Genomic DNA, 56,170 nt, shown 5'->3' with positions numbered 1-56,170 from the left:
GCCATTACAAGCTCAAACCGTGCTGCCAAAAGTTCATATCGGAAGTCGGGGAGGGGGGGTGAGGCATAGGTTGAGGGGGTGGCAGTCTATATGGTCAGCCCTCTACGAGTGGTGGTAGCGTCTATGGTGATTTTCAGGAGCTTGTTTCTATTGGTGAAAGTGAGCATGGTGAAATAGCAGGTGGTGCAGTAAAGCAGGGTTCAATAATACTATAGATATAAAAGAAACAGGAGGTGGGGTTCGACTGAGAGAGCCCTGAATTTGCAGCTGGCAGCTTCATTGAAGAGTTGGAACAAGCTAATAAAAGATATTTGTACTGTCAGGCGATATGCAACACGACGATTTCTGCAATTGTAAATTTATCTTGCGTAACGTTGCCTAAAAGTTCTCTAAAGGTGACAAATTTCCCGCACTTTTACAGGTCATGGGAGACATTCCTAACATGAAAGTGGTGCAGTTCAGAATTCCCTTGTGAAATGGTCTCCTAAACGTTCTGAATGTTCTCTGAAAGAGACATCCTTTACTCCAGCAGGGGCATTCTCATGACGCTCTGGGAACTGGGGTCTTCCCGCTTAGGAGGGAACGTTCTAGGGACCGTGCATAACAATGCGTGAAAGTTCTCTACAGGTGATCAATGTCATGAACCGTTACAGACCACAAGGGACATTCCTAAAACGTCCTCTTTTGATCATGAAAGTGCTGCAGTGGAAAGTTCCCTGTGGTATGGTCTCCTAAATGTTCCCAGAGTTGAATGTTCTGCCAAGTCTGCCAATGTTGGGCCTGTTAGTCATATGGAACATTCAATTCTGGGCTGCATCTAAATTGGTATACGGTACATTCCTTACATGACTTTAGCTGCACGTTCCAGTTTTGTTCTTTTATGGTGACGTGGCATCACAAAAAGAACTACTGGGACGTAAAGAAAATGTTTCCTTATGGTTTACTGTAGGTTATACAAGAATGTTCTCTTTAGGACTTTCTACGAGGAAAAAAGTTCAGTTGATAATCATTAGGTAATGTCCACAAACAAAACTTCCAGCACATACAAGTGATATTCCCATTTGGTTCCCACTTGGTCTCAACACAACATTCTAATACGATATAGAATTTGTTATGTCTGCCAATTTGCAACTGTCATTACGGGAACATAACAGTAACGTAATGGAACTTTTACATCAGTTGGGATGTCCTTAGAACGTTCTGGGAACTTACAATTTCCAGGATGGTCTCCTGAATGTTCCCTGAATAGTTGGCCAAAGATAGTTGATGTTAACCGTTCACAAATTCTACATTTTTTTACTGTTATTCCCTGTATTTGGATAATTGTTAGTACTTGAGCAGGCTGGTATTGGGAAAGAGCGCCTCCTATTGAGAAGAATTGAGAAGTCAGATAATAAAAAAAGGTTGATTAGTCAGCAGTGGTGACGGAAGGAGGCTGCCAACAGCTTGTCTGGATCAGTACAGCTCTTTTCATTTTTTTTGGATACTTCTGTGGATCCTAACTTTGTTCTGCAAAAGGATTTTCTTTATGAAAGACTTATTTTGTTGTGTAAAAGGAGGATTATTTGTCTGCCACATATTATATTGTATTATGCATTTTGTTTGCGTTATAAACACCTTGTTCTCCACCATTCTTGAATCCCCTCCTCCATCACTCATCAGCCTGCACCAGCCTTCATCACTCACAGAGTGTGAGCGATCAGATTTTTTTTGGAGACAGCTCGTAAAACTTAAATCATGGCCTCAGATTAACCTAGCAGTGAGTGGACGCACAAATGTGATCTTGCAGCCGTGCTGAGCGACAGGAGCTCGGGGTATGGTGATGACGTGTGGGCGTGGCCTGCGAGGGAGGACCGCACCTCCGAGGCTCCACCAATCCGAGAGAAAGCCGGCTTCCCCCGGAGCCAGATGGCCGCTGATATATAGCTTGAGGACGCAGCTGATGCAACACTGGACGGAGATAACACAGACAGACAAGCAGGCATCACGTCAGAGAGCTGTGCATACTAAAGGACCAGCTCACAAGAGGAAGCGTAAGCCTCACAAAGCAAGTCACATCGGAGTTTATAGTCTGCTTATTGTCCTGAAGAATAACCGGTAAGTGAACTGCTTCCGTTATATTCCATTTCCTCTATCAGACCTCTCAGAAGTAGAAACTGAAACGGTTTTAAATTAAATTAATCAAATCTATCAATACATACAATCCTGCTTGTAAGTTATCTGCTGCTACCACGTGCTGAAACTATCAATATACCAATTGTATTTCATTATAATGAGCTTTTTTATATTTAATTATGGGCTTAACTGATATTTTTCAGTTTCTGTGCTCATATGGGGATGCTTGCCTTGTTTCTGGCCAAAGCAACCGAGGAGTTTCTTAATTCATTATATTTTTAGGCTGCCAGCGTGACAGTGACGTGCTGAGCTCAGGCTGTGCGCCATGGCAGCCTCACTGAGGCGCGCTGGCCTGGTTTCATTTGTCTGGATGACTGGCTGCGGCTCACAGACCCACATTTGCCTCAGATATTTAAAATCTAAAACGGTATGCCGGTTGTTCTTACTCGTTTAAAGAACCTGGCAGGCTTCTTTGACCGTTCACCATCACGATTGTGGAAACGCAGCCGCGTTAAACGGAGCTCTGCTCAGCAACCCGTCTCCTTTCATTTAGGCATTAAATTACAGACAGTTCAGAAAAGATCCACCACGACGCGCCGCATCCGCTCTAAAAGAGGGAACAGCTCTGAGCAGCCTCCCTATTACACAACTCGCTTACACGATGATGATGTGACCGCAAAATCTTGTTGGCACAACAATGACCAGCACATGTTCCGAGGAGGGCAAAGGGTCAAGTTGGATCAAAGCGCATAACAGTCTACAGCTTTAGGTTTTACTGCTGGTGCTTATTACACGCAATAATGTCATTATTTATATCTACAAGACCATCATTATAGTGGTTTTGCATATTACGTGATATATGTAGTTTTTAATTTCTCTAAATGAGAATTACTCCATAAGGCATTCAAGAAAAAAGGTCCTAATTCCTAAATCGTTCCAAAAATATTCCCAAATCCTCTCCCGGTGACTGTGGACCTGATCTTGGCACTGTTTTCGTCTCTACTGTACGCCCTCTCCATCTGATTGGCTCTCGGTGAAGGCAGGGCAGTATAAATACTCTCAAGTTACTCTCATACTTTCCTTTTTTGGACGCTCGCAGCGCTCTCGGTAAGTTCTCCTCTTCTAAGATGATGCGTTGCGCAAAAGTCGAAGCGGTTCTTCCGATTAACCAATAAGGAAACTCGCTTAAAGTCTTTTTTTTATTATTATTATTATTATTATATTGAACATACTTCTTAAATGATACATGGCACTTAGAGAACTGCTTTTAATGTTCTGACTCGTGTTCTATCTGTTCTTTAGTCATGTGCGTTCCTAAAAATGAAGTGCATGTTTAAATATGTAAGTAAAATGAAGTCTCATTAAAGTTGTGTAACAGGCTGTGAGTTGAAGCCAGTTGATAAAGTGTTTGGTGTTGCTATGCGCTCGAGTGCGCCGTCGTGCCTCTTTGGAAACAATAGTGATTTGCATGTGAGTGCAGCCGACGTGTCCTCCCTGCTGCCACTTTTTCTCCCATCTCGCACCGTTTTTCATTGTTCTGCAAATTTGTCTCTGTTGCGAGTTTCACTAGTTTCATACATTTGAAAGAGTTGTAAATGAAGTGGCGTCCCTCCCTCAGTGCCAGATTCTCTGTATGTCTCCTGGCGCCCGAGGTCTGGAGAGGAGCCCAAATCTATTGACACAGAGCTTTTTGCTTTGGCCAGAAATGCAGTGAATGAGTCCAGCAAATGATGGCAGTCACATATATTCAAATGTGTTCAAGTAAATGCCCTCATCTATAATGAATGGTTAGATTCACATAAGTAGGATTTTTCTGCTCCCTAAAGAAAAAAAAAAAACTCTTGACACTGATTTTTTTTTGCTGATGCATGTGGAATTTGGCAACCTACATGTCACCCAAAAAGTTGAACACGTTCCTTTCCTACACAGGTACCAGCATGCCTGTCATCAGAACCCTCAGCAAGGTGGCCCAGCAGGCCCTCCTCAGCACCCCGGGGTGTGGCTGCCAGCCACTCACGGTAGCCGTGCGCAACATCAGCTTCTCCCCTCGGCAGGTGACGTCTGATGCCAGCTTCCACTCTGTGTCCTTCTCAGAGACCGACCACCCCAAGGTGCTCATTACAGGTATGCAAACAAAGGGAAGCACGGTCCTCTTTAAAAACCAAGTCCAACAGCATTTTTATCCTGAATGCATGGTCATTCAGATGAGGATGATGAAGATAAGTCATCCTCTGCATGGATTCAAGATGAGTAGTTTTGCAATGAAGCAGAAAGAGACAACAGTTAAAACCAAAGTGTAGGCGTTAAATACTGACCTTTTTCCTTATGGCCCCCTCTGCTTAGTTACTTCAATCTCCATGGAAACCAGTCTTGATTAGCTGATTAGTTGCTTATTTAATGCATCCAGCATCCTCTGATGTTTTTTGTTTTTTTTAACAAATCTTTATGTAGTGGTTCTAAACCCGGGGATCAGGACCCCCAAGGTGGTCACAAGATAATTTCTGGGCACGGCCACTTGGTTGTGGAGAAAGAAATTATTTTAAAAAATTCAACACAATGTAAAGTACTTAAAAAATGCTAAATACAGCCGGTGTCAAGAAAAAACAGCCACCTCGTTTTATAGTTAAAACTATGAAGCAGCACAAAAATAATAATTGCCAACACAAACCACCACATTCTGCAAAGACATTAACAAAAAGTAAAGTTTTCATTTTGTAACATAAAATACTAAACTAATGCAAACTACTCAGTCCAGCACAAGGCATGGTGGGAAATGAGGCCATTTTCCGACTGGGGAATTTTTTTTATATTACATCCCCTGTACCAGTGATATTATTTGACCAAGAATAGATTTTCTAGTGTGTTTGTGAGAGTCGGTGCGATGATCTTCGTGTTTGAGTCTCTCAGACAGACAATGGTGGGGGTCGCGATCACCAGTCTAAATATTCTGGGGTGCTGCAACCCAAAAAGTGCTTAAGGACAGCCCACCAGTTTTATAAGAAAACCTCCTTTGCATAATACAAAAACAGAATATCAACCAAAAAGTAACATTTAAAGTTGTAAAGTTTTTGCTCTCTCTCTCTCTGTAATGCAGGTGGTCTGGGTCAGCTTGGAGTGGGGCTCGCCAAACTCTTGAGGTAAGATTTCTAATTTGCCTTTGCACAAATTACTCATTTTACTGTAATGATGAGTAATTGATGGCAATAAGACAAGTACTTGGTAACAATGTGAGAATGCTGTCTGGTGCATTTTCAAGTTACGTAACTTTGGTTTCCTACTTTTTAGGAAGAGGTTTGGCAAGAACAATGTCATTCTGTCTGACATCAGGAAGCCTCCAAGCAGTGTTTTCCACAGTGGTAAGTGCTGCATTACAAACTACACAAAACAGCTTTTTACAAAGCTTCATTTTTACTTTTTATACAAGCTAGACTGCAGGGGGGTTGGATCTGATTACATTACATTCATGCTTTTGTCCAAACAACTTACAATAGGTGTATTCAGTCTCAAGGAACAAGACCTCCATGTCATCACAGTGTTCCTCCCTGGTGTCTAGACAGTCTTTGTTTCACATGAAAGACCACAAAGTTGCATTCCTCCTGGTGATTGTAGCTCTGACTAATATCAGATCTCTTTTAAAAATTCAGGCGTTTGGAAATAAGGTTTGTTAATATGTTACAAATGTACCATAGCTTAACTGCCAAATAACAGCTGTGTTGGCTAAGAGAGCCTGTGTGGTTCTTATTGATTTTCATTCGTTCGTGTCCCAATTTCCTGACAAATGTTGCTGATAAATGACTCCAAATCAATATGTGACATGTGGGGACTTTCCTCTGCCAATGTCCAGTAATGAGCTGTCCAGAGACATGATGAATGTGGCACTTAAAATCTGTGAGTTGTCAAGAAAAGTGAACAGTTTTTCTATTTATGTTAAGAACACAGGAACAGGAAGGAAGTAGTGTTTCTCAAATGGAGATACTAGTATCACTAGGTGTACTTTAGGGTGCTGCAAGGTTTTTGTTTTTTTTTTCAAAAATGTGAATTTAAAAAATAGCAGTCTTGCATACTTCCTAAAAGAAGTACTCTGAAATAAGTTAAATACAAATGTAAATCTAAGTTTGATTAAAGCACATTTTGTATTCAGTATTTCTATTTTCACTGCTGTTAACTGCTATAAAAATTCAAAGAAGAAGAAAGCAACAAATGCAGCCACGCACTTCACTGTGAACAGGAAGCCAGCTTTGAATGACAGATAGAAATCAAGAAAATGGATTCATGGTTGAAACTGAAACTTCTAGAGCTGTTACTGATATTGCAGTATTGCTGTATTGTACCTCTATATAGGCATGTTTTGCCCTGGTCAAGTGGTACTTAGCTGAAAAAAACATTTCAAAGGATGTATATTATTGAAAAGCATTTGAGAAACCACAGCATTAACATATTAAGAGCTTGTCAGCTGCTTTCAAGATTGTTGATTTTATAAAATCTTGAATCATCTCTGTCACTTTCAGGCCCCTTCATCTACTCAGACATCCTGGACTACAAGAACCTGCGGGAAATTGTGGTGAACAACCGCATCACATGGCTGGTTCACTACAGCGCCCTCCTCAGTGCTGTTGGAGAGGCTAATGTGGCCCTGGCGCGCTCTGTTAACATCACCGGTAAGAAATGCAGTGACTTGCTAACGTCTTATCAGGTCTTAAGATGGAGACTTACAATCATGATAGTGTCTTGTCTTCAAGGTTTGGTTCTTTTGTCTGTTTCTTAGGGCTTCACAACATCTTGGACATTGCAGCGGAGCACGGCTTGCGTCTCTTTGTTCCCAGCACCATTGGTGCCTTCGGTCCCACTTCTCCGCGCAACCCTACGCCAGACCTCTGTGTGCAGAGACCCCGCACCATCTACGGTGTCTCTAAAGTCCACGCTGAGCTGATGGGAGAGGTTCGTTTTCAAACTTCATTCAGTCTTTTGTCACTCCAAAACAGAAAAAACCCCATACACAATAGACCTTTTGGTATGAAGTAGTAGGTTTAACACAGGTGTTACCAATGATACTAATTAAGGATGGAACAGGACAGAACTTTAATTAGTATCATTGGTAACACCTATGTTTACCCTACTATTTCCTGTCAAAATGGCTGCTGTAAATTTGTCTATACTCTGGTTTTACCTGCAACTTAAAACGTCATACATTGCCAGTCATTTATCCCCCCCCCTCTCTCTCTGTCTGTCTCAACAGTATTACCACCACCGCTATGGCCTGGACTTCCGCTGTCTCCGCTACCCAGGAATCATCTCTGCTGACTCCATGCCTGGGGGCGGCACAACAGGTGAGAGAGATGAAGTTCAGACCACATACAGTACAGGGTTTCAATTTTAATGGACGTCTATTCCTGTAGTGCTCCTGTCCTGTCACAAGTTTGTTATATAACTGACTTTTTCTAGAGCGTTGTCATGTGTTGTATTTTTAGGCCCACAGATGCAGATGGTCTTAATGTTTTTATTTATGTCTTTGGCCAGACTATGCTGTCCAGATTTTCCATGATGCAATTAAAACCGGAAAGTTTGAGTGCAACTTGAAACCAGACACGAGGCTGCCCATGATGTACATCGATGACTGCCTGCGTGCAACTCTGGAGGTGATGGAGGCGCCAGCTGACACACTGAGTATGAGGACCTACAACATCAACGCCATGAGCTTTACTCCCGAGGAGCTGGCCCAGGAGCTCCAGAAGCAGATGCCCGAGCTGGAGGTCACGTACGACGTTGACCACGTACGACAGGCCATTGGTAAGCCAGCCTTTGATTTTTTAAAGTGAGAGTTAAACTCCATACGGTTACGTTAGCTAATGTTAACTAGCTAAATGGCTAACATTAGCCAGTTATACTAATGTTAGCCATTTAGCTGACATTAGTGTATCAGGCTAATGTGTAACTGGCTAATATTACCTATTTAGCAGCTAACATGAGAGTAAATGTTAGCTGCCAGTTATACTAAAGATAGCTAAATGGCTAACATTGGCGTAACTGACTAATGTTTGCTATTTTTCATACCGGACCATGTAAGGCTGTAGCAGAAAAAAAAACCCTGAGTGTATTTAACTGAGCAAGAGAGCATTTTATTTGTCATAAATTGGTATTTCTCTTCTTTCATAGAAATTTAATAATTTCAGTTTGAGAGAGAGAGAGGCTGCTGGCAATACAGATCTGTAGTTAGCTAAGTTAAGTTGGGGGGGGACCTCTAATCAAAATGATGCAGGCTGTTAATCAATGAAACAGATTTTTTTTCTAAATTAAAATCTCTCTCTTGCTTGTCTGTTTCTTTCCAGCTGACAGTTGGCCAATGAACTTCGACGACTCCAACGCACGGACCGACTGGGGCTGGAAGCACGACTACGATCTCCCCGAGCTCGTCCAGACGATGCTTAACTTCTTTGGCACAGACTCGCGCATGGCTCGTGCCAACTGAGGGCCCACGACACGAGTCCGAGTATTCTTTGTACATAATGTAAAGACTGACCAAAGAGAATAGAGAATCATGGCCTGTACATAGTTTTTCTCTCATTTCTCTCTGTAAAATCAGAAGGGCTCTGCTTGCCTTGCACAAGGCTACCGTGTCTTCAGAATGTAAAGGTCAGCGTGGGCTAGACAATCCTCCCCGCTCCTGTCCATCTACCGCTTTGCTCTCTTCCCCCTTCTTCTCCTTGGAGATTTGGCAAAGTGTAGTCTGTCAATGGAAGGTTGTCAGCAGTATCGGGGATAACAACGTGGCCTGTGAAAACTTGTTTGGATGAAAAAGATGACTTGCATGTTGATGAATTGTGCAAAACGTTTGCAATGTTTTCGTAGCAAAAAAAACCTCAGATTTTACATTGTGTATTTGTAAGCGTTTCCACCTGCTTTTCTTTGGAAATCCAAATCGGTCAGGGTTATGTTTTCAGCTAAATTTCCAAGGATTGTTACAATTCAGGTATTCAGGGCCTAAAATCATGTGGATGTACATGTACACGAGTTGTGTCCTTTGATGCACTTTAGACGGATGTGTTTCTTAAAATTACTGGCAAGTAAATAAGCCTGATCACCTGCTGGGGGGCAATGTCTGATACAGTGCATCTGTGTTTCGAGCAGTGCGAAGCGATGATTCTTATGAATAGTTCTTCTGTTTATTCCACGTAACGTTATTTATTCTGTCTGTTGGTGTTGAACGTGAGAGCTTCATCAAGTGAAAGCATTTCTTAACACTCTTGTTTGTAAGTGTTCCTGTCCACTTTTATGTTATTTTATTTTTTTTTTCATTGACTCTTGGGGGATTATTTTGACACAAAAGGGAAATGTGACGCTGTTTATGCCACATTTGTTTTCAGCCACATTTGGTGGTTTCTGTATTTCAACATTTTATAAGTGAAATGCTGGAATAGGTTTCTGTGTGAAAGTCTCAGCAGGTTCTTTCTGTTCTTTCGATCACAACAAGCTTTGACAATAAAACCTTTTTCCACATAGCTCTGCCTGCCTCTGTCATAACTTTCACACCTTCATGAAACATCTTCATCTCTGACAAGTTCATCAAGTTTCTATGTATCAACAAACCGCAGATGGTTACCTAAGCTCTTAGCCTCAGGGAGGTGAAGAACTTGCCATGCCAAATGTTTGAGAACATTAAAAGTTGCAAATAAATTCCTGCTCTAACTAACCTGCAATAAAACATTTATTTGCAAGATTTCAGTTGTGTGCTGGAGTTTCTTTGCAACTTTTGATCCGTTTTGGGTTGAACCCTAAGTTGCAGACGGTGACATGCAGAATCACCGTCAAAATGCAAGTTTCAGATTTACTGCAAAATTGACCTTACAAGGTCAAAGTCAAATTGCATTTCCAGCGTTTCTGAACAGGTTGAAACCAGTATTGTCTGATTGCAGAAATGAGGAAATATGAGTATGTAGAGATGTGCTGTTTCAGTGCAACGTGTGAAGGTCTGAGCTTGTGCTGTTGGCAGTTCCGACCTGTTATATAAGCCATAAATAACTTTCAGTGTGTCCAAACCAAAAATGATGTGGCGCATCAAATGACATGAAGTAGAATCCAAGAGTTGTTGATGTGCATGTGTGGAAGTATGAGACAACACATCCAGCTGCCAGTTTCATACAATACAAACTGTTGAAAGAATGACTAGTCTTATTTGAATCAATTATATAGTCAAGATTAAACTAAGAGTGCACTCAGTAGAGTTCAGATCTTTGCTAGGCAGGAAAATAGAATTACTGCCTTGCAGTTGTATGTCTCCGCCAATCGGTCAAGTTACAGTTTGCATCCATGTCCATCCAGACTCATATAATGTCTAGTGCAGACTTTGAAGGGATTTAATTAAATGTATTTAGTGTAATTTTTTTTTGGCAAAATGGAATTATAACTCTAAATGTGTGATTCCAGTGAATAATTTCCAGCAAGACACATGTTGTCTTCACTTAGAGACTTCTTTTACAGAAGAGCACAGATAACTAATATTTATGATGTCACAGCTAAGTTAACATTTGACCTCATCATTTTATCCTATTAGACAGTTATGAGTAATTTTGCTCATGAATTCTTGAGTTGTCTAAAAGGGTGTTTAGTGAGGTCACCACGACTTTGACCTGTGACCACCAAAATCCATGAGTCCAAGTACACAGCGCTCCTTCAGCATACATTCGTGAATGTGTTAAAAAAAAAAAGATTGATCAGTATCAGTGGTATTCAAGATTAGCTGCGGAGAAAGTTAAGGTCCATTGATCACATACACACACATTCACACACACAGAGAAGCGATTACATGATCTATAATAATAAAAGTGTAGATTTTACATGACAAATAAATAACCCTGAGGACAGCAATGTCCTTCACTACACGCTTGATAGCCTCTCTTCAGTTTCTCTGTGTCAGTAATTGCAGCTGTTCCCGGTGACCTTGCTTGGTTTTGTTTTGCAGTTGTGCCGCAGAGAGAAAAGAGCACAGCGGGGAGACAGACAGACCGCCAGAGTGCAACGAGAGCTTCGCTTCATTCAGCCAAAATCGATGTTAAGTAAGATGAGGTGCATTTTCCATTTGGTCTCAATCATGAATCACTGGGGCTGAAGAGCATGTGGGCTACAAACACTTCAGAAGCTCTTGACACAAATTAGCATCTCTCCTCTGTGAATGTGTGTCAATAAAACTGCAGGTGTGCTCTCCGGTCGGAATGAAGTATAATTTTCTCATTACAGATCTCAATAAACAAGAAATGTGTGTGTGTCTGCAGTCTTTTTCACACACATCCCTCTAATTCCACCAAGTAGGAATGCTTTCATACTGTTATCATATCCAGCAGAAGTTCAACAAATAATATTATCTTTGTTTAATTTGCAGGTTATATAACACAGGAAGACAAAGCAATATTAACGCCTTGTGGAAATTGACTTTTTTGCCAATTATAATAACTAGCATGATTGCAAAAGTGTAATCTGTTACCGTTGAATGCAAAAAACCCCAACATTTTTAGCAGTTTGGACACTGTAAAAAATCTACAGGAATTTAGAAGAATCAACTAATCTTTTCTCATTAATTTAACGTAAAAATACAGTACAAGTTTATTTACTGAAGCTGATTAAATGACTTGAAGCAATGAGTTGAATGAATGGTCTGTACAGGGTTCAATCAATCATTAAATTAACAATCTAAAGAAACATGATTACCATATCAGCAGACTTCTCAGCTCCTGAGATCCTTCTTTTAATAGTTTAAAGAAAACATATGATGGAAACTTGCTGTGTGACTCTAACACAGCAAGTCATAGTCATTCATTTTCACAATAATGAAAACACTGCAATGTTGAAGGGTGGTATCATAATTCAGTCTGCCTTACACTCAAAATTTAGAAGATTTAAGCTCTGTGTCTGAAAGGAAGAACTGACTTTTCTAACTGAGAAAATGTTAGAGGAAATCAAATTTGTGAACAGTTGTTGGATCAACTTAATGTCTTAAGCTTCCTGAACATGTTTTCTTATTTACAACTATTTGTTTTATTTGTTTCAAATCATTACAAAATTACCTCAACTTGTCTTTTCAAATTATATTATTATACTGTCGAAGTTTTTGCTTGTTTGCTTTGTCTTGGTTAATTATAAAAGGGGTTCCATTCATAAAGAAAGATGAAACTACAAACAAGGAACTAAGCAGGCCGCACAATCAAGTTACAGCTGCCTGTCATGGTAATTTAGTCATTTACATTCTTGTAAAAGTCTTAAAAAAGTCCCTTGTTAAATTTCTGTAGCTTAATTTCTGCTCTCCTTCATATGGAAAACTACCTACAGGAACTTGGTACCAATGTGGAATTGCAAATGAAAGTCAATATTTGCACTGAATGGGTGATGTTCCAAATATATCTACAATGCAGTTTTCCTACCATCGGGAACAGAGTGTCTTTCTGCTGACATTTAGCTGCAAATGTGAGCTGGTATTAAAGAACTGAGAGTAGACATGGCCGCAAAATCGACAGATCTGCACATGTGTGAGTAAATGTGTTGCATGTATGTAGACCTATTTTAGGGGCAAAATATTCCCACGTGCAAATTATGCTTTGCATTTCTGTATGTGACTGACAACATGTGTGTCCTTCACAGATTAAGTTTTCCATGAAGAGGCACTAGAGGTTGGTGGAGGAAGGTGTTTTGAAACAGAAACAAAGAGCCATGTGACAAGGTGTTGACTTCTTCCCTCTGCGTCTCTTTCTGGTAAGGGAGACCTTGCCTGTTATGTAACATGTCTCTCTGGGCGTGCACATATACACAGACATACTAGCAGGCTCGCCTCCCACCGGCCAATCAGGGACCTTCCTCGGTCTCCTGGGCCCCCGTGTTTTGTTCGTCATCGTGTAATAAGATTCACACAGTGTGCAGCGGCTTATGTTGGGCCGGGGCAGAAAGTGAAGGAGCAGGGGGTCTGCTGGGCGGCCGGCCAGAAACACCATAACACTCTGTGCCACAGCTGTTATTCCACGAGAAGACCTGTTGCCATGGTAATAGAGCCCAAGACCCCAGTACCACCAACGCCACCCTCCTCCCACCATCGAGGAGGGGAATGTAAAGGCCTTTTGTACATCACCCCCTGACAGTTACAGCACAGGCTTGTGGCTTCTATATTTCTCATGTTTGAAAATATTTCACAGTTACAGACAATAAAGAACTGAACTTCAGTCACACTTCAATTTACAGTACAATAATTAAACATAACACAGCGTACTTTGCACCAAAAAAAAAAAGAGAAATAAGATGTTCTTTATTTGACAGTATCATACCGTTATTAGAGAGTGTACAACAGAGCGGTACTGTAAACTAAAGTGTAATTTTTTCCACTGTGAGACCGTTATTAGACTTGATTAGAAAATAATTAGGTACATATTATAACAGAACTGGTCTACGAACTAAAGTGAAATCCTATATCTGCTGCTTGAGATGCACCTTCTTTGGCTGGTCCCAAACATTCCTCTGTCTCTATAATTTTGGCCTTTACTTTGTAAATCTGGTTCACATAAGGAAGTAGCAGGTATGTGATTTCACTGTACAGTACAATCCTGTTGCAGTGCCTGTCTATTTAGAGTCTAACTGTATTTATTTAATTTCTAATGAAGATATTTCTAATTTTTGTCTAATTTGATACAGTCTTATTATCAGTCTTATTAGTGTACTGTGGTAAAGTGTGACTTGAACTTCTTGTTTTTGTTTTGAAAAGACCTTTGCAAAGCATTTAATGTCTTTTTCACCGCTCCAGTAGTCTGGAACAGCTGACGCTAAGATGGTCAGAAAATCGATGATGACCTCAGGATCACGGTCACATTTATGAGCCCTCCAATGCAATGATTCCTGAGTTATAAATTTTGAATGACCCGATCTGACCTTTACATCGCAAGTGGGCAGTTTGAAAGTGCGATCTGTACATACTAAAGCATGTTCAGTTATTTAAAATTGGGCCATAATGCCCGTGACGCGCAGAGAATTCTTTAAAAGCTAGAAGAGAGAAACCAGAATGGCGAGATGAGAAGTGATACCACAGAATATTATGAGCAGTTTTGTCAGATTCTTGGCAGGACAATTTGGTTGTGCCAAGCTGATATGCAATCATTGCAATCACTCTTTAACTGTTTTGTCTTTAATCACTTTTTAACATTCATTTGAGACATATTTTCACTTTACTTTTTAACTTTTTATTAATAATTCACATGGAAAAGCAAACAAAAAAAAGCCCTTTGTGGCATAATCTTGGGACTTGGACTGCTTCCCAAGAAAAACAACCTATGATGTTCAGTCTTGTGACTTCTGTGTTACTCATTTTATGACGATATTTCACCATTAAAGACAGACAGTTCTCACTGCTCCAGTAGTCTGGAACAGCTGGTGCGGTGATGGCCAGAAAATCAATCATGACCTCAGGATAATGGGCACATTAACGCGGCATACAATGATTGCTGAGGTGTAAATTTAAGATGACGTTTTTGATCTGATCTAACCTTTACATCGCAAGGCCACAGTTTTAACTTACTGAAGCATCTTTTGTCATTTTGAAGGGACAGTTCCTGTCACGCTCTGTATTCTGCTCCCCTGCTCTCCCAGTAATTTTCCACTCTCCCCTTCCTCTGCCTCACTCTACCTGCCAGCCGCTCCCACCTCATCACCCGACTGCATTCACCTGGCTCCACAGCTGCAGTTCATCAGCCAGTCAACCCAGTATATAAGCCTCTACAGTTAACACGCTCTTTGCCAGATTGTTCTTTGCTCACATGCAGAACCTTCCAGTGGTCCTTACCTGCCTGATCTCCTGTTGCAGACTCTGCCTGCATTTTCTGTTTCCCGGTAAACACAGCAGTCTTCTGTCCCCAACCACAAGTTCTGCCTCAGCATTTCAGTCTGCCTGTGGCTGTGTTGTTTCCTTGCGCCTTCATCTGCTTACCTGTTGTCCGCTGTGGCTCAGAGATCGACTTGAGACGCCACGCACGTTCTTGTGTGTGTTCTCCTTCTTGTCCTTGGTGTATGTGTGTGTTTACCTACCTGTCGGCTCCTCGATCCCTCACCTGGCTTCTTACTCACCTCCTGCTCATCCCTCGTCGGCTCGTCTGCCTGGTCTGACTACTTTCCTGGTTCGGATTCCTCCGACCTTCGTCCTGCTCGTCCCTCATTGGCCCCTCTTCCTTGTCTGCCTGCTCACCTTCTTCCAGACCCTTCGCCTTGTCCGCCTCGTCGACCCCGTCTCCTGCTAGCCCTTCTCAGGTACCTTCGCCAGCCAACAAACTAAACTGTTCAGACCCGTGGGCACACGTCCTCACCCTTGGTCCTGCTTCCGGGTTCGGCTCTACTCACTGCCTGAGCTTAAACCCTAGAGACTGTGTGGGCTTCAAGCCTGAAGAACGAACTGTTGCCTGCTTTGTTGATGTTCTTGTTTATTCTCTGCTGCAATAAAGGTCATTACCAAAGGTCACTCTGTGCCTTGTGCACTGCTAGTGGGTCTATCCGTTACAGTTCCTCCCAAAATCTATCTGTTGTGCTATTTATCCGTCTGGATAGTTTTGGAGATATCGACCATAGAGATGCTGGCATGATGTAGAGAAGGCTGGAAAAGAACAAAGGCAATATGTAAAATCAACCAAGACACATGAGAAGATTAACTCTTTCAAAATTAAACAGGAATTTATTAAAAACAAATCGTATCACTTGCTCAGATTTGCTAACATCACGGCTCAGGCCAGGAGGATGCTGTTGTTGAGTAGATGCATGCTTCTTTTTGTTGGGTGTAGTTTTTACATGAAACTGCTCACAATAATTGCTGTGGATTTTTTCAAATGTATTTTTTTTGGTGCATAATTTGGAGAGTCTAGGTAAATTATATTGGACAGAAGGCAGACATCTCTATGGCTGATATCTCCAAAACTCAGCAACTTACAACGATCTAGATGAATAAATAGCACTACAAGCCAGAGGAAAATGAGTTTATTTTTTAAATTTTGGTGTGAACTGTCCCTTTAAATCAGAAAAAACAGAAATGTTGAAATGAGGCTCAAAGATATCACAGAATATGATCAGCTGTATTGTCAGCAGGTTCCTTGTGCAACAGCCTGGTTGAGTCAAGCACACAATATTTACCGTCACTGATCCTCTCAGGCTGTTACACAACCTCGCCTTAATCCCATGATTGAGCGAGGTGGTAATGTTAACCACAGATTTGGGGTCAGATTAGAGCTTCACAACTCGGTCTTGACAATTGACAATTCACGTTAATCCCAGGAGTAAAGCTGTGCAATTGGGACAAGACTGCAGCATACAAGATTACCAGTATCTTGACTTTATATAGGGGACGTTTCGCTTTTATGATCACTATTTACAGAATATATTTTTCAATGAGTTATATATCCAGTCTAGTTGGGATGCACCTAAATCTGAATAATATGTTATTCAGGAAAGCACAAATAATGTGATGGAAACTGATTTTTCTTTGATCCAAAGCTACTTGCTATTATTTGGGAAAAAATATTTCTTAAATGTCACACAGTAACATTCCGAGTACTACCCTTTACTTTCATCTAAATACATCTCTACACAAGTACTCAATTTTAATATTATGATATTGTCGTAATGTGTTATAATATCAATATATCTGTATAATATTCCAGTGCTGTGAACTGCTGTAAGATTATAACATCAAGAAACATAAACACAGCATCACTGCATTTTAAGGTTTTTTCCTCCCAGAGGATGTTTTATTTATAACTTTAGTTTGAAAAGTTCTTATTTTCAATGCAGAGCAGAATCTTGTGACTTATAAAACATTTTTACAGTTTCTTATTGCTCAATTTTCCCTAGTTAAAGAAAAGGTGATGAGAGAGAGAGAGAGAGAGAGAGAGAGAGAGAGAGAGAGAGGGATAACAAGCATAAAGGTTTGGAAAAGTGACTTCTGTAGTAAACCAGATGCAGAGACAGATACTTTTAAGATTATTTTTTGGGTTTTTTTGCCTTTATTTTGATAGGGACAGCTGACAATATGACAGGAAAGGGGGTAGAGAGAGGGGATGACACAGACTAACAGCCTCAGTAAATGGGCCGCACGCTCGACCAACTGAACTATGAGAGACCAGATACTTTTGTTTGTTGAACAGATACAGATACAAATAATGACGTCTGTGTGCACTTCTGTTGGAGATGGAGCGGGTGCCAATTTTCAGTACTTGATAAAAAATAGACACAGAAAACAATTACTTCTCAAATCAAGGGTGAACACGCCAAACCAAAAAGCACAATGCAATCACGTTAAACATGTAGAATTAGAAGTAGTAGAAGCGCATGCAGATTTAGTTTGCAGCAATAAAGGAACAACTTTCCTCTGATGTCATCTTCAGGGTGAGAAGGTCAAATTTTGTTATCAAAAGGATAATGTTGTGCTCACGTTTTAGGATGCAAGTTGTGTAAACTTATGAAATCAGACAAATCGTTATCATTCCACTGATTCCTGTTGATCAGCAGCTGAAGAGACAGTCGATAGTGAAACTCCAGAGGGACATCAGGCCAAATTTCAGTGTAAAACAACATATTTTGCTAACCTATTAGCTAATGTTAGCATTCAACCACCTCTTAGCTTCCATTACTGTTTGATAGTGTTACATGGTACGATAGTGTTCCTCCATTCGCCACTAATACCATCGTTAAGTTTAAAAATGACACAGCAGTGATCGGGCTGATCTCCAACAGAAATAAATCAGCCTACAGGGCTGAGGTGCTGAACATGGTGAACTAGAGAACAACCTGTTCTTCAGTACCACAAAGTCCAAGGAGCTATATAATTAACCTCTGATGGTCATGGAGTGACGAGTACGTCCACGTGTTCACATCACATCGTCCACTGACATCACCACACTGGTCAAGACTGCACAGCTGCCAGCATCTGTAAGAACTCCCCAGACCCGTTGCCATTGTCTGATTGAACTCCATGCATCTGGAAGAGGTTAAACTTATTTTAGTTTGAAAAATAAAAGCAGATATGTCCAGTTAGAATGGTGCAGTGAGTATGGTACGTATGTTGCTGTACAGACAAGCAACGTCAAGATAAAAAATACCCCAAAACCCAATTCATGACACTAAAGTTTAGTGTAGCGTCTACACAAGTGTTCAGGACTGTCAAAATTACATGAAAACTTTATGTTCACTTATCAACACTTATCCCTTGTGAGATTAATATAATGTTTTCATATTAAGTCAATAAGTTTTGATTTTTGGGTTCATTTTACTAACATTTATAAAGCTGATATAGTCCAATTACCAGACAAATTACATCATAAAAACCAAATAAGTCAGCAGCAAAAAATCAGTTGTCACAATTTCCTTGCGTTCAAAAAAAAAAGAAAAAGTCTGAGGTTATCCTAGAGTAAATATTTGTTAGTTTTAGATGTACTCTCTGATTACAGTTTACAGTTGAGACTAGATTTGTGTCTGAAGTGATAATGCTGAAATACAGGAATGTTATAGTTTTTTATCACAATTTTTCCCTGCTATGATACAACTTTCTCAAACAATCATTAACTGTTTCTCACTCTTAAATCACCTTTTAACATTCATTTGCTAACAAATTTCACTTTAGTATTAATGTTTAAATGAATAATTCAAATGGAAAAGGAAAAAAGTTTCATTCCTGACATAATCTTGGGACTTGGGCGCCTTCCAAGGCAAACATCTCCTGAAGGTGACCCAAGTCAGCCTGTTTTGTTCATCCTGTACATGTTTTCAAAGAGCCAAGCCACAGTCATCTCATGGGACTATTTAGCATAAATAAATATTATGTCTTTTTCTGGGCCTTGGGAACACAAGAACCATGAACACTGGCCTCGAGTATATCAGGTCTAAGACTTCTGATAGGGCTGATAAATGTTCCCAGAAAGCTTAACCAATAAGTAACTCAAGGGCACGCAGCCACCAGCTGCAACCACAAGGAAGGAAGGATGAAGGAATGTGCCATTGGAGTATTTTTAAATTTTTATAACACTTGATCATTTGAAAAACTGAAAAACTTTGTCCTCCATATAACACCTTAATAGCATCTATAAATGAAACAAAAGCAACCACCCAGTAACATCACAGAAACTGCAACTGACACTATCAGTAGTCCACTAATGTGACTTCAATACCATCCTTTGTCTGACAGCTTTACCTGTCTATCAATGCTTTAGTCACTGGTTGTTTATTCACATTAGCACGTTGTCTTATTATGTTGATAATACGTTACATAACAGGAGTTCAGCATTCATGTGGAATCGGGTTGGCTAGTTGGCTAGTCTCAGCTACAGCTGCTTTTAACTGCTGCCTTCATGTGCTGCTTGAAAGTTCCTGTTTCACAGTTAAAGTGTAAAGGAGCTTATTAAAAAAAAGGGAAAAAAACGAAAAAAGTTTAGTGTCAGTATTTGGAGCTGTGTTCAAATAGGACAATAGGATGCTTGTCTACTTCTTTTTTCCCCTCAGAATTTAAAGCAGCCTCTCAGCTTTCTGTACTGTGATGTTAATGATGGATTGGCCTTCTTCTTCTTCCAGCACCAGTTCCAGTTGAAGGCTGAGGCTTTGTGAGTCACTAAAATATTATGACATTTGCAAGTATTGAAGCAAGAACATGTTATGCAAAGGTTTGTTTGAGTTGGGTACATCATAGTTTTGGGTGGAGTTTGACTAGAATATTACTGAGCTGATACCAGCTAATACCAGCTGATCACAGACACAGATATTGGTGTCACCATTCATACTTGAAGACATGCGAAATAGGATAACTGTGTATGATTTGTTGGCATGTAGCAGTAAAATAGCAGTTTGTAGCTTAGTTGCTTGCCAGGTTTGTGGGGGAACCTACAGTCAGTGAAACGTGTGAAAAACATGAAAGGCCTTGTTTAGAGTTAGTGTTTAGTTTGTCTGTTCTGGGCTGCTGTAGAAACGTGGCAGAGCAACATGGCAACATGATGGCTCATTATAAAGCCAGTGATTCCCAGACTTTTCATGGCATGCCCCCTTGCAGAAGCTGAAAAAAGTTCACACACCCACTACATCCCACAATTATTATCATTCGTTAACAATAATTAAGGCCGCAACTGATAAAAACAGGATTCAAGTTGAACTTTAGTGGAATAAAAGTAGTGTGATAGCTTCAGCAAACTCTTGTTTGTTTTCCCCCTGCATAAATCACATTCAATGAACTTTGTTTCACTCCCAGTTTGGGAACCACTGTTAGATAGCAAAAACATAACAATTCTTATTTTCAGGTGATTACACAATAATGGAAATATCTCTATGAATATTATTCCATTTCTGCAAATAGATATTATAGTCAGCATTTTAAAAAAATATTCAATCCTTGTTTCAAGGATAATATAAACTGTGGTATTTGTATTACATACATATTAACTGCATTTGTATGTCATACAGTAAATTATACATAATAAATATAAAAACTTAAATAACTGATTCAAGTGTGTACATATAAATACAAAAACAAATAAAAACTGTATACTGGTAGCATTTTATGCAGTAACCATATTGTCTTCACAGTGGTATCAGAATCAGAAGCACAGTATCAGTTGGCCTGTAGTTTAGATGTGTTGATTTGCTGCTGACTGGCCGTGTGGTTGTGGCGTCCTCTATTGGCAAAGAGAGTCACTTGCAGTGATGCAAATAAAATAACGATAATGTTACTAGTTGAATTAGTATAACAGTTAATACAGTTTTATCCATATACATTTGTCACACTAACAATATTTTATACGGATATGTTTGTGATAAACAACCAACGTGGCCACAATTTTTCTTCAGGCATTTTCTAGGCACCCTACTCCTCTTTCGTCAAGCTGTTTAAGGACCCCAGGATGTCCATGCTTGCCGAGCGTAAGTAAATTTCTTCGTGATTTTGGTGGATGTTTTCCCTTTTCTTTCAACGTATCAATATGTATTTGTGTGTTTTTGTGTCGGTAAAAAACGCCGCTACCACATGACAAGAGACTCACTTCTGAAAATGTTCAGTGTTTTGTATTAAACGTGGATGTGTTAAAGTAGCTAATATTAGCATTAGCCATAAGTACAACAGTCTGAAAACACGTGCTGTCTCTTGAAACACCTTCACTACACTAATTTGTAATCAGGCCGTTTTAGCTTGCTGTATTGTCCTCATCGATTGAGTGTTTACTTATTTAATTGTAGATTATTTTTAATAAACTTGTTGTAAGCAGTGACACATTGTTTTCTCAGTACACGTTGCCTCTGCTTCTTTTACCTTAGTATTAACAGCGGTCAGTGAGTGTTTCCTACACATTTGACCTCACACTAGAGTAAGCTATCACAGCGCCTACTAATGTATTACTTGGCTTGTCTCGATTTGAGTTGCTTGTCCTAATCGTCTATGCAATGTTTTGTTGTGTGACTGTTATGTAACGATGTGCTCTCTGTCCAGCCCGGAGGAAACAAAAGTGGTCTGTTGACCCCAGGAACAGCGCCTGGAGTAAAGATGACTCCAAATTCGGCCAGAAAATGCTGGAGCGAATGGGCTGGTCCAAGGGCAAGGTGAGTTCTCACAGACGATCTCTACTTTTTCAGGTTGGGTCAGTTGTACCACTGTGTTAAAGCGCTGGCAGTGAGTGGATGCATTGTTGATCACTGGTGACACGTGTTCTGTCTTTTCTCTTTATGTTCAGGGCCTGGGCAGAAGTGAGCAAGGCTCTACTGACCACATTAAAGTAAAAGTTAAAAACAACAACTATGGTCTTGGAGCCGACGCCAGCCATGAGGTGAGCACATTCAACACACAGCGATTTGACATTTGAAGGGAATCATTTGTTGCTCTGTTCATTTTTCAATATTTGTTTATTTTAACGCATCCTAACAGTAAATTTGTTTTGTGTTTTCCTTTAATGCATCACTCTTCTGCAGAATGCTATAATAAAACTAAAATATTGTTGTTTATAGCACAGAAGTGAAGTAAACACTGAGTATAATTTATATAAATATGTAATTTATGACAGCTTCAAGGTGTTGTAAAAGCCTGATAATACATCTTGAAAATTTTACGGGGTTTGAATATGACTTTGGTGAAGGTGAAGGGATGCTACAATCAACAGAGCAGCATATTGATTACATTACTCACAACGTGACTTGTCAATAGAGGTTTTTAATGCATGAGAACAGTGCATGTTAATGTGATGTTAGGTGGAGTATTTAAACTACCTGAACAACAATTAAACTGTGATTTGTCTTGCATTATAACTGTCATGAAGGGAGGATTTGTTTCAGGAAACTTGTAGTAGAGTGCAGTAGTTTTAGTAGGTCTAACTAATAAACCAAGAACCGAGTGTACTAATCCATATTTATCTCCAATATCACTTTTGATGATCAAGATGATTTTGTCAAACAGAAGTTTTTGGGATGAGTTGTGTTGAGATCTGCTGTGTTCACAGGACAACTGGATTGCCCACCAAGATGATTTCAATGAGCTGCTTGCTCAACTCAACAGCCACCATGGTCAAAACAACAACACTGGTATGTACAAACAGCAGCGATAAGAAGCGTTATGTGCGTACATATACTGCGCTGTTTACAGAGAGGTTGCAGGGTTTCTTCCATAGAAGTTGTTAGGAGACAGCCCAAGAGTCTTATGGTGTCTGAGCCTGGCTCGTAGTTGTGGCTAACATCTGGGCTAATGCTGCAATCCGTCGTACTTAGAACTCAGATAATATATAACCTTAGAAAAATGCAATGGAACAGTCATTCAAGTTGGAATTCCAACTGCAGGCAAGATCCATTTAGCACAAGTTTGCCAACACAAATACATCTGACATCAAATCAGTATGGCAGTCCACACACCAGCAGCAAGTGGAATTACCTTTTCTTCAGTTTTTCACTATTTTTACTAGTTTGTGGCGTGAATGTGCTGTAAAAACTTAGTAATTGCCATTCAGTTAATGTGTTTGATAGAAGTTTCCGTGAGCATATGGTACTACCCCCCTCCCCCCACCCTGGGCTGATAAATTATTTATGATGGCTGAGTTCACAGGATGAAGTGAGAGGAAATCTGTTTCTAGACTTCAGTATAAAAACAAAAACAAGTTCTTAAACACCAAAGCTCTTCATTTGGTGGACAGTACTAAAGAAATAACCCATTCTCTAAATATTTGTCACCTATGACTCAGCACCAGCACTGCAGTAATTTATAATGTATCTCATTTATGAAAATTCAGTCATTATCTACTCACCCTCATGCTCATGGAAAGTCTGGTTTAGTTTTTTAGTCCACAAAGTACTGCTGGAAATTCACAGGAAAACAGTGTTGCAGGAACTCAAATGTCAAACACATGAGGTGAAAGGTGACCAGTTGTTAAACCAAAAAACAAAGATAAAATTCCTCTATACTGCTCCTCTTGTGTAATCCAAATCATAAAGCCCCAACTTGCCAAGTTGACTTGAAACACTTCGTTTACACCATGTTCTTAGCCCACATCTTCACTGTAGATCCTGGTCACTAGTCATTGTTTGGGCAATTCTGCAATGCTGTTGATAAATTATTATTATTCCTGTGAATCTCCAGCAGTGTTTTGTGGACTAAAACAACTAAACCTTCAATCAGCATGAGGGAGAGCAGATAATGACGTTTTATTTTCATTTCTGGGTGAACTATCCCTTTAATCACCATCTAGAGCTTTCAGTGGTAACTTTCCCAACACTGTGGTGCTCTATCAAACTACACCGGTGGGTTGTTCCATCTCTTGGACAGTAGAGGGTGCTGCACTGCAACATTTAGCAGAGAAAACCTTTGGATACCGTCACTGTCATGCAGTGTACATCTTCATTATCACTGTTCTGGGAAACAAAACACATATAGTATACTGTAATATTTGAGTTGTTGTTTTTTTTTTTTCTTATATCGCCTTTATTTAATATAGAACCTCCGACAGAGGAGCAGAAAGGATTCAGCTTGGAGGAGAAGTCAAAGACGTCCAAGAAGAGGGTCCATTACATGAAGTTCACTAAAGGTGGGTTTCATCTTTTTGTTGGTGACAGTTCATTACAGCATCGGACAGAGAGCAAAGGAATAAACTGGGTGGTACTAACTGTGCAAACAGTTTTCCTTTCTCCTTCTCAACAGTTGTTACATTGATTACCTCTTTCTGTACTATCTTGTAACAAACTCACCCAGAAAGCATGCTGTTCATCACATAATAAAAATCCTCCTCTGATAATAAGCATCAGCTCAAGTGAGTGCCTTCACTCATCCTCAACCTTCAGACAAACCACAACAGACAGACAGACAGACAGACAGCCTCCTGTACCCCTGGTTGAGCCTTGGCTCTGACCACAGATGCTGATCACAGCTCTGTCAGCCTGTGCTGGGTCAGTCGGCCCGGTCAGTGCTAGGGGAGGTTATTAATAACTCTTCCTTCTACTTTCATTACTCCTTTACACGTCAGGAAGTCGAGATTTGCTGGTCAAGGCCAGGACACTGATAGGCATGAGGAGGAATTTGATGTTCGGGACCACTGGAGACCAAAATGAAAAACCACTAGCCCATATTTTACTGCTGAGACGCTTTGCTTTGAGCATAGTTCAGTGATTACAGGCTCAGTTTCTTAATAACATTGTCAGGGTGTGCAGGAATTCTCCAAGTCTTTCTGCAAGAAACTAGTGCACTTTAACACATGTTCAAATATGAACATGTGTTAAAGTCATTATTCTGTAATCGTTTTTGTTATAGAGTTCAAATGTACCTCACCAGGTCAGCGTGCATGGGAAAACAAAATATCTCGACTTTTGCCTCACCTGGAACAGCCTCTTATATTTTACGTCATTCAATAGCAACTTCCTGTTTCCTGTTTGGGGCATCTGGCATGTCCATTTACTGGCCCCCCCAAAAACAACACCTCCCAGGGGCTGTGCGACCCATTAGATGACCCTGCCAGATAAGACGTGGCCTCGGTCTGTCCCCCAGACCCGCTCACCCTGTTTTTGTGATCTTAATTTGGCAGGAGCCAGAAAAAGACCTTGTCCCTGATGGATGAGATGCACCATGTGAGGCCTCACTTAAGACATGAAGCACAGTCATTAGGGGTCTGATGATAACTCTTGTTTTTCTTATTTTCCTCCGGATGCTCTCTTTTCTGACCTCACTCTTTATACATACTTGGTTGAAGTCATGCAACTTGGAATAACTGTAAATGTTTGAGGCATCTTTGCCTCAGTTGGTGTCCCATATTCTGTTTGCTGCTTGAATTATAAATGCAACCATGACGTCACTAAATACCACTTCACATTGTTTAATGTGATGACACCGTTTACCATTTTTACTTTGAAAATAGAATTGTTCCAGTGCAGATTCCAATACTGGAAATGCCTCTCATACAGCCTACAATGCTGGATCAGGTATCAGCGAGTATGCAAGTCTTTGCATCAATCCAATAACACGCAATTTATTCGCCTCAGGACCTTACTACTTCCCAGTTTTGTACGCCATTTTTTTTAAACCTGAACCAGGCCATACAACCACAAACCAGTCCACCGACTGAGAAGCCCCCATTACAAGGGTTTATTATGCAAGTAAGTTATTTTTCAAGCGCACAGCAGCCAATTTTTGTCACTTGGGAGCTTCACGCTGTGCCCATCCATTTGACTTTTGATATGTTTTTTGACCCAGCACCCATTCAAGTGGACTTCAGGATGTGTGTCTTTTTTTTTTTTTTTAAGTGTTTTTCATACAACAATGATAGCAATCATGTCACATACTTACAGGCTTGGTAGTATACAGCTGTTGAATTTATTAGGAAGATAAAATGGTATAGGGACATTGCAATTTGGATTCATGACCAATTAAGTTACCTGCAGAATGTTATTCCAGCATTTCTTAATATCACCTAGACTCGGGTGCATCAAAACATGTATTGTAAATCCCACCAAGCGTATCTTATTGAATCACATCTATTTAAACCTCCCTATTCTCACAACTGTGTCCACTTCTTTCCCTCAAAACAACCTCATTGACCTCAGGAAGAACGCCACAAACAATACCCTTGCTTAAGAGTCATTTCGACAGCCACATTTGTCTGTCGTCAGTAAGGAAGAGTACTGAAAAGCACTACTCAAATAAAAGTACTGTTACATTTCCGAAATATTATTCGATTGCAAGTAAAACTATGGGTGCCAAACACGTATTCTTTTCGAAAACCATTTAAAGCATGAATTACCTTTTAACAGATGATGTATGTGTTATCAGTAGCTGGCTTTCAATCAAAAGGAGTTTGTGTTTCTCCAAATCTTCAGTCTAAATGACTCCCAACTCTTGTGCTGCTCTGTGTAGTGGCCATGGCCACCTCTCCAAACCTGTGAATCCTGCAAAGTCCATCCATGATTGGATAACCTTATTGGGTACAAATATGCAGATAAAAGATATGGATATTAAAGGACCGGGTTGTTCCATTTAGTGGCTTCTAGTGACAATCTTGCAGATGGCAAAAGTCTTGCCTCACTCTCCTCTTCCAAGCATGTAAGAGAACCTGTGTTAGCTGCAGAATTCACAAAGGCGACCCGCTCCCTTTGTACATATCAATGGCTCATTCTAAGGTAACAAAAACACAACAATTCTTATTTTCAGATGATTATGCACTAATGAAAACATACTTATGAATACTGTATTCCATTTATACCATATTCTGTCAATAAATCTTAGATACGATTCAAATTGTAGGCCTACACAGCAGTGAATTAAGTTCACTATTTTCAAAGTAAGTAGGTACCAAAGTGTAATGCATATTTAAGAGTAAAATTACAGACTTGAAATACTCACAAAAGTACAAGTACCCAAGAAAAAGACATAAGTACAATAACTTGAGTAGCTGTAATTCATTACTTCCCTGGCTGTCTTTCACCTTGAACTTGAACCTCTTTTATTGTCTTTGCATTAGGATACACTTGTACCCAAACCTGCCGTCAACTTATAAAGTCTGATCCTGCAGGACTTTACGTTCTAATCCATTTTGAGGAGATCCTCCCATTATCACCACCAGCTGTTTATAAATGTCAGGGATTGTAAAGAGCAGGTGGCACCTGACACTGCTGCTGCTTGCTTTTATGAAGATCTGTGACAGCCACTTTTTCAGCAGCTTTATTTTCCCAGAGGGAGGCAGTTTAGCAGACACGCAGATATAGATACAGAATATTTTCACTGGAATTCAATCCTAAGACATTACATGACAGTTTGTAGCAGACCTGTCAATTCAGCTGTCTTTGGCAACATGACACCACTTTAAGTTGTTTCTTCTGAAAGAGGCTGCAACCGTCGTCATGCAACAGAAGGCACGCTAGCACGACTTGTTTGTCCATAAGCAACTCGTAACTGCATCAGAAACTTGAGAGTTGAGTGCTCCGCCTGACTTGAGTGGTCTGACAGGCGTAAACTTTCGGTGCACTTTGACCGTGAAGCTGTTGGTTTTGGGATATTTAAATGTTGTCAGTCTCTCACAATCAATTATTTTAATCTTCTTCCATCTGTTGGCTTTGCCTTCCTGCATCCAGCTTGTGGTCTGGATTGGCATGAGCAACCAAGGAGTTACCTGGCAACGTATAACCTGCCACGCCTGTTTGCATGCTTCCACCGACTGCCCCGATGCCGCCTGCACTCCCTGTGAAGCTGTTGCCAAGTTAAGGCTTGGTAATAGATTTAGTGTCACTAAGCAGGTTACATGAGAGGTTGAGAAAGTCAGGAACTGTTCTCATAGTTCTGAGATCATCTGTGAGCAGACAGAGGTCAACAGTTGAATCTACCTGATTTCATGTCCAGTCAGACTTTAAAACTAAATTGTTTGCTTCGTCTCTAGCTGGCCCAGTTTCATTTAGTCATTCAATGCATGGTGCTCCAGCGATGACGTATATTTGTCGGTCAACCCAGAAGTCTTTGATAATTACTAGTTAATAGTAGACCATGAGCTACCTATGACTTCAGCTTCACCACCACTAAGTGACTAGTGTTGAGTGTAATGATGTGTAATGTCCACGACTATGTTTGTAGTCTCATTTTGCCACTTTTTAGCAACATTGATGGTAGAATAACTGGACGGAGCTTCCGGGTCTGAAAAGTTAAGCTGATGCAGAAGTGCCATAAAACCTGCATTCTTTATAATAACCAGCAGCAGGTGACTCTGCTGGCTGCAAAAACAGTCTGATTGCATGGAGTCTTATGAGAAAATAACCCTACAGTTTACTAATGAGTCTTTTCATATACAGTATGATCATGTTCATTTTGTAAATTATGGTTCCTTTTGTAGTAAAAGAGACAATAAAGCAGGGTTTGCTTTGGCACGGCGCCACCGTGTGATTGACAAGTCACTCTCAGTGAATCCGTCCAGTGCAACACACGAGGCTCAGAAAACTCGGATTAAACTGTCAAACTACACAGCACTGATCAAATATGGATCAGAATTCTGTTACTGCATCGCCTGTTTGTCACTTAAAATGTTTCCAGTGACATATTTTGGTGTACTAATACCAGAAAGATTAGCGGCCAAGCTGACAGCCGTTATTCCCCGCTGAACAGAGGAGTTAAAAACAAGCACTGCCCAGTTACGCCCCGTACGCCATCCACCAGCTCCATACTCTCGTCTGTATTGTAAACGCATTAGTTGCAAAAAACAAAATGGCGAACCCCATAATGCCAAATTGCAGCTTCAGAATGGTAGTCCACAAGACGCATAAATGCTTCAAAATTCATGAGTGGCTTATTTACTGATGTATTTTATGTCGTAGAACTAAATGTTAAAATCTGTCTAGCATGTAATAACTGCAGACTTTTTTAATTTAAAGAGTTTTGTTTAAATGGCTGAACTTGATTTAGAGACAATGGAACTGGAGGTAAAAAAATATTTTAATACATTTTTGGGTTTTGGGATTCATTTCTGCAGCACTCTGTCGGTTGACTGGTTAATTGCCCTTGATAATTAAATCTGTAAAAATCGCTGCAAAAAAATGTTGTGGCCACAGTAGCATCTGAGAACCTTCCAGACATCTCCCTCTCAGTCTTACTCCGCAGGGCTCCTCTTTACTCTCTCCTGCTTTTTTATTGATATCCTGTTTGGGCTGGTTCCCTCACTGCCAGCACTGAGGATTGATGGCCTTTGTTTGTGGGGAAAGGCACCAAAAATCTCCGCTGCTTAGGTCTGGGGGCCCACAGCATAAACCAGTAACCCAGTTTTAATTGCTGCCTCCATCTATCACCTGTCACAGCAGCAAGGGTGGTTGATGCAGAATTTAACAGCAGCTCTCCATCCGTTGCTCTCTGTGGTTGACCTTATCGCATGCTTTAGGCTTTTAACAAAACAAAATTTTGCTTTTCATTTGCGAAATCATGACAGACCATATAAACTGCAGTATATTATCCAACTGAAGAGTATTACGTTGTGTTCATTTGTTCCCCTGGAAACATCACATCTACTTCCACATTGACGAACGAACACCATCAGTCTTAGGCTTGATTGCACCAACAAGGATTCATTTTTAAAGACTAAATCATGGATTAACTTTATGTTGCACCAAAATTTAAAACTAGCTTAAAAGAAAGAAAGATTCAACCTCTCTTTAAACCTTAGTGTAGGTATAATCTAAACAGAAACTAAATATAATTCTGTTGCAGCAAAACACTGACTTAAAAAGTGGTCCAGTATTAACTTTAAACTTAGACTTAACTTGTAAGATAGCTGCCTTTTTTGGGATGGATTGAGAAAAATAAAAATATCAAGGAAGTTAAGGGACAAACCCAATTTTATGATGTCTCTTCCATACTGGTCCATTCATTTGACCAACAAGAGGAGAAATTAGAGCTTCTCTGCTGAGCCACCATGAGTTGGCTAACTAGACTAACTTTTTGCTTCCTCTCAGGCAAAGTAACGTTTAGTTAACTTTTTAGCAGTCTAGCTAACAGTGTAACACTTGAACTTTTTAGTTCAGTTTTATTTTAAATGTGGATTTACTCTGATTAAAACGTATCATGGATTAAATTAATCTTTGTTGGTACAACGCAGACTAACTTAGTCATTTTAAAATTTAGTGATTCATCAGATTTGTGTATCTCCTTGTAGAGCCTCGGTGACTGTCGGTCTGGTTTGACTAGTTATCTGTGCTTTCAGTTGTTGCTATTTCAACCGTGTCTATGGAAACCAGCGTGTGTTCACTAACACTTTCCACTGCACGTTTCCAGGGCCCAGGCTTCATCCTGCGTACTGGCATTCGGCCACCTTCTGAGCGTTTATGGGAAAAGTAGGGTTAAGCTCCTTTTTTTATCAGAACACTGTTATTTGCACTTTCACCTGAAAGCCTGAGAAGTTTGACAGGTACTTCCCCATCCAAACAGCAGAAAGGTCAGATTGGGCATAATTTTATGTTTGACCTGAGTTCATTAGATGACAAACACCCCCGCCCCCCCCCACCCTGTCCTCATTTATTTTAGTTTTCAACATACTTTCTTGGTTTTACTTCTTAGACGTGCATGTGCAGCGACTTTCAAAGCCAAGAGAAGGGGGAGATAGAGGTTTAAAAGCAATAAATAACCAAATGTTATCAGAGCCCCGCTGAAGGAAGAGGATGCAGCTGTACGAACAGGACCCGGGCTTGAGACAGACGACCGTGTGCTTCAGGAGTCTTTGAGGCCCAGCTTGAAAATGGGAATCCGGAGGCGTGGCGTGGCAGACCTCGTTGTTGGTTTATTTTTCTTTGCCGTTTTATCCCCGCAGCAAGAAGCAAACCATGCAAACCACCTCCTACCTTCTAACCTCAACACACACTTATACAGACACACAATCATACTTGTGCTTTCAACTGCAACCATTGCTGTTTTGCATTGTAGATTTATTTTTATTATTTTATTTTTTTATTTATTTATTGTTGGTAGGAGGGTTTGTGTTGTGAAAAATGGGACTATGAATTTATGTGGTACACTAAGTATAAACCCACTAGTGTATGCCAGCAATAATTTTTTGTTTTGTTGATTGACAATTTGTTTCATTTTATCCTGCTGTTTTAAATTTTCATTGTTTAGGGCTGAGTAATATATCTATTATTAATAATGTGATATGAGGCCAGATATTCTCAGTCTTAGATTGTGGATATTGTTATGTTGTAATATGGCATAAGTGTTGCCTTTTCCTGATTCTAAAGGCTGAATCATATCATGAAAAATCGCGTTTGTACTATTTGAGAATTCATGGTGTTTTAATTTAGAGTCTAAGTGTTTTTTTGATTCGTTTTTTTTTCCCCCTTTCAGGAAAGGATCTGTCCTCCCGTACTGAAACAGACCTTAACTGCATCTTTGGGAAGAGAGCAAGAGCTGCCAAAGACCAAGATCAGGTAAGAGACACCAGGATTATTTCCATTATGCACAGTTAGAAAAGACAATCCTCTCTTGCGTCATGCAGCAATTAAAATTTTCCAAATTTCCGTCTAAAAATACCATGGACTGTTCGATTAACCTGCTTACAACTTGGTAAATAAAATTTGTTTTTGCTGGGTTTATGAAACAGCATACACATGTAAAACTTTGCCACATATTTTCTCAAAAATGTAAACCTCCAAAAAGACACATTCAATCTAACATGGAACCTTGACACACAGAACACAATCTATTAAGCAAACCATAAAGAGCACATAAAACAAATAAATTTATTTCCATAGTTCTAAAGTGTGTTGAAGTGTTTTTTGAGGGATCTTTTAAAGTTTATGATGAGATGTCTCTATGACGTTCTTGTGTCATAGTTATGTTCAAACTAGGAAATAAGATCAATGATTAATACCAGAATTTTAAACTTCCATACAATGCTAGTATGAAAAAATGGCATTATACCTCTTTTAGTGCCATTGCAAAAAACAAATGTGGTATTGAAAAAGTACTGAAGTATTAATACAACCTTAATCTCCTGTTACAAAAGATCTGTAGTCCGAGGTGTAACTAGTTAAACAAAGAGGGCAGGCCTGTGATCTTTCTTAACACAGTCAATGTCAAGTGTGCACTGGGGGAGGAGGTGGTGTACCTCTGGCCAGGTGGCTCCAGCTTATCTGCCTCTGTCTTGGTAATTAAGGATGACCACTGGTGCTGATGCCTCCATCAGCTGCTGTGGTATCATGTGGTCCTTCTACTTCTACAGGCCCCATCTCCTGAGCAGCCCGTGGCCCTAGATTAGCCATGTCACAGCGTGCGGCTTTAACACCGCCAACAGGCCACTGATGGCGGCAAGAGCACCTAAATCCAGTTAAAGGATTTGCACTCTTACCCCCTGCTCCTCTCTTTGCACTTCCTCTCTTCTCTGCCTCTGTCTTGGAGCGCTCACATCAGGTAGTTATAACGCCAGCAGGCATTATTAAAGGCAAATCAAAATTGGGGTGAGGTGTGCAGAAATCTGAAATGATGACGCTTGCAAAAAAAAAAGTTCTGCTTTTTGCTCTTGGCGTTGGTGGTTGGTCACTTCAAACGTCACTTTGCCATTTGGCGTTCTGCTGGCTGCTGATGCTTTTGAAATGTAGCTTACAGGCTGAGACAGGTGCGACTTGCATTTCAGGCCTAGCAAGTTCCTTTGGCTTACCTATCAAAAACAAAACCTTAGTTATGGTTAAAGTAATGTGCATTTGGTCTCTTCCAGTTGTTATGCTCTTTTAAATTAGAAATGGACTGTGTTGGAATTAGTGATGCACAATTAAACGAAATATCAAAATCTCAATATGGTATAAGTGTAATATCTTCAACACAGCTGCAGTTTTTTGTGTCATAAAACACATTATGAAGTACTGCAGTGCTGCAGAAATGTTCTGGCTTACAAATCCTGTTCTTTAAATACATTTTGCTGGTATAGTCCCCAACAAATGCCACGTCATCATGATTTAATCAGTTGTTTTCAGTGAAAATGAAAACTGTGATGCAAAAATGATCATTTCCACTATCTGTGAGTCATAATAGCAGTATCTCAAAAATAATTTCAATGGTTTTTTTTACCATATCTTGCAGCCCTACTTTGAATTTAAAAAAGTGCTTGAGTTATCATTATTATCAGAAATTAATGAAGTAGCTGCTAATGAAACTTACTCTGTACTAAAGGGATAATTGAGCTTATTTACAATAATAATTATAATAAAAATAATTTACAGGGATTGTAATTGAGTTACACCACCCAATACCTGTTTCGCTTGAAAATACTGGCAAATAAAATCATCACATGGAAATCATAATAATCCCTCCAGTGAGACATTTTTAGATGTTTAGTGTTTTTGATGTTTGCATATCCATTAACTGTAGGATTATTATTATTATAAAGATATGAGAAGTGACACAAACAGACACAGGACTTCTATGTATTTTATTGTGAATTAATGAGTCTTTTAAAGGAGAAATCTGTAATATATTTACTGTAGTAAAACATAAAATTACCATCATATCTCACCAGAGATTCAGAAGCAAGCTAAGTTGAAATACTCGCTTCTCTAACGACAGCGGTTCAGCCACTGTGTCCCCCTTTGAAATGTTTTATTCTGGCCTGTAACTTCTGTTACTGTTCATCTCACCGTGGAGTTCAAACCAGTACTGAATGTTCACTGAATGTCTGTTTATGAGTCGTAAGAAATCGTTAATAGGAGTAGATTTTCATAGCAATTCATTTGAGCAGTCTGTTAATGGAGTCTGGCAGGCAGTAAGACCAGTCCAGGGTGTGTATTTTCAGAGCAGTGGGCTTTTATTTTCAGGATAACGGGCTTAGCTTTACATCGACAGAAAACTTGAACTACAGTACTTACTTTTGAATGTGCAATTGTGGCATATTGCTCCTTTAATAAACTGGTATTTTTGGTGTCACAAGTTCTGCTGACCCCACACAGAACCAGAAGGACAATGACAAATGTCGCTTTTGGACTCGGAGACACAAAAAAGCCTCTTGCTGGCTTCCTCTGTTTATCTCAAGCATTTAGCTTGAAGAAATTGGCATCTTAAAATCCATAAATTGCACGAGAAAAACCTTCTCTATTCCCCTGCAGGTGCCGAGCCATAACATCACAATGGCTTCTGCTCCCCAGCTGATTAACATTGGAAATGCAAGCAATACACACCATCATTTTCTCCCTAATCGTTTGGTTATGGGTTGTTATTTTTCAGCCAGGAGGGACACCATTGACCATATCGAAAACACTGAACACAATTACAATGGCATCCCAAGAGGCCTTGTGTTGAAGCCCAGCAACATCTGAGGTTGCTGGGAAGAGGTAAAGAGGGTGATGGACCAATCAAGCTTGAGGCATTGTGCAGGATCTCCTGTGAGTGTGTCTTTGACACTGCCAGTGACCCTTGTCGCTCCCTGATCTGTGCTTACAGTGCTGTAAATACTCTACAATATACAATCCCACTTCCAAAAGTGTTGGGACTCTGTGTAAAATGTAAATAAAAACAGACTGCAATGATTTGCAAATCCTTTCTGGCTTGCATTTGATCGAATATGGTACAAAGACAAGATATTTAATGTTCAAACTGACAGTCTTTATTGTTTTTTGTAAATACACACTCATGTCTGCACCACCTTTCAAAAAATGTGAAAGTGGTGGAATGCTCAAAAAAAGAAAACACCTCTTTGACACACTCAAAAGGTAAACTGTCATTCACAAGCATGGATGGGCCAAGGTTCATGTTGTGGAAAACTACGTGGGCAACTAATCCAACAGTTTAAGATTTTTTTTCACCATCTGCAGTCCATATCATGAAAGGATTCAGAGAATCTGGAGAAATTTCTTGAATGCCTGTGACCTTTGACCCCTCAGGTGGCACTGCATTTAAATACTGCATAAAAGACTGTTTTCAGAAATCATAGTGTCCACCAGGCTAAAGAGGAAAAGGACCATCCAGATTGTTACCTGTGCTAACTTGAAAAGCCACCATCTGTGATGGTATGGCGGTGTGTTAGTGTCCATGGCATCATGGCCTCACTGATGCTAAAAGGTACACACAGACACACAGGAGTAACATATGCTGCCATCTAGACTGCAGTGTTCCTGATTATTAGAGGAAATGCCAACACACATTCTGCTCATACTAATAAAATAGTGCAGGTGCTAAACTGACCTGCCTGCACTCGGGACTGTTGAGCACCTGAAGTTGCATATCAAGCAAGAATGAGAAAGTTTTTTACTTTCAAAACAAACTTACTGTCCTCAGTCCCCAAACACTTTAAGTGTTCTTAAAGGAAAAGATCACAGTGGTAAAAATCAACTTTTTTTTATGTGATGCCTGCATCAACTTCACAATGAGTGTATATTTACAAAAAACAATAAAATTAATCAGTTTGAACATTGGATATCTTCTTTTGAAACGTATTTGGTTAAATATAGGTCAAAGTTTTTGCAAATCATTGCATTCTGTTTTTATTTAGGATTAATACAACATCTGAACTGTTTTGGAAATAGGTTTGTACACACACATAATCTCAATACCCCAAAGAGTTGCATTCTGAAGCAGTGACTATATCAGCCTTAGCGGCAGAGATTATTTGTGGGGGTTAGCGTATGCTGCCACCAGTCGCATTATCACATATCTGCATCCTGACAAGGTGAGGTCAGAGAGACTCTACCAAATCTGGATCGGCTTCTCCAGAACTGCCCTCTTTCCCGCTCGTGAATCTTCCAGCACTTCACCCACCACCCACTGCTGTCTCTCCAGCCTCCCTTCCACCAGACCCCCACTGCTGGGGTTTTCCTTCCTCCCGCAGTGATGTGCTTCCTGCTCGCCTCTTATCGCTGCTCACAACGCTCCCTGAAACGCAGACAGGCAGACACACACATACACACGTATACACACACATTCAGCTGTCCCACATGCCTCTTTTCATCAAAGGCAGCACTGGATGTGTTGAAAAGAACATATGAGCACATGGGACAGATTGACTCCTTCAGAGTAATTGGTTGTATACAGGTAGCCATAAACTCTCATCCATTACTGTATTTCACATGAACTAGTGCTCTTATTATTAAGATCTTTGTTTGTTATCACATTAAATTGAATATCTCTGGGTTCTCGACTGACAAAACAAGACATTCAAAGACTTTTAAGGTCATTTTTCATTATTTTCTGACATTTTATAGACCTTGCAGCTCTAGACAAAGATTAGACTATGTTGTTGTTTGATAGTGGCTAATAAAAAAAAGGCAGTTTGTACAGGGGCAAGTAAAAATTGTCTTCTGACCCACTTGCCCAACTAGGCAAGTGAAAAATTAATGTTGAACTCTGCAATACTTGAGACACATTTCAGATGGTATTCAAAGAGTTTTGGGGTTCAATAATCAGCCCTACTTAAAAATGAAAGATTGAGTGTTGAGTACTAAACCATTTAAATAAATCCTTATCAGTCAATCTGTTGATTATTTTCACAATTACCTGATTAATTGTTTAGTCTATAAAATGTAAAAAAAAAACAAAAAAAAAAACTGTCCAACTAACAGTCCAAAACCCAAAGACTCTTCATTTGCTGGAAATGAAGAGAAGCAGCACATCCCCACATTTAAGAGACTTTCTCAAATACATACTGATTTTCTTTGTACTTATCAATTAATCGATTAATTGTTGCAACTCTAAGTTTAAGTCCTTCCTTCCTCGGGAGGCATGACAAGTTTGGTCTTTTGTTTTTGATGATGACATCTTCAAATGTCTTATTTTTTTGAATTTATGCATTGACAGAGCAGTGAGACGTGCTCTGCCCTTTGTGTGTACATAAATTGAAAGGATAAAAAAATTGAAACTGAATTCACATATTTATCACAATGTCAACAAAAACCGAACATTATAAACTTTGTAAAGATTTATTGAATTGCTATATATTGTACAGGTGTGCCTAATAAAGAGGCCACTGAATGTACATACCAGAATTATGATGTTTATTACCCTTGTGCAAAATTACTTGCTAAGTCCAAACCATTATTAACCGGCTAGGGTTGCAAATTTTGTGCATTTTAGTTAACCAATAGTTTAAAATGCTAACAGTTGATTAATAATGACTAAAATATAAAATGCATGTCTTTTTGGCCTTTTTTTATATATTTTTTTGTTTTGTTTGTTTTTATTTAAAGTTTCCTTATTCAAATGCTCCGCCAGACAAAACAAAAGTTAAATTAAGTGCAATTATTGCTGTTTCCAGACTATCCATTAATAATCTATTAATACATTTTAGTCAGTTTATTTCCTAACAGTGGTTCATCAGTTAGTGATTAATCATTTACATCCCTACGACCTGATAAATGGGTGACCACCACTTCACCTTCAACCTCTTCCCACCTTACCGTGTAGCCATCTGAAAATGTATGCTTAAAACCATTATTTACACTCCCTGACCAGTGAGGGTTATCAGGTTGTGGTGGAGCACCTGTCCATCTACATGGCTCTCTGTTATCCATCACCCATCCCACGCTTGCGAGCCCCCTCCATCTCCTGCCTCCTCTTGTGCCCCTCAACACAATTACTCACAGTATGACAAACGACAGGCTCTCTCTGCCGAGATATCAAAAAGCCCCGGCCACTTCTAAATGAAGGCACTTTGGCAGCCCTGTGCTCCCCGTGCTTATCGGCGGGCGAGCAGTGCCCCTGGCCGTCCTGCGTCCCCCTCTCCTTCCCCCTCCTTCTCCACCACCGTGCCCTCCTCAGGGGGTTTAGTTAGGGGAGCCACATGGAGGGCCAGCCCGGCTTGATTTATCTCCCTTGCCCCTCTGCCCGGCCACTCAGGCAGGCCGAAAAGAGCCGACGAGGCTCCAACGGGCCTCAGCTCGAAAGCCCGGCATTAGCTGAAATAAACCATTCTGCCGCCCAGTGAAAAATGTCCTCTGATTGGCTAATTAATCAGTCAAAGGGGAGCGACGCGGCTTGTGACTTGAGGGACCCAAGCGGGCAACCGCAGAGGGCCTGCTGATAAATAGACTCCACGCCGATTCATACATCAACAAAAGTTAGTCATTTTTTAAAGCCGCCAGCTCAGATGAAAGGTGGAAACAAGCCATAGTTCTTTTTTTTCCACCCACATTTTCTTCTACATTTCTGTTTTTGGGTGTGTGTGTTTTGAAAAATATAAAATTCAATTTTACCATTTTCTTCTGTTTATTTGTTTTTCTTACTTTCAAAAATATATTTTTTTACTTTTTTTATTTCTTATTTATATGATATTAAGACTGTACAGTGGCCTCTTTGTCATTGTAATAAACATGAAAATAAATTTCAAAATATTTTGTGAGGAACCACCAGCATAATTCATTATATCAATTTACTTTAACTTAATGCAATCACTGTATCAAATCTTCAGTTCACTGATTCAGCCTCGTATTCAGCACAGGTAAAAAATAACATTCATGTCTTTAATGGATTAAGTTTTACAGTCGATTTAACAGGTTTGATGATTTCACTATTAGAAACATCAATATTGTTACAACATCGACCTGTTCATTAGATCTGTGCTCCTTAAAAATGTCAGTGAAGAAAAATGGTTGAATATAATTTGGTACAAGGCTTGTTTTGACGTCTGAACCCTCCAGTCAGGCGGTTGGTATGGCGCGCCCCGCGCTCGGGTCAGCATGACCCCTGCAGCCTCTCCCACTCCCACTCCTGCTCAGGCACAAAGGGCCGAGGATCAAGCCTCATCGGGTGGCACCTGTTGCAAGTGTTTCCAGCCCACGCAACGTCCACATGAAGGATCGCACGTCGGCGGGGCCTCCCCCGATACCACAATCTTAAGGAATATGGGACAGGGGCGGTGTGGCTTTGGGGGCTCGAAGGTTTGGCAGATGCGTCGGTAAGGCGCCAGGGAGACGATGGGCGGAGTCAAACAATGAAACTTTGCTGACAGCACAGAAACAAAATGTGTTTTTGGTGTAGAAATTGTCTGCAACTCTAGTGCGGGTTTCACAGGTTGCAAATGAGGCCTTACAGAGTAAAGGGAGGTTGTGTTGACTGTGTCAAAATTATTAGGAATTAAGGAAAAAAACGTGGGAACCTTGACCATAATAATTTAAGAGTAAGATGTCCTTTTTATTTCAGCTTGACCTCATGCACGAAAGCAGGCTTGACAGCTGCTTTATTATTTTTAACTTAATTACTGTTATTTTAAAGCTCATTATTTTCTGCATCTTGACTTCATTCATTAGGATAAAACTAAAGTCTGGCTTAAATTGTATTACACGTTGCTAGTGCTGTATATATTTAAGTATTTGTTTGTATCTGTCAGTTTTATTGTTCCTCACATTCCTCACATGGTCAACTGTCTGTCCATTTATTCTTTACTCACTGTCACTTATTCATGTGACTGTTTGACTTTTGCTACTCCTTTTTTTTATTATTCTTTTTAGCAGTGCCAGCCAGATCTCTCTCCTGGCATTTAAGATTAATCAGTAAGTTTTTGTTTTGTTTGTTGGTTTCTTTTTGCATTTTCAGTTAAAGTCAAATATAACAAAGGATGCAAACAAATCAAATTGTACACCCTCCTCATTGAATGACTGTAATTGACTCAACAATGTCAATACAAATACAGATTTTCTGTACAAAATCAAAATAAATAGTCTACATTCAGAGTCTTTCAAACACCACCAAAAAACAAAGAAGTATTCAAACTCAAAATCCTAGTCCAGATTTTCTTTAACACCTTCACAGTAACTGAATTTACTTGGACTAAAAGTTCTGCTGCACTGTTGACAGTATAAATAGAAATACACCACTAAAGCAGAGGATTTCTTTTTGGCTCAGTTGTCCATCAAGTTGCAGCACTGACACCGTTGAAAGGGGATGCCGGTGTAAACGTGCGTTGTCGTAGTGTGCTTTGGCTCACTTTGAATGGGCCCGTGCACTCATGCAGGGCACTGGGCTTATTGTGAGGCTCTAATTCATTCTCAGATAACATCTAATTGCCTCGAGCGAAAGCTCTCCCTGTCTTGAGCATGTTTGTTGACAGGCCCTTGTGCTTCTACCGCTGAAAATATCAAGACCCGCCAAGTATTCCTCCCTCCTGCAAAGACACACACACACACACACACACACACACACACATACATTTACCACCTACCTCCCTGGCAGTTGTGTGGACTGCTCCCTCCTGGCCATGCCAGCTCGCTGACACTTACAGATTAGCACAGGACAAAAAAGAAAAAGAGGGCGTCCGTCTCTTAGTTACAGGCCTAAACTAGAATACATGGGGCCGGGGTAATTACCGCCTGGTGAAGCTAACCGCCCAAAGATTTCCAGCCCTCTCGGCTGTTTACAGCCACCGACTACCGTTTAATCACTGACTCTTTAATCTAATAAATCACAGCGGGGGGAAAATAATCACTGTATCTTCCCTCTCTGGGGTAGGGGTGGGAGGGACCCCTATGCTCTTGAGGGGGGCATTGTCGGCAAGCGTTTGCAGTGTTAAACAAGCACAGGGCAGTCATGCTGCATGCATAATGTTGTCTTCATTTGTTACTTATGATAAACGTTCTTGCACCGGGCTCAAAGAGTAATTTTTCAAAACCCTTTTTTTGTGTGTTTTTTTTTTAACTACACACAGAAAGTCTGCCTTTAGCAAAAGTAGTGCTTTGAGGAAGCTTCCATGTGTGGCATTTAATGTACTTACGGTACATAATTTTATGGTATCTAACTTTGTGACCCTGCGAAGGACAAAGATGGATATTAGCATCACTTTAGAGGCAGTGACATTACTTAAAAATATTGATGGTCAGCGGAAGGGTTTGCTTATTTACCAGGGAATAAAGCAGCAACCTGTTTTTGTGTCCGCCCACATCAGGCTCATGAAGGATGGGCTGCTGGACTTGTGTGCTCATCAGGGAGAGACAGCTGGCTAATCAGGGCCTGATCCATAGACCTTGAGTATCGCCAAATTTATTATTGTGGCAGGACAATGAGGGCACACTCATGCAATTACAGACCCAACCATTATTGGCTAGAAATTATTGAAAAAAACAGCCAGTAATGCAAACAGGCAGTTTTTTAAGAAAATAATAAATGGGCAACTGCAGCTTTGTCAAATGCTAATTAACATGTGAGCCAGAGGGTGACTTTATACCCTTGAATAGCTGATTGGTTTTACATAACTCTTAATATCTACCTGTTTTTAATAACTTTTAATAACCTCCTAACCTCTCGTTTGAGTTTTGAACAGTGTCACACTGTTGGCTGAGATTTAGATTTTTAATAACTGATACACTTTATAACCAGACACCCACACCTTGAGGAAAATTGAAGGGCTGGTAGTTTGAGCGACAGCTGTCCTCGTTGCTGTTTGTTTTGGAGCACCAAACTTGAGTCTTGTTTGGGTCGTTACTGGTTTTGATATGAAACTTTAATGAATGAATTGTTATTCGATGTTCTGCTCCCTAAGATGGTTAAGCAAAAAATTTAATTTGTTACATGTAGGGCTGGGAAATATAATGATATCATATTGTACAGTGTTTCCTCTAGGATTTTTTTCAGCAGCGGGGGCAGGCGTTCCATTTCTCTTCTTAGAGAAATATTTCAATAAACTCATCTGAAAAATGCAGTCAGTTGTTACATAATGGTGTGTAGATATTAACGTTAGCCTAATACTATCAATTAGTTTACTCACGTTAGCGACTCTGAGTTGGCACCGGGCCAAATTAACTTAAACTATCCGATAAGTTACGTAACGTTAGCTGGTCATCAACATATTGTGAACGTCTGTTTAACTTGTAAAATCTATGTCGAGTTATCTCAAGCTAATAACTTAAGTCTACCTCTTCTCCGGCCGGTAATTCGCTGCTTTATTGTTTATTTGTAATTCGGGAATTCGCTCCTCTGACTCTGCCCTGTCGCCTAGGTGCTTGACATGCTTGACGACCGCACCCCCCAAACAACGCTAGCATCATGCAAATGAGCACGCGCAAGTATATTTCCATACTGAGCAAGATAGTTATCTGCAGTTTACCTTAGTGAAAAAAAGAAAGAAATTTGAAGGAGTGGCGGCTAGGATTTAGGAGTGGCGGGCCGCCACTGCATTACAGTTAAGTGATGTCATTTTGAAAATTTGCCAGACTGTTCAAGCTGATCTCATATTTGCAATATAATACAACAAACCCTCAGCCACTTCCATCATTTGTAGTACACAACATATCATCAGTCACAACTTACACGATCAAGAATTAACGATATCGACCAAAATGAAACTTCACTATTATGTCAGGTTTTTCGGCTGTATCACCCAGGCCTCGTTACACATCAGTTGAGTTGTACAATTATTAGTATTAGCAAAGACTCAATTTAAAAGGCCATGGATTGTGATCAGGAACTTCATTAGGACATCCTGGCAAGCACTGACTGGGGAATTTTATTTCCTCCTTAGAAATAAGCAGGAATTACGTGGCTTTGTTTGCTCTGTAAAGGTTTCAGATCTAGTCAGTAGTCGGTTAGTTGAATAAAGTTTGACAAATTGCTCTGCTGATCTTGTTGGGTCAAAAAAGTTTCACTTGCACTCCAGTGAACCTTTTCCACCCTCCCTCTGTTGGCTTGATTGACTCTCCTCCTGAATATGTTGGCCTCAGTATCTTGGCACCTTGGCACACGTCTTACCGTTGGCTTTCCATCGGCTACATTAGCAGGGAGAGATAGAACTGGAGTGTCTTGAAGGAGGCGGCCTGTTGAATGTCTTCCCACCCTCTCCTTTTCTCTGGGACCCTCTGCGGGCCCTCCCTGTGTTCCCTGCCCAGCCCCAGCCCCCGCCAGGGGAGAGAGCGGAGCAGGAAGGGCCCGATAGCCAGCCAGGCCGCTCCTCTGCCGAAGGAGCCTTATCTCAGAACTGCACACAGTGCACTGAGCGCATCCTTTTCCTGGGGTTCTGGGTCCGGGAGGAGGAGGAGGGGGAGGAGTAGACATGGCTGGATATAGGTGTGTTCTCCAACCTTCCACTCCTGAACCCCCCTCTGCTGTAGCCTGGGACAAGCTGCTTTTTTTTTTCTCTCAGTCTTCTCTAGTTCCAGCAATTATGTAAACTGATTTTATAAATTACAAATTGGTTGTGTCCTTTCTTGAGCTGTAGGTTTAAAATGCAAATCCAGTTTAATGTGCATTTGCTATTATAGGAAATGAACTTCACTCTTCAGAAATTTAAAGAAATTTAATTATAAATATAATACATTTTATAATATAAAAAAATAAGTTGTTCAATTTAGTTTTTCTTTTTAAGGATCAGCTATACAAGAGTACAAATCTAAACCACTGGCATTATTATTGTATGGCATGAGAAAGATTTACTTACCTTCACTAGAGGTGCAACTAACGATTGTTTCCTTTATCGATCGTTTATTGTATAAAATCTAAAAATAAAGTGAATCATGCTTATCACAATTTCTCAGAGCTCAAAGTGATGTCTTCAAGGTTCTTATTTTTTCAATCCAACAATCCAAAACCCAAAGACTCTTAAGTTACTATCATAAATGGCAAAGAAAAGACTGAAACAGTCAATCAATAATCAGAATAGTTGGCATTTAATTCTCTTTTGATCAGTTAATTGACTCTATTCTTCACTGTTTACTGTATATTGAGGGTTAAGTCTTTTGTTGCCAGGGCGTCACCTAACACCAGTTCAATAAGTAAAACTAATTACTGACAAACTGACAAAATTAACTACGTGAAACTACCATTAACTACAACTAAAGATTTTCTGCAGTTGTTAATAAAAAAGCTTAACCAATTCTTTTCACTGCTGGGCTTTTACTGTGAGTCAGTGTTGTGACCGTCTATTAAAAGTTTTAAATTTTTACTGTATTAACTTGATATTACAGAATAAAAACATCAAAACATTTTTCAACATGAAGAAAATGTTACTCGTCTTGAAAAAAGCAGTCACAAAACAAGTTTTCTCATTTTTGTTTTAATCACACAAAAAACATTGTCATCACAGGTTTTCAAATGTTTTTTTGATTTTTATTATTGTGTCCTGCCCAAATAATATTACCAGTCAACAGGCTTACATGGCTTCACAAAGAATCGCAATATTATCAAAATCACAAAATGGTCAAATACATATCTGAATAGCAGAACCAGAACCTAATTGCAATGTTTTTTGAAAAAGTATAAATGTGTGAGAAAACAAAATTATAATGAAGTACTGCAGTGCTGCAGAGAGCTTGTTCTCCAGATGAAAGAAAATGTCTTTGTTTGGTCCAGATTCCAACAAATGTCAGACCATCACAGTTTTAATAGTTTGTTTTCAGTAAAAAATGAAAATTCGAATGCAAAAATTATCATTCCCACTAAACATACTGTACATATATTTTGCAATTGCAATTTCCATCACAATAACAGCAACAGCAACAGCAACTTTTTCAACATATGATGCAGCTTTACAAGGGAGAAGTGGTCAAGACGGCAGCAACACAATTATTATTATTATTGGTAGTAGTAGTAGTTGTTGTTGTATTAGTAGTAGTAGTAGTAGTAGTAGTTGTTGTAGTAGTAGTAGTAGTAGTATTGTTGAGACAAACAGACCAGAAACCAGAGTAGTAGCACAAACTGCAAATCCTACTAAACAAATAAACCATTGTGACATTTTTCCAAGCTTTAGAAACAAAGGTACTGAGTAACTTATAAGCATTAAAATGAAACCATCATTCCATTATATCATCATTTATGGATTTTGCTCAGACGTTTCATTTAATAAAGATATTGCATCATCATAAGGACAATACATTAGAAAAGGTGGTTAAAATGGAAATGAAGCATGATAAAATATTGCTTACATGTTGATATTATAAGTTCATAAAATGGCATTTTGTGATAGCTGTATTTTGTGATTGTATTGTAAAAATGTTTTATCCTAAAGCTTCTACTGGGATACATATATACCCTGCTCTGAGAGTATTGTCTCAGTCCTGTTGTATACCAAATGTTCTGGCACTCACACAGAAGTGGTGACTGATAATAACAGGCCAAAGAAAATAACACACCTGGAAATGAGGAAACAAGATCTCAAACATTACTGCCGAGTTGTTTCTTAGTAACATGTTGCCCTCAACAAAAATCTCCAGGGCTGCCAGTACTGCTGACTGGATCTGTAGGTTTATATCTGTACTGTACGTGTGTGTGTGTGTGCGTGCATGTGTGTGTGTCCAGCGCAGCACTTTTCCCTCCTGTCGGATCAGGGTCTAATGGAGATCCCCAGGCAGTGAGGACGAACTACATACCAAGTTCCAGCCACTTCCCCTGATGAAGGAGATGTTTCTCTCTCAGTCACTCTGCTTCTCCTTTTTTCCCCCTCGCTCATTCACCCTCTCCCTCTCTTGAGAGTAATTTCACAGGCAGCTCTAAAGTGGCCCCCAGCCATCTTCCCAAATCCCAGTTACATGTTGTTTGGCGCTGTCAGCTCTAAGCCCCATCTCCTCTCTCCCAAGCAGAGAGGATGCCATTGTGCAGTAACAGGGAGTATAGATTTTCTCTGGGAAGTTGGAAAGTTTTGCTTAATGGCACCTCACCTGAAGGGCCTTAAACCCCTTGTTAGAAGTTAGGGGCTTCTTTCTAGTCGAGGTCTGAGGTGGCAGAAAACTTTGTTGTCCATTTGGACCACCTGCCTTGTCATTTAGCCTCAGTCATTTGCTTCATGGCAGCTTTTGAATCACTTTTGATGTAACACAGTCAACAGTCAGGCTGCAACTAAAGGCTCATTTATGCTAAACATTAGATACAGACAGAACCTTCTGTTCGTACTCTGCATTCATTTCAGTCATATTCCTGCATTTTCTTTTTTTTTTAAGCTTGCAGATATGGACAAAACGGAGCAATACCACCAGAAGTCATGTGGCAGTAGGGCTGAATGATTTTGAAAAAATATCTAATTGCAGTTATTGTGACTGATATTTCAGTATTACAGCAAATAACCTTTTTATCACGCTTTTTCTCATTTTCACTGAAAAACACATTAAAGTTTTTATGTTGTGATTTTAGCAGACAAACGAAGATGGTCTACTGGATGTATTGCATACATCACTAGACTAACATAAAACAAGCATGGATGTATATGGGCAGTGCTGGTTACATCATTTGAAACAGACACATCTGTTTTTGTGTCTAAAACGGGTTAAAATGAGATTATTTTCATTATTATACACTCTGCCAATGATTTTCACAATTAATCACAATCATTGTTAATTGTATAGTTTAAAAGAATTTAAGAAATTGCCCTTTACAATCACCCAGAGCCCAAACCGACGTCCTCGAAGTCCTTCTTTTGTCCAACCAACAGTCCAAAATCCAAAACCTTTAGTTTTATGCTGTAATAAATGCCAAAGAAAGGTAGCAAATCCTCACACTGAAGAAGCTGAAAACAGCAAATGTTTTGACAATTTTTCTTGAAAAATGACTGAAATAAACAATGTATTTTTAGCTGGCAATTCATTTTCCAGTCAACAGAATATGCAGTAATTCGTCTAATACTCATGTACGTTCTCCTTGTTTAAATCCTAATCTCACATACATAATTTATAGCCTTAAAAGAGAACCTTTGAAGTTTGGGTACATTCACAAAGCAGTGATTTCTCACCATATTAATCAATATATTAGCTTCCAAAAACAATGGTTGTTTCCCTTATGGAGATATATTGACTGTGAAGAGCCTTTTAGTGGGATAAGACTAATAGCTTGTAGGGTTTCACTGAAGTCCCTGGTGGCTAGTTTAAAAGAAATGACGTTTTTGGTATATATAGATAAATATAAATACAGTATATTTTAAGCTCCAGAGGAAGTGCATATGTAGTAATGTCACTCTGTATTTCAGTCTGTTCAGGTCCCATAAGATCTGTTTGTATCTACATGCACATTGTTTCTGTAGCCCATCAGTTAGCTTGTCTATCTCAATCAGTGTTGAGGGTCAAAGCAGCAATTCTGTAATCTGAATGTAAAAGCTTAAAGGCCAGACCGCAAGGTGACTCGGCACAACACGGCGTTTTCAATTCATCTCTAATCTGTAGGGTCTGAAAAATGCCATCCACTTCACCACCTCTGAGGTAACACACGGAGCCGTGGTATTGTTTAGTGCGATTCTCAGGAGGAGCCTCTGTATTCTTCTGGACAAATCATTATGCATTGAGTAGGCCATTAGGAAAATGAAGACAAATGGGTCGCAGGGGTGAGGTGACAAATTGTTCATGCTGTAGTAGAGTTAAAATCTAGACTGTGTTGTAGCTCACAGTTGTAAAGTTGGCCCTGTGTAATAATAACGTAGCCTAAAGGTTGGAGAGATGAATCGGTGACCGCACTGACTCGCGTCTCCAGACTGGAGACAGCTTGACCTTCTTTTTAACAACTATTTTCAGTTTGTCTTTTAGCAAATCACCTCCTAACCGACTCTCCGGAATCACCACAAGTCCAGTTTTACCCCAAGCAGCTTCTGCTTTGCCCACAAAATGGGACAGAAAATCTGCAAATCTAGTTTCGATTATTAGAATAGTTGGCAGTTAATTTAATAATCAGTTAATTGTTGCAGCTTTAGAATGGAATATGTGTGTAAATATTTGTAGACCATATATCCTTTATATTTGATATCATGCTGTATACAGGCACCATTTGAACTGAGAAAATCTGCTGCACACTGTCAACATTTTTCTTTTATATATCAAATAAGATGTTTTTGGGCAGACTGCCTTCATCAGGCAAATATACTATTGTTTCACACCAGAATGCTTCACTAGTGAGGAGCTGACTGTGCAAGGACACACAGCTGGATGTGTGGTGTTGTAAGACGATGATGATAAATGTCAGATGCTTATTTTAAGGTGATCCTTTAACACCTATTGTTACATCAACATCCTATTTTGGCCTCTTTTCACTCGCCAAAATCTGCCTGCTTAATCTCTGCGTGATGATTGACGATCACTTAAGCTCCTCGCTCCACCATTGTGTGCTGTCTATTTCTGTGTAGATTCTCTAAATGCTGCATTAAATCCTGACTCTGTCCTCTTATTTGTGTTTTTTTTTGGTGTAGGACAGCAACAGCAGTGATTCTCAGGGTGTGATGGAAGAGACGTCCACTCCTGCTGCTTCTGAACTGGACACAGAGTCCATCACCAAGACCGTGAAAAGCACGCTCACCATGCAGGAGTATTTTGCGCAGCGAATGGCTCAGTTGAAGAAGGCTCGTGGACAGGCCCAGAGCACGGAAACCTCAGCGGAGGCAGAGACCAACGAGACGTCAGGTCCCTCTGAGGAGGCCAGTCCCGTCCACAGCAGCAACGACGACTCAGAAGAGCCCAAAAAGAAAAAGAAGAAGAAGAAGAGCAAAAAGTCAGCAGATGAGCTGGAGGCGGCAGAGGAGACCACCAGCGCTCCCATCGTAATCGAGGACGATGAGGACCAACAGCGGGAACGTCCCGAGAAAAAGAAGAAGAAAAAGAGGAAAATGGTCGAAAGCGAGGAAGGAGCCGCAAATGAGAACTGTAGCTCCACCTCTGGTGTGGAGCAGAACTGTGAGGAGCTGCCTCCATCCAAGAAGAAGAAGAAGAAGAAACACCACGAGGAAGCCGAACTACTAAATGGACATGAACCAACAGAGGAGCAAACTGTAGAGTCTGAGGTCGTTCACAAAAAGAAGAAGAAACAAAGAGAGGAGGTGGACGATGGAGTAAAGGAGGAGGAGGAGGAGGAGGCGCTGGTAGAGAAGAAATCTAAAAAGGACAAGAAAAAGAGGAAAAAACATCAAGAGTAGTCTGGGATTAACAGAGTCGGCCTCCAGTTCCACCAGTCCTTCAGACTCCGACTCCGGGCGTGCTGCTCATGTTATTGTGTTTATCATACACATGATCATGGAGCACATATGTATGGAGTTTTTGCCTTTTTAAGCAAATCAAATGTCTTGTACTGTATATATAATCTAATAACCTGTCCTTGAAAAACATGTCACTGTTGTTAGGTGACATTAAAGGGGTAGTTTGGAGTATTTGAAGAAGATGGTGGTCAACACACCCCCAGTTTAAAGAAGCATCAGGAGTACTGGTTTAGGAGGTTATATGCTGCTGTGGACTAGGGGTGGGGGAAATTTCCGATTCTTAGATGCATCGCGATTCGGACGTGGACGAATCTGAATCGATTCACAAACGTCCAAATTTCGATTATTTAAATCTGTTAATTAAAGTGATACAGAAGCTTCTAAATAATGTGGAACTAAGAAGCGCGGTACGCGTCATCGCCGGGACACTTTGGGACGCGCACCTGGAGCGACACGCGCACAGCGGAAAACAAACATGGCCGACCGGCAGCCACCTCGCCATGAGGTCCGAACAGCTCCTTCTAATTTAAAAGCAGCCGTGTGGAAACACTTCGGCTTCTACAACGTCGACGGCGGAAGCGAACTGGACAAGAGCCACGTTATATGTAAGCTGTGTCGAGCTAAAATAAAATACTTTGGCAACACAACAAACATGAGAAGCCGTAACTCGATTCCACCCGACGGAGGAGTCGGGGAGACGGCAGGCTGCTGTTGCTGCGGCTACTAGTGGCTACTGTTGGTACTTTCCAGTTTGCACATATTTCCAATAGTTTAATAAAATATAATCGAAATGAATTCTTATTACAAATGCGCTGTTTTTAAAAAATTGCAAGTGACGAATGCTTATTCAGTGAGACAAAAAGAAATGTGTTTGTGAAAAAGTGCATCAATATACATAAAGATGCATCAATAATCGTTTTATAATCGAATCGTAGCCCCTGAATCGTAATCGTAATCGAATCGGCAGGTGCCCAAAGATTCCCACCCCTACTGTGGACAGGGTCCAGAGCAAAATGTATTTTAGCCTCTTAAAAAAAAGTGTACCTTATATTTACAGTATTTTTTGCTACTTTACTTTGCTTCTAGACAGCCTTTTCTGAAAGGAAACTGCAGTTGCATAAACCAAATACGGTATTGCTCTCTGAACAACCCAGACTCCACTGGCTTAATCACTCATTTTCCCTCTCAGTATATGGGAGGTGCTTGTCTACCGCTGCCTCAGTCTGTTGTGTTTTTGTCATTGTGTGACTTTATTGTGTGGCTATGGTGAATTAAAACTAACCATTTAAAACAAACACACACACACAAACAAACAAATCAAGGCAGCAGTAGACCTGCAACTCCTGTGTTATGTGAGGTAAAATGATTGTTTTTGCCATATGAGTCTGGTTGAGCGACATGTGGCTTGTAAAACGATGGTTTCCCATCAGAAAAGGCTGTCTAATGGAAAGGTAAAGCTGTGGAAAATATGCTAAATATAGCACACGCCTGCAAGCTGATTCTGTTTTTAGGCGGGGCTTTGTTAAAGTGGTAAAAATATGTTTTGTTGCTGACCCCGTCCATGGCAGTGCATTGCGTAGCCTCCATGCTGGTGCTGACTGCTATCTACTGTAGACTGACTATGGATAAGTACCTCATACAGCCCCACTTCAGAAAATCCAAACTATCCCTTAAAACCTTGAAGCTGCTCAGTAAAGCCAATGGGACACACCATGGATGCAGCAGATGATAAAATGCCTCAGCTTACAAGAATAAGACTGAGAAGAGTCGAGCCATTTTGGGAAACATGTATTTGCTTTGTTGCTGAGAGTTAGGTGAGAGGATCGATACCACTCTGTCTGTGTGATTAATATGAAGTCAGGAGCTCCCCATAAAAATGTCTTTTTTACACTTTTGTTTTTATCCTGACAAGATGTTTCATGCCAATTGGTGACAGTAGACTGATATTGTTGCTCTTTGGCAGAGCCAGGCTAAGGTGAGCCAACAGCTGTTGGCCATGGCATCATATTTAAAAGACAGACATGAGAGCATCTGCTTGCCAGCTCTGTACGAATAAGCGCGTTTCCCAAAATGCTGAACTATTCGTTTAATCTCTTAGATGGATCTGTTTCTCTGCATGTGGCCGTCTCCACAGTGTCTGAAGTGTATTAATACAGACGTAAGTTGTCTTACGTGTTTATTAAATAAGAGCATGGTCACACACGCACAAGGAGGCATGAGGAGAACGCACACAGTCAACCAAACACACTTCCTTGACATTGGTTGAGGCTGCATCATCTGGTCAGTATTCACCAGGGCTGAAGTCCATGTGAAGCGACAATGCAAATTTGTGTGTTGTGTGACCTTGCCAACAAATGGCTGATTTCCCTGGAGACTCCAAACCATTTAAAAACAATTTTTTGGTGTAGCAGACAAACTTTGGTGCTTTAACATCAACAAATCATTTTTAAAATAAATGCAAATTGTTATGAATGTATGTTTGATGTTTTTTCTTCCTTCATAGGGGGAGTGAAATCTATTTTAATATACTGTATAAAGAAACTTAAGGAGAGCGGAGAGAAACAGATTTACTTCAGTTGAGCGCTGGACACCATGCATCAGATAATCTGAAGACGCTAACAGTCACTCTCTCCACTTCCAAATGTGAGGTACGCGGTTGCAAAATCTTTTCTTTGACTTGACAGATGAAGGCTAAACGAGCTAGTCTTGTTCAGCAACGAGAGTGGGTGGTGTGAGTCAAAGGAGGAAAAAGGAAACTACAGCTGTCCAGTCTTAGACGTCAAAACAACGCAGCACACCTCGTCATTATTTTGGGTTGTGAGTAACAACTCTGAACTTGGATTGGTGTGTTTGTCATTTTACAATCGTCACCCTGACTACTAGTGTGCACGTGTCAGTCATCAGCACATTCGGTTTATTACAAAACCCATTAGTACATATATACCAGATGAAATACAAGTAAAAGTTACAACAAGTTGTAACAGTTATTTTCAGTATAGATACATCTGCCAATTATTCATTGAATCTATTAAATATCAATTAATTTCCCCAGCCGAAAGTGACATCTTCAGTTTGCTTCTTTTTTTCCAGCCAACAGTCAGAACCCAAAGACTCCTCATTTAATATTATAAATGGAAAATCCTCACATTTAAGAAGCTGGAACCTGCAAATGTTTGACATTTTTGTTTGAAAAATTATTGAAATGATTCATCCCTCATCAAAATAGTTGCCAATTAATTTTCTTTGAATGTAATGGATTTAACGTTGCAGCTTTTTATTCAAGTAAATCTCTGTAGAAAATCAACATTTGTACTGAATTTATTAAAGGTTTAGCGTAAGTCAATTCATTTTATCAATTTAGACAGTTTGTTAAATTAAAGAAATGTAGTCGTAAACAAAAGTTGTCACTTCAACTGATGTATTTATTATGTCTTATGTTAAGAAAAATTACTTCATTAAATGTTTTTTCTCCTTTAAAAGTCACATTAGTCACAGGAGGAGTATAATTGATAATTTGCACATGCTGCTCACTTTTATTGTGAAAGTTACAGTTGTAAGTAAAAATCTAATGACTACTTTTACTTTAAGTACATTTTCCTAATTATATTTACATAATTTTACTAAAGTAATATTTCAGTGCAGATCTTCTACTTGTGACTGACTATTTTTTTACAGTATGGTTTGGTATGAACTTCAGCTTCAGTAAAGTATCTGAATGCTCCTTCTATCACAAATTACATGAAAATTATACAGTGGAATGTCGTCATGATTCACAGTGTTTTTCATGATGTATGTTTTCTTCAGACTATAAAAAAGGAGGGTTTTAACTCACACAGGGCATGCTAGGAAGTCTGCTAATATGCTCATCATGTTTCTTTAGAAACTTAATTTAATCGATTGATTGCATTGATCATTTATCATTTCAAGTCATAACGCTTCAGTTAGAATAACTCGGTTTTGTAAGTGTTCTGAAAAGAAATACCGAAATTTTAAGTTTAAAATTTCTGCAAGGAGTTTTTAACTCCGTGAAACTGTCTCAGTGTATTACTGATGCCTCTATGTGAACCACATCAGAGAACAAGATCTTCTCTCTCCTTGAAAGTGGATGCAACAAGCTTGTGTTTACATTTTCCCTGATAAAGTTAGTGAGTCATAATTAGCTGATTAAAAGGAAGCTGGACATTTTTCTTGAGATAATTTTATTTTTGACTTTATATTTTGTGATTATTATGGTGGAAATACAACTGCCTTTGTCCACAGGGGCCTCCAAAATCAATAAAATACAAAACGTTCCTTGCAGGAACTTTAATTGACTTGAATAAATAAAACTTGTGTGTTTATGTTAAGTTAATGAGAAATGATAAGTTGATTCCACTACAGTCCTTTATGATTTTCTATACAGTGTAATAATGCTCAACATTCATTCATTCACTTATAAACTGTTTTGGATGCGTCCATGCTTAAGAAAAGCTTTGTTACCATGGTGAAACTTCCGTTCATAGAGACAAACCCCCTCCTCGGGTCTCCAGCAGCCACATGTCTTTTACTCTGAAAGGGTGAACAACAGCAGGCTGATAGAGCTCCCACCCACACAGCGGTTAACACCTACAGAGCTGTTAGTCATCTCAGAAACCCCCAACTCGCAGCTCTCATATGCTTAACTCCAAATTGCAAATATGATGTGAAACTTTTTGTCTCACACGTTGCCAGTCTTTCTTTTGTCTGTCTGTCTGACTGTACTGTACGTGCTCTCTTACACAGTTCACACTTCTTCTTCTGTTCTGCTGACTTGCCGTCACTGTGGCCCATGTCAGAGCAGCAAGAGTATATATCACTGATGTGCCTGCTCGGCGCACAATCTGTGGCTTCAGGTGCCGTATCCTGTTCCTGTCCTGTGGGGGGGCAAGTTTCACACAAAGCTGGAGCTGACACTTCAGTTTGATGGGGGTGGAGGGCACTGATTACAATTTAAGATCAGCGTTGCCTGCGGATTAAAACTCTAAAGGAGGAAAGCTGCAAATTCTTTAATTTCAATAGTTAAAACCACAGTTTCTAGGCAGTTTATTCCCTGCTCTATAAATATTACAAAGCAAGATATTATCTGACCTGTGATCTGTAGTTGTATCTGAGCCCTGTGTGTGTGTGTGTGTGTGTGTGTGTCCTTGTGTGTGAGAGTGTTAGCTACTCCATGGCTGCAGCCCAAGAGTATCCTGTCAACAGGAACTCCTGGATTTGATATGCAGCGGCCTCTGGCCACAGAAGGAAACTGATTTGTTTGTAGTGTGTACAGCGGTTTTATCTCTCCTCTCACCCACACAGATGTGACCAGAGCTTCCAAAATTGATCTGCACCTAAACAGTTAAAAATACAGCGTGTAACTTTTAAATAGGCCTCTGCATTTAGATGTTTAAAGGGACAGTTCACCCCAAAATCAAAATAAAAACACTTTTCCTTATGCTATTTATACATATATAGATTATCTTGAGTTGCTGAGTTTTGGAGATATCATTTGCCTTCTCTCAAATATAAAGGAAACACTCAAAAGCGCTCAAAGCAGCAAAAAATGACTTTTGAAAAACTCAACAGCAGTGGCCTTTTCCAGAAATCATGACCTTGTTACAGAGAGATAATCCACAGACCCAGTTGTGAGCTGTTTCATGAGGAACTACTTTCTTTCCCTCAAAAAAAAAAAGGTATGTATTTTTGATTTGGGAGTGAACTGTCTAGAGCTGCAACAATTAATTGATTAGTTATAAAATATTAAATTAATTGCCAACTATATTGATAATTGATTGATCTGTTTGAGTCAAAGGTGAAAGGTCAAAGTTAAAGGTGAATATTTTCTGGTTTTGTTACTCCTCTATGACAATAAACTGGATATATTTGGGTTGTAGACAAAACAAGGTATTTGAGGACATCATCCTGGGCTTTTTGAAACACTGATCAACATTTTTCAACATTTTTTTTTTTATGGACTAAACACCTAATTAATTAATTAATTGAGAAAATAAGTTATCTAGGTTTTTAAAAAAAAGTAGCATACTTTCGTGTATTTTGCTTAATTTAGGATATTTTAAAAGTATTTTTAAAAAGTTATCTTCAAAATATTAGCTTCGACTTCAGTGTACTAAAAATAAATATACTAATTCTGCAATACTTAAAGTGGTATTTCAGTGTACTTACAAGAAGTGTACTTTTAAAAACTAGCACAAACAAGACAAAATTTAATTTCATTAATCAAGCATTAGTATTTACACAGCCATATACTTTAAGTTTACTAAGTATACTTGAAGTTGTTCCACTTAAGCACATGAAAGTACACCAAATGCACTTAAAACTGTGCTGCAAGTACACCCAAGTAAAAAAATGTAAAGGTCAAATCTGTAAGATTTGTCCAGGCTGTTCATAAAAGCACCAGAAAGATAGTTGGTATTTGATTGTTTTTATTGTCTTATCCCCGTGATGTCAAATACTGACATTTTGAGTTGGTATAGTGTCCAAAGTACAGGAAAATACTAAGAAAATAGTCAAATAAATTTTTAAAAAACAAAGGCAGAGGGCAGTGTCTCTGCAGATACAGCCAACACCCCACACTTTTAGTGGGTCATAAGTGATGACTGAAATAGATAATGTTTATATGAGTCTATTGTTTTGAAGATGATGTTGCATATTGTGCCTTTACCAGGATTTATGTGAAAAATCTTTAAAGCTACAATTTCTATAAAATGCATTCGTTTATCCAGAAACAAGAAGATTTTTTTTTAATTTCTAAAACTGAGAATGTTTTGTTTTCATTTGCATGCCAAGGCAGTGTCATGACTCCACTGGTATGCTTCTCAGATTTCACTGGAAATCTGAAAAACCCAAATAACCAGTGCAATTAGCTATGAGATGTCGTTGAGTTCACTACAGAACAGGTTAGGTAAGTTTGTCAGGTGAGGCTTTCCTTGTTGACTAGAAAAAACCCTGAAGTTGCCAAATCTCCCTTAGTCACCAGCAGCAGCACTGACGTAGCCGGAATTATCAGTATCTGTCCTTGTATTCCGGGTTTGCAAAGTTGGGCCCCATGTAAATTTATAAATATAATAACTGGCATAATAACCAAATGTGCAGAAAATAATCGCAGTGGCTTGTTTTCACCACTGATTGACGTTATCTGTCAGTGGACAGTGTTGTTTTGTTGTGAGGCCAGTTTAAGTAGTTGGTAGTGTTGAAATGCTGCTCTCCTCCTCTCTCTCTTCCCTTTCACGGGGCTCAACTCG

General features: G+C 39.8%; 2 protein-coding genes across 3 annotated transcripts; both read left to right on the top strand.

Moving 5' to 3' along the window:
• Positions 1-1,934: 1,934 nt before the first annotated feature.
• tdh (L-threonine dehydrogenase) lies at positions 1,935-9,611 on the top strand. Of its 2 annotated transcripts, none has more exons than XM_084737375.1 (9): positions 1,935-2,097; positions 4,045-4,239; positions 5,210-5,252; positions 5,401-5,471; positions 6,624-6,773; positions 6,881-7,053; positions 7,352-7,442; positions 7,633-7,902; positions 8,442-9,611. In XM_084737375.1, the coding sequence occupies exons 2-9, from the start codon at positions 4,053-4,055 to the stop codon at positions 8,579-8,581; spliced, it is 1,125 nt and encodes a 374-aa protein (XP_084593501.1). In that variant the 5' UTR covers positions 1,935-2,097; positions 4,045-4,052; the 3' UTR covers positions 8,582-9,611. The 2 variants fall into 2 exon arrangements, with proteins under 2 accessions (XP_084593501.1, XP_084593502.1); XM_084737376.1 differs by lacking the exon at positions 1,935-2,097 and adding an exon at positions 3,092-3,222.
• Positions 9,612-20,960: 11,349 nt separating this feature from the next.
• On the top strand, positions 20,961-49,162 carry pinx1 (PIN2 (TERF1) interacting telomerase inhibitor 1). Its single transcript, XM_084737475.1, has 7 exons — positions 20,961-21,015; positions 21,578-21,687; positions 21,819-21,911; positions 22,578-22,659; positions 24,060-24,149; positions 31,415-31,497; positions 48,129-49,162. Exons 1-7 carry the CDS (start codon positions 20,997-20,999, stop codon positions 48,846-48,848), a joined length of 1,197 nt encoding a protein of 398 aa, XP_084593601.1. The 5' UTR covers positions 20,961-20,996; the 3' UTR covers positions 48,849-49,162.
• Positions 49,163-56,170: the final 7,008 nt, after the last annotated feature.

The sequence above is a fragment of the Lutjanus erythropterus genome, chromosome 15 (assembly GCF_056507025.1).
Source record: "Lutjanus erythropterus isolate fLutEry1 chromosome 15, fLutEry1.hap2, whole genome shotgun sequence".
Taxonomy (NCBI): Eukaryota; Metazoa; Chordata; class Actinopteri; order Lutjaniformes; family Lutjanidae; genus Lutjanus; species Lutjanus erythropterus.
This window is presented reverse-complemented; position numbering and strand designations above follow the sequence as displayed.

Coding starts and splice junctions, on each gene's coding strand:
- tdh (XM_084737375.1), top strand. CDS start 4,053: ATGCCTGTCATCAGAACCCTCAGCAAGGTGGCCCAGCAGGCCCTCCTC. Junction 4,240..5,209: donor CCCCAAGGTGCTCATTACAG/GTATGCAAACAA, acceptor TCTGTAATGCAG/GTGGTCTGGGTCAGCTTGGA. Junction 6,774..6,880: donor GCGCTCTGTTAACATCACCG/GTAAGAAATGCA, acceptor TCTGTTTCTTAG/GGCTTCACAACATCTTGGAC.
- pinx1 (XM_084737475.1), top strand. Junction 21,688..21,818: donor TGGGCTGGTCCAAGGGCAAG/GTGAGTTCTCAC, acceptor CTTTATGTTCAG/GGCCTGGGCAGAAGTGAGCA. Junction 21,912..22,577: donor GAGCCGACGCCAGCCATGAG/GTGAGCACATTC, acceptor CTGTGTTCACAG/GACAACTGGATTGCCCACCA.